Source organism: Xyrauchen texanus, chromosome 46 (genome assembly GCF_025860055.1).
Source record: "Xyrauchen texanus isolate HMW12.3.18 chromosome 46, RBS_HiC_50CHRs, whole genome shotgun sequence".
In the NCBI taxonomy this organism is placed as follows: domain Eukaryota; kingdom Metazoa; phylum Chordata; class Actinopteri; order Cypriniformes; family Catostomidae; genus Xyrauchen; species Xyrauchen texanus.
The window spans coordinates 15740531-15802304 of NC_068321.1; the positions used below are offsets into that span (position 1 = coordinate 15740531).

A 61774-nucleotide genomic window follows, 5' to 3' on the forward strand; every position below is an offset into this window, starting at 1 on the left:
ATCTGAATAAGGGATATCAGCACACTGTAAACCCCCATATTCTTTCTTTGTCTATCTGACATTTTAAAAAAGCAACATTGTTTTGATATGCCACCACAGAGTAACAAAAATGTCATTGAGGGCACAGTTGCTGCTGGTGGCAGGGATGAATGACATCATCCCTATTTAATCCTACTTCCTCTCAGCATTTCATTAATGGATGGTATCAATTGATTGGCCACTGTGACCCCCCCCCATGTCACTATTGACTGCTCACTCTGCGTCCACAGGAAGCTAATTGGCCTGATTTGCTTCAGTAGACATGTCATTGCATGTTGGACTGATAACTGCACTGCAAGAAATAAATATTGGGCATTTTTTGTTTTATACAGTAAGTCTTTGCTGTTAAAAGGGATTGAAATGCTTAGAATTATGACAGCAAAAGAACTGATGCTTTTACCTCTGGTTCATTGAGTTAGTAAAAGAGCTTAATCCTAACAGAGCTCTGGCATCTGGTGGCTGAACTGAGGACTTATGTACTCCAGTACATTTGTTTATTCTTCTTAAAGCAATAGTTCACCTAAAAATGAAAATTCTGTCATTATTTACTCTCCCACAAGTTGCTCTTTCTTCTGTGGAAAACAAAAAGGAGATGATAGGCGGGACATTATTCTCAGTCACCATTCATTTTCATTGCGTATGTTTCCCACACAATTAAAATGAATGGAGACTGAGGCTAACATTCTGTCTAACATCCCCTTTTGTGAAAAAAAAAAAAAAAAAAGTAATACAGGTTACAGGTGGGTAAACAATGACAGAATTTTCATTTCTGGGTGAACTACCCCTTTAAGCTTGAATGAGTCCTGCCAGACTGATAAATTGTGAGTATTTTTACATGGTTACCAGGTGTGATCAAGTGCAAATCAAATTTTGTTTGATGTAATTTTTTCTTTGGCCTTTCCATTTGGTCTATTTCATTCATTACAGTCAGCAGTGTGGATTCATTCATGGGTTACCATGGAAATGCCTGCCCCAAGGTTGATGATGTCAGGAGTTTGCAGAGTTGCTATACTGTGTAGGATGATACATGCTGCCATCTGCTGGACAAACTGCATTTCTACTGATTAAGAACTATTGAAGAACATCTAATTAAATTATGCAACAAAGAAGGACAAAAATTAGAGATGTAAAAACATAATAATAATATCAACTGATTGCAAATACCACTATCATTAAACTAAACTGCTTAACTCTACCAACTCAGGCCTCAAGATTTGGGGCCTCTAAGCACCTGCACAGCTTGTCCACTTGTAACTCTTAACATTCCTTAGAAGTTCTATGAGAAAGCAAAAGGCTATTTGATTTTAGCGAAGATCAGCATATGTTTGTTCTTTTTTCTATTTGTTGAATTTATCCTTTAATCACATTGCTCTCTCTGTGTTCTCAAGAGAACTGATTAATATTTACACATATATTATAACATGACCTAACAGGGGGGAAGCCTTTCTATATTTGTCATACATTTTTTATTTTTTAAAGTCCCTGTTATGCTGGATTTTCAACTGAATTACCCTAAATTACACCTTATAGTCAGTCAAATCATGTGAGGTTCATGTGATTCAGTCTACATCTAATTCACATTTTCTGAATAAAACAGACAATTAAGCATGACAGCCTGACTATATATCATCACTGAGATCTTAACCATTCAGCTCTGTGTTGTATGTGTCTCGGAGTGTAAATTAATTTAACTCCCTCTTTCTGGGTCTTGGTTCATGAATGTGGGCTTCTCAGTGTTCCATAAAGTCTGGTTTGTTTCGGTCATTGTGAAACAATCACGAGTCTTAACGCTGTCAATATAGAAGGTGGACCACTATAGTAGACCATTTTAACTTTATTAATTTAATCTATATATTTTGTCATGGGCTGTAATGAATGATTATTCAGTTAATCTAATCGATTATTTAATTATTGTATTATTGATTGATTGATCTATACAATTGACATTTCAGAAAGTTGATTTATTCAGAATACTGACTGGATGTGGCCTGGGTAGCTCAGCGAGTATTGACGCTGACGACCACCCCTGGAGTCGCAAGTTCGAATCCAGGGTGTACTAAGTGACTCCATTCAGGTCTCCTAAGCAACCAAATTGGCCCGGTTGCTAGGGAGGGTAGAGTCACATGGGGTAACCTCCTCGTGGTCATGATTAGTGGTTCTTTCTCTCAATGGGACTCATGGTAAATTGTGCATGGATCGTGGAGAGTAGCATGAGCCTCCACATGCTGAGAGTTTTCGCGGTGTCATGCACAACGAGCCACGTTATAAGATTAATTGACTCTCTCAGAAGCAGAGACAACTGAGACTTGTCCTCTGCCACCTAGATTGAGGTGAGTAACTGTGCCACCACAAGGACCTACTAACTAGTGGGAATTGGGCATTCCAAATTGAGTAAAGAATCCTGAATGGAAAAAAAATACTGTAACATGGTGCTCGGATTATACTATTACGAACATGAAAACTAATTATAATAATTACACTTATAATTATGTATAATTTCTCACATTGTAAAAGCTGAAATAAATGATTAGGTTAATGGTAGCTATATACATATACTGTATATCTATCTATATATATATATATATGTATGTATACACAAAAGTATATATACAGTAAAGTGCAAAAGTTTTAGGCACTTAAGATGTTTCACAAAAACATTTGTCTTAAGATGGTTATTTATCAGTTATTTTCATCTTTAGTGTGTCTTCAGGAAATATACTGTATACTGTATATATTATGTATCTCAAAACTGGAATGTCATATTTTTGTCATTAAATGTATTTGTGTTGTGCGTTCCTATTTTCCCTTTTTGTTTTGCAAAGAATATGAGACCTTGGAAAACATGCTCGTATTTTTCGACATTGGCCCATCTGTTCTGCATAGGGGGTTGCTGGAAAACATTATTAAAAAAGCAAAAGACACAAACAGTAAAATTCCAGGGGAAAAGTTACACAAATCAAATCTCAGCAGTTACAATTTGACCTTGAATGTCACATTGTAGTGTGCAGATGCACTCCAGTCAAACAAACGACTGATACCATGTTGTGTGATTGAAATGGCAATTTTTTTGGCAATCTAATGATGTCCAATCAATAAGAGCCAGGAATGTAAAACACATAATTGCATTGCTTTGACTAAGCATCAAATGTTGCTTACCAATGCTATGCAGCTATCATTAATGATCAAAAAACATGTGCCGCACATGTCAGGATTTGGAATTGTTTGGTACTTTCTTTCCTCCTTGGAATGCAAAAGGAGATGTTAGGCAGAATTTTCAGATTGATCTCACAGTGAAATCAGAATCAGTAAGCTGACTTTTGGTCTGTGCTTACTGAAATTCAAAACACTGCCTCCAGTGGCCAAAGCGGTAACTGTTGTTGTGCGTATGGGCACATGTAAGCTCCATTTGCTGTGTGAAATGTCCACAGAGGGGTGCCATAAGCGAATTGTAAAGAGAGTTGTTTTCAGCTGTTCAGGCTGAAATACAGTGAAGAGGAATGCATATTTTATAAACTGTAAACCCCAGCACAAACCCCAAACCTAAACCTAACCATCAATGTAAAAATGTTATGTTAGAGGGAAAAATGGAACCTCCAAAACGCGCTTGGCACAAAATATGTGAATGCGTTTACTTCCTGGTTTCAAAGCAATATCTGAACATGGGTCTCCCATGCTGGTGACACAATGTGCTTCCGGTCATGCCACAAGGGAAGATAAACTCACTGGAGCCAATAAAAAAATGTCAGATAGGAGATGGCGCTTGTTGGTGAGTCGGCATAATGTGGCCAATCTTAGGGTAGCCTACTGGAACTCTTGGAAACAACATGCTGATTTCGCATGTGATCACGTTGGAATTTCAGGGACTGACAGACTGCGTGACTTTCACTTCACTTTTGTTGTCAGTCCATAACACATAACATATTTTTTTTGTATAATTGATATGTTGAAATACTATACAGAGTGTAAGATAAATGTTACTGACAGCTATCTGTGAGACATTGAGACAGAACTGGTTTCACATTTAACCTAATATGACGATGAGAAGCTCACATTAGCTGTCCTGTTGTGATGAGCTTATAAAAGCTGTTTGACAGTAATCTATTGATTTGTAGTATTTCATTGGGCTGAGAGAAAGCAATGAGAAAGACTCATGTTTGCAATTTGGTAAAGGGGTAATGGGGTCAGAAAGAGATCCATTGAACCTTTCATATATCAGTCTAACAGATAAACGCCAAGTCATAATGATAAGACACTTTACAGAATGTTACCCAGAGGGACCCTGACACACTGGTAATCAATTATAATCATGACAGGGAAAGAGCATTTAAAGCAAGGAGGGTATACTATTAAATGGACATCAAGTGACAGTTCATGTAATGATGATCTCACAAATTTCAGACAATTATGTAGGGATCATTTTAATTCAACAGGGAAAAGCAGCAAAAGCTCATTTATTTTGTATCTTTTGTAAAGAAAACTGTTAAAAGTAAATCAATACTTTTCAAACTGACTTTTAAAAAAAAAAAAAAAAAAAAAAAAAAATTTAAGAGGTTGTAAGAAGGTTAGAAGTTTTACCAAAGGTTTGCCCAGGCGAGCTGTTCCGAACCACCGAAATAAATGCAAAAACCTTCTTTTGGCCAGATTTTGTTCTAAATGACATCATACCCATTCGTAAGCTGTATCCCAAATGCACTATACATTTCCACATACAATACATGAAATTACCGTGACGTCACACTGCAGACAACTGTGCTTCCAGGTTCTTTTGAGCAGCAGATTTTAATGGTGGATATGGGCAATAATCTTCGTCCTGCTATACTGTATAATGCACTGTAAAAATGTTTGTTAATGTCAATAAAGTTTATTAAGTTGGTTTACAGTGAAGAAATATGTGTAGTTCTTTTTGAACTATCAGAAAAAAATACGTTTTAACGTGATTCAAAAGGTCTGTATGATTGACAGGTTGAGGAATACACATCCTCACACATTTAACACACTTCTAAAACCTGAAAAATGTGGCAAATAAAACTTAAAACTATCATCAGACATGTAATATACCTGTATGTCTTTATTGCTTAAATTATTACATTAAATCAATTATTAAAGTACTTAAAGCTGTCAAAATAAAGGCAATGACATAATTTTAGTTGTGTTATATTATTTTTATTCACATATTACAATCAGTAGTCCCATGCAATGCGGTGGTGGAGATAGGGTCCCATTCATCTCGTAGGATCATATAAGATCATCGTTAGATCATATTTGGCCTTATATTAATATGAAAACTAAAAACAGAGGATTGTGATGGAAATTTAAAGAAGCCTAAATCTCCAATAATCTTTCGGAAAAGGGGGTTTCAACCCCACAAACAGCCCTTTTTGGACATTTTCAGCTCAATTTGATGAAACACCAATTGACCGCAGTTCAGAACCCAGAAGAGCTAATTGTCATGTAGTGTATGAATTTTCAAAGTATTGTATTGTCCTAAATGGAACACTAATGTTTTTTTTATATACAGAAGCATTCGCCCTTTATCAGCTGATGGAAACGCACAAAATGTATGGCCGCTAGCTTAAGCTAGTTAGCCAACCTCAGTCCAACAATTATATCTCAATAATATAAATATTCACAAAGCATGGGTGAGGGTAAAGCATTCAAGTCACATTTGTAAGGTGATGTCTTCACAGAAGTTTTGCTAGTTCACCATTAATTTAATCGTTTTGTCAGCATTGCGGCCAGTTAACCCCACCCCTTCCACTACATATGGAAAGCTGCTACTGCTGAGTGCATGAAGTGTCCAACATTCCAAACTTCTTTTTGTCAGTTGAAGAATTACATCATCTGGTACCCTTAGTTCACTTCTTTTCATGCATTTTCAGTGTTAATTGTTAACATATTACTTGCATCACAAAATGGCATAGAATAGTGCAGAATTGTGTGATTTGGGATACACCTATAGCCTTTATAGCCTCTTACATTATAAAGTCCAAAGGTCTGTGCCAAATTTGGTGGCTGTAGCTTGAAAGCCCTTGCAGAGTTCCAGTTGGTAATTTTGGTTTAGGGATTTGGACATTTTCAGCTCAGTTTGATGATTCAAAGTATTGTATTGTCCTAAATGGAACACTAATGTTTTTTTATATACAGAAGCATTCCCCCTGGTCCACCATGTGTTTGGTCAGGGTTGGTTTAAAATGCTTGAAATCAACACAAACACTCGCATGGTCTCTCAACCCTCTGAGTGGATGTAGCAACAGTCCTCAGGCAGGCACATGACTCCAAAGCACTGCAACAGATCGCAATCAGCCCACCGATTACACAAAAGCTAAGTTAAAGGCACGTGTAACATAGGGCTCTGGTTTCCTTGACAACGAACCTGACCAGCTTGCTGCAAAGTCCATTCTCTCTCTCTCTCTCTCTCACTCGCTCAACTTCTCAGAAGTGTGTCCATCTCACCTCTGAAATCCACAGGTCAGCTATGCATCTCGCTCCGCAGGACCAAAAGGTAGACATTGTGTTAAGAAACCAGGGTGCCACAGGCTCCACTTTCAAAGTAAGTGCTTTGCCAAGTAATCCTCTTAATAAAACAGCTTTCATGATTTCTTATAAATACTGAGGGGAAAAAAAGTGTTCTTGTGAATTGCTTGTTGTTTAATTTAATCACATGTATTTTATGGAATGCTCTTTCATGGTCACTTGGAAATTGTTTTATCAGTTTTAAATCAGTGAGTTATTGAGATTTAAAAAAATCGTTCTGAAATGTATAAATTGAACACAATGGCTTTCTCCAGCTACATGATCCTTACTTTATTGCACAGGGTAAATATACACTGGCATTTATTTAGAAGTCATAAGCTCAATGCATGCATTATTGTTGCATATGAAGCAGTTCTTGACTGTTTTCAAGAACCATGTGGTGAATTATGTGGCAGAGGTTAATATGTTGGTGGTTTTGCTTACTGAACAACAAAAATCAAACTTTTAGGTGGCTGGATGTAGCTAACAATTGTTGTACCTGTCTTAAGACACCAACTAGATTCCAAACTTTTTAAGATCATTTTCAAATCATCAACAATCATGTCATTATGAAATTACGCAGCACCAATTTGAGTAATCTGAGAAGTTATGATACAACTTGCAGTCTCTAGAGACCTGCATGAATGCCGTGCTTGTCGGAGTAATATTTAGCCGGTGTTTATGTCACATTCTTGTTACCATCATATTATGCATTATTAAAATGCTTTACTGTTTCCAAACACAAAATGAATTGAAACTCAAGAGAAATGTAATGTGTAATGAAACTGAATATGAATAATATTTTTTTTTAAATGACAGAGATTCTAATATGATGTAAGAGTGATATTTACAAGTACATTTAATACCCAGGAATCCAGATTTAACATAAACATAGTTGAATGATCACATTTAAGGGCCTCATCCCCAAAATGTAAAGTTGGATATCACAAAATATAGCATAACAAATTAATGAACAATTGTATGTCTTCCTTGCTATTTTGTGGAGAAAGTGGCTTAAATATAAAAGAGTAATTTAATTATGGACAGAATACAGATTTAAAAAGGTTGAATGCCTACAGGGCAAACAGTGGAACATCCTCTTCTTTTGGTTTCAAAAAACAGACACATTTATAACTTCATCCTTTTCTATATTTACCTCCTTAAGTGTACAAATATCCACCTTAGTCCACCTGGACTCACAACAAGTAACACACAAGCTTTTTATGTTTTGCAGAGAAACATTAGAGATCAGTTCCAGCCATGTAGGTGAAATTCAGTGATGTGCGTAATCAGCTTAAAGTAATTACTGTAATCAAATTACTTTGTCAGAAAGTAGTGTAACACATTACATTTTACCTAAATTCTTGTAATCAGTTTACTGACTTTCAATTAAGGTAATTACTTTTAAGTGCATTACTTAGCTTACACATTATATACGTTCATATGTACGTCTGGGACAGCTGAATGCTACGAGACAGTGAACGAGGAGGAAATGGACATTACATAAGTTTGTTGAGCAGAAAAACAAAAAAGATTTCTGTGAAAAGTGTCTTAGAAAGTAACTAAGTAACTGGTAAATGTGATTTATTTCTGGTAAAGTATTCAGTAAAGTGATCCAATTACAGTTTTAGATAAATAATTAGTAATTTTTAGTGGACTACTTACACAATTTTAACTGATTTTAAACATGAAACCACACCAAACATATTGATAAAACAAAATAGCACATTTGCCCTCATATCTGCAGACTTGCCATGTAGTTTAAGACCACAATTAACCAAGTAATGGATAACAGCATTGCAGGTACAGGTCCAAATTTCACAACTACATATTAGTTAGGGTGACCAGATTCCTGTTTGTGGAAAATGGGACAGCTCCCTCCCAGCAAAGATGATATTGACATATCCTTACCTGGGCACAGATCAATGCGAAAAAGAGGGTGTATCTGTAACTGGTGTCACCTTGTACTTTCATGCATGTGTGCATGTCTTTCAAGAGTTTATCGGAAAATGCAGAGCAGTCCAGTACAAAATTAAGATATGCAAAAAGCATTGCCTTCTCACTGCACAAAAGAAATCATCCACTTGCATGTCACCAGCTTCAACCAGGGCATCCAAATGCTTTTTAATGTCAGCCTGGCCTGCACAACTTTTCTCAGGTCATGAATGTGCAAAGCTATGGCCGTGCACAACAGAATGATAAGCAAAACGTCCTTCACTTGCGTGAATTTGTCAGAATCTGAACTTTGCTTCACAAAAAAAAAAAAAACAACACTTGGTGTGGCACACTTCTAGTAGCATCCACATGCTTTTTTTGTATGAACATGCTGAATGAACAAAGACAGAGCAACCTCCATGGGTGATGGAAAAGCGAGTTCCACAAATCTCACACCTAATTTTACTAGCCTCTGTCTGAGTCTCATTTTTTAGAAATGTAAACTCTTTTTGAAGATCATCATTAAATGTACAAGCATGCTTCCTTGATATTTTTCCAGCTGCAATTTCATCTGTGTGCTCTTTCAAACTGACTCTTCAATCAGTTCACTAATTGGATGTCTATTGATAAGGGACTGTGATTGGATAGTTTAATCCAATCATATACTTCAAATCATGGTTTGATTTTATTGGTTTTACAAGCCATATCCTTGGCTACCTTTGATTAGATTGCTAACATGATTAAGAAAGCTGCATAGGCGATAGAGACATTTTAGAAGAGGGGAAATATGGGACAAAACACAATTTTTTCAGAATAAGTCGGGACACTAGAAAACGTTTTTTCTTTGTGAAATAATGTGTTTTGAGTGGAAACCACAGTATGAAACCTCATAGGCCTAATGTATAACTACCTTGTAAATTATGTGAGTCGAGGAGTCATTTGCAACAAATATTGTCATTACTCATAATATTACTTGTTGTTGTTCTTTGGCTAAGCCAGTGAAACAGGGATGTTTTGGGTCTTGAGTCCAGGCAGAGTTTACTCAGGTGGATCAACACATGAGTCAGCTAGAACTGAGGCATAAATATGTGAGCACTAAGAGGCGGTAACCAAGCGAGTTCAAACTCTGTTAAGCCAATTGTTAGATCTTCAAAACATCCTACATGAGCACAACCCCGTTTTACTAGACCATTAAATCAGGTTATTTCAACCTGAACTTTCAACGACAACATCAACAAACATACTTACTTGGCTGATTTGATGTCTTAAAAGTGACTACAGCCTGACAAAAAATAAAAACATTAACTATGCCAGAAACAGAAACAGAAGCAGGATTTTATTATTAGCATGCTGCTATTGTCTTTCTGAGCATAGTGGGGAACAAGAGATGATTGGATTATAAGGACACACACAACAAACATCAACAACCGCCATTCGCCACTAAGTGGCGGTGACGTCACCACGACGCTTGTGCCAGGTTTGAGGCCACGTGAAGTGCCGAAAGCGCACTGGCAGGAGGTCACGGGGCAGACCCAGACGCCGCGGGTGGACTGACTGAGAAGACTGGCTGATGGGACACCTGTGCCCCCCCCCCAATTGGTGACGCAAACACACACACACAAACACAAAAGCAGACTGGACATCATCAAGGGTTATTATGAGGCATCAATACCAACAGTATCAGTCTGCGCCATTAGGTGGCAGTATATACCATTTAGAAAAGTGCTGAATGTCAAGGGCTTGAGGAAAAACTGCTTATGTTTGTTTCTTGAGATGCATTAAAAGAATAGTTCACCCAAAAATTATCTCATTATTTACTCTCATGCCATCCCAGATGTGTATGACATTCTTTCTTCTGCAGAACACAAACTAAGATTTTTAGAAGAATATCTCAGCACTGTAGGTCCAGGCAAGTGAACGGTGATGAAAACTTTGAAGCTCCAAAAAGCACATAAAGGCAGCCTAAAAGTAATCAATAAGACTCGAGTGGTTTAATTAATGTCTTCTTAAGCGATCTAGTCAATTTTTGGGTGAGAACAGACCAAAATATGGCTCCTTTTTTACTGTACATCTTGCCATTGCAGACTATAGACATAGTCATGATTTCAAGCTTGATTAAACGTCCTAGCGCTTGACGTATAGAAAGAGCACTAGATGGTGCTAGGAAGTGTAATCAAGCTTGCCAAGAAGACTGCAGATATCAAGATAAATCTTAAAAATTAAAATCTTGATAAATCTATAGTGAAAAAGAAGTGTAAAAGTAATGTGGTGTGCATTTCCACCCAGTTGATATAATCAGGTGGGTAGTAGCGTGCTACATTTACTCCATTACATTTACTAAGTAACTTTTAGGGTAGGTTTAAAAGACGGTAAAGTGAATTTCTTTTGAATAAAAATTTACTTTCCCCTTCTGTCTCTCACTCAACGTTGTGTCGATAATTTCTCACGAAACCCATTTTAGTGAGCGTCTGGCATCAAGATTGGTTTACAGCGGTAGACCTAAAGGAAGCGCTCTCTCTTCTACCTCAACACAGACCCTTCCTATGGTTTGCATTCGAGGGCCGGGCATACCAGTACAAGGTCCACCCCTTCAGTCTGTTCCTGTCCCCTCGCGCCTTTACGAAAGTCGCAGAAGCAGCCCTTGCCCTGTTAAGGGAAGTGGGCATCCACATCCTCAACTATCTCAAAGACTGGCTGAATCTAGCTCACTTGTGGGACTTATTGTATGTGCACAGAGACCTGGTGCTCTGGTACCTCAGCCCGCTGGGACTTCGAGTCAACTGGGAAAAGATCAAGCTCTACCCGATTCAGAGCATCTCTTTTCTCGGTATGGAGTTAGACTCTGTCTCAATGATGGCACACCTCACGGGCACGCGCAGTCTGGGCTAAACTGTCTTGAGAACGTTCAGGAAAACGTCGGTCCCAATGATGTTATTTCTGAGGCTCCTGGGGCATATGGCATCCTCAGTGGTGGTCACGCTGCTCGGGTTGATGCATATGAGAGTGCTTCAGCCCTGGCTTCAGACTCAAGTCTTGAGATGGGCATGGTGCCAAGGCGCACACTTCGTGCTCGTCACGCCGATCTGCAGGCGTCTGTTTAGCCCTTTGACCGATCTCACATTTCTACGGGCAGGAGTTCCCCTAGAGCAGGTCTCCAGGCCTGTCGTGGTTATGGTTCAACACTGAACTACCAGCTGAAATGGCCTGGACCTTGTCTCGGCTCCTCAGCACAAAACCTGAATGAGTGGTTGAATTCCAGCTCCTTTTATACCTGTATGTCCTGGGAAGTGGCATATACCTGGGCCTTACTTGTTATTACAATAATACAATAAATCTTCATTCTGTTTGTAATTTTAAATATATATGTTAATATAAAGAATAAACACATTTTATCAGATGTACATTATTGTATTTATTTGTTATACTTTAGTATCTATAAACTCCAATACAAGCATTTCTGAGTGCATTGCGCCCTCATCCGACCATAAAAAGCACGAAAGTTATCATAACCTACATTTTTAACTGAATATTCAAATCATCCACAGAATAATCATTTCCACTGTGAGCAGTCTTCAGAGTTAAACCTCAGTGAATTACTTAGCAAATAAAGAATTCTTCAGCTTAATGGCAAAATTCTGTATAAATATAAACAAAGAGTACAAAGGGTGTCTGTATGTTATTATGTTATTTTAATCAAGTAATGATTTGTCAATATGTTAATACATTCAGCATGAAATAAAACATTGCAGGAGGGAAGGAAGCAGTAAACTCTCAGCTCGTACGTCTTCCCCGCAGTGGATTATGGGCAATTAACTATCGTTGAGTGTACATCAAATGTACACTCAAAATAGTAATCCATAAGACTCCAGTGGTTAAATCCAAATTGTCAGAAGCGATGTGATATGAGAATGTGTGGATGAGAAACCCACACCTATCATATCACTTCTGAAAGTATGGATTTAACTACTGGAGTCTTATTGATTACGTTTATGCTGCCTTTATGTGCTTTTTGGAGCATAACATTTTTGGCATCCATTCACTTGCACTGTACTGACCTACAGAGCTGAAATATTCTTCTAAAAACCTTAATTTGTGTTCTGCAGAAGAAAGGAAGCCATACACATCTGTGATCATTTCCCAACCCTCATGTTGTTCCAAACCTGTGTGACCTTCTGTATTCCGTGGCACACAAACGATGTTAGACAGAACGTTAGAGACTGACAGTCTCGGTCACCATTCACTTTCAAAATATGAAAGAAAAAAACACATTCACTGAAAGTAAATAGTGATCAGGCAAACATTCTGTCTAAAATCTCCTTATTGTGTTGCATGGAAGAAAGATAGTCATATGGGTTTGGAACAACAGGATGGTGAATGATGACAGAATTTCCATTAATAAAAATAATAATAATAATAATAATAATAATTTTGTAATACATGTTAAATGTGTATTATGTAATGGAATGTAGGGAGTTAACATCCATTATGCAATTTAAAGTTATTCACTACTTGAGATCTCTTTTAATAGGATACTTTCTTACTCTTACTCAAGTAATTATTTATGTTGGTTCTTTTACTTCTACTTGAGTAATTGTACTTTTACTTGAGGTCAGTTTATGGCTACTCTACCCACCTCTAGAAATTATTCTGAAGGCCTTAGGCATAAATTCTTGTTCATCTTCAAATTCAACACTTTCCACAGATAACAAGGTGTGTATGTAACTTACACCAAAGTAATTTCTTATCTTTTTCTGATGCTTCCAAATAACTAATAATACAGTGATTAGATAGACAGGTAAAATATGTTTTGCAAAAAACACGCTAAAGAATTCCTGTAAATTCATTTGTACATGGGTATGATTTTAATTGAGCATCTAAAACAACAAAGTTTAGTTTGGGGACATTCTTCTAATGATTAGCCATTAGTCTGTCTGTCTGTCTGTCTGTCTGTCTGTCTATCTATCTATCTATCTATCTATCTATATACTATCTGTCTATCTATCTGTCTATCTTAGGGTGACCATATTTTGATTACCAAAAACCAGGACACTCGGCCCGGCAATGAGATACTCAAATGATACTCGAATTTTACTCAAAGATGCCTTGATAATTTCAATACATTTAAAGTAGGCTATGCCTCTGTATGGATAGAAAATTGTTATTACAAAATACTATCTATCAAAGACACAAAAAAGACGGCCAGGACAGGACGTGAAAACAGGACATGTCCTGGTAAAACAGGACGTTTGGTAACCCTAGTCTATCTATCTATATATCTATCTATCTATATACTGTCTCTCTATCTATCTATCTATCTATCTATCTATCTATCTATCTATCTATCTATCTATCTATCTATCTATCTATCTATCTATCTATCTATCTATCTATCTATCTATCTATCTATATACTGTCTATCTATCTATCTATCTATCTATCTATATACTGTCTCTCTATCTATCTATCTATCTATCTATCTATCTATCTATCTATCTATATACTGTCTATCTATCTATCTATCTATCTATCTATCTATCTATCTATCTATCTATCTATCTATCTATCTATCTATCTATCTATCTATATACTGTCTATCTATCTATCTATCTATCTATCTATCTATCTATCTATCTATTCATCTATCTATCTATCTATATACTGTCTCTCTATCTATCTATCTATTCATCTATCTATCTATCTATCTATCTATATACTGTCTATCTATCTATCTATCTATCTATCTATCTATCTATCTATCTATCTATCTATCTATCTATCTATCTATCTATCTATCTATCTATCTATCAGCAAAAATGCCATCCATTTATGAGTCTGTCAATCTATTCATCTATGGTATGTATGAGCCTGTTTATCTGCCTTAAGACACCATTAATCTTACATCCTTACAATGGCTTCTTCATGCATGAATGAATCCTTATTCATTCATCTTTAAGAGGCAGTATGTATTCAATTTTACCTGAGGACACTAAACTTATGAAGAGAAAAGAGCAATCCTTTTAAAGTCATGCATACTAACAAATGTGATTGATCATGACACATTTAAAACAAGTCACCAGTTTTGTGTATCATATGGCCCCCGTGAGGCATTCTGCCCTGGTTTTTCTTCACAGCAGATCACCCACAGAGCTGTTTAAAAGGCCCATTATGGGCTGATGCCTTCTCATTTGAATTAACCTTTCAATAAGCATGGAGTACAAGGGAAAAGTGTGTCTGGTGAACTCAAACTGAGTCATGCTAGAAAATAAGTGTTTCCAAAGAGAACTGTAAGGATGAGTCAGGGACAGGCCAGTATCTGGTATTTGCCTCTGAATATGCACAATCAAGGTTGTAACCAAATACGCTACATTACATGTAGGCTATACATTAAATGTATGTGGACACCCTTTTCTAATTAACTGATTTGGCTATTCCTGTAATATCAGTGAAGACAAATCTCTATTGCATTCAATGGCATTCTAAAGCATTGTTTGCTTTAAACTTTGTGGCAATAGTTTGGTGAGGGCACCTTCTGTGTTCCAGCATGACAATGACCCTGTGCACATAACAAGGTCCATAAAGAAATGATTTACTGTGTCTGATGTGGTAAACTAGACTAGACTAGGTAAACTAAACTAGATTGCACAATCTCAGACCTGATCCCCACTGAACACCTTTGGGATTAATTGAAATGTAGAATGCAAGGCACGCCTATCGCTCAACATCAGTGCCTGACCTGACCCACTTAGAAGTGAACGGGGCCCATTCACAAGCCGTCAAAATACATACTGTTTCAAAAGAGTAGCCACATGATAAACATAACATGTATTAACATTAATCTAGTAAAGTTATATCCAATATGTCAACTCTGTTGTCATAAGAGATGCCATATGAGGTGACGTAACTTCCTTGATCACATGGAGCAGATCGGATTGTTTGCTAGACTGTTGTCTTAAAGGGATAGTTCAACCAAAAATGAAAATTCTCTCATCACTTACTTGCCCTCATGCCATCCCAGATGCATATTACTTTTCTTTCATCTATTTCAAGATTATTTAAGAATTTTTGTAAGTGCTTAAAAATATGATCAAATATTTAGAACTTTGAGCCCTCTAGAGTCTAGATGATGAAAAATTGAAATTTATATATATATATATATGCTGTCTATTGAGCTAAACTTGCATTACATAAACATTCCTTTGATGCAATGGTTTTGAAATTAATAGTTATACATGGGTATGGTATTCAAGTGTCGACATACTTTTGGCCATGTAGTGTTTTAAATATTGAAGGACAATCATATTTAATTCATAAAGGTCACTCAAAAACCATATTGATCTGCCACTATGCTGAATATTGGAAGTGATGTGTCCCCATTAATGTCTATAATGGTTACGGCCCTGAGCACAATGTAGAAAAACTGAAAAAGTTCAGTTAAAATTGTTTGCACACGTATTGGCAGCATAGGCTGTTCTTTGCACTCTTAATTAACCTTTATACTGAGTCTCCAAGAATATGTTTGAATAATCTTTGTTACCCCCAGATTTCAGATGGCAGCCACAGCCCTGAAAAGACTGTCATTGTTGAGCCGCGTACCGACAGTTTAGAAGAGGTACTGGACCGAAGGCCCGAAGGCAATCTTATCTACTCTATCAATGATCGGCCACCCTGGTACCTCTGCGTTCTTCTAGGTTTCCAGGTGAGAGACAAAAGCCTTAAATGCGACTGATCTCCAGTTAGTCTTGTTCAGAAGCACATGACTTAAACCCCACCACACGTGAAATTACTTACATTTCTTTCTAAGCTAACCAGTCTATCCTGAATTTAACTTTTGACTTGGTGGATCTTTTATAGCCTTTAGTGTTGAACTGACTGCTTGAGGGTAGAGTTCTCATTGTGCCAGGTGAAGAAAATGTGGGTGTGTAATTTATTAGGTGGGATTGTGACTATCAGCTTTGCAAAAGCATGTACCGTTCCATAACCTTTCAAAGCATGATCAGTGTGACATTAGAAAACATTAACAACTTAATGCCCTGGGATGCTGCCCTGGGATGTCTGAGGTTTTGTAAATCCACTTGTTTTATAGCACGCCTCGTCTTTAATGGGTGTACAGAGTCAGCATTACGCTACATGACCCATACATTGTTGAAATACTCAGCCAGCCTAATATCACTTACCCCTTGATCTCAGATCTCAGTTCTTTTTTAAAACGTTTATCAAGTTTAGAGTGTAAAACATCTAGGTTACTGTTGTAACCTCCATTCCCTGATGGAGGGAACGCGACATGTGTTGAGTGAAGCAACACTAGGGGCCTATCTTGAAGGCCTCGATTAGCTCTGAACTTGAGAAAAGGCCAATGAGAATATGGCAGACAGAATTTGCTTATCCCTCCCCAGACATACAGGTATAAAGGGAGGGAATCATGCATCTGTTCATTCAGGTTTTGCACTGAAGAGCCGAGAATAAGTTTCAGCCATTGCAGTGGCTCGGTGGCCGGGGGGCTACAACGTCTCGTTCCCTCCATCAGGGAACGGAGGTTACAACAGTAACCTAGACGTTTCCCATCTGTCGCTCACTTAGACGTTGTGTCGAGTGAAGCGACACTAGGGGTCCCTATTTAATCACGCCAGGCAGGCAGTTGCGTGCCAAAGCAACAGGCTGCATCAGACTGAGGCATGTACCCTTGCCCAACGCCCCATATAAATCGTCAATAACTTTTTAGGTTCCCGACATCCCAGAGGGGGGGAACAAAGCGACATGCCAAGCATGGGAGCAGGCCTCGTAAAGTTATTGGGTGTTGCCCAGCCCTCTACTCTGCAAATGTCTGCTAGGGAGGTGCCGTTGGCCAGTGCCCACGAGGATGCCACACTTCTCGTTGAGTGTGCTCGAACCCTGAAGGGGGCGGGCACGACCTGGGTGTGATAGGCCAAGGCGATGGCTTCAACAACCTAGTGGGAAAGCCTCTGTTTGGAGACAGCATTCCCTTTCTGCTGTCCACCAAAGCAGACAAAGAGCTGCTCAGATCCACTAGGGAGTACCAAAGCGTGCAGTGGGAGATCTCTTGGGAAGCGAACAGGTCTACCTGTGCTTTGCCGAACCACTCCCAAATCCACAGTGCAACGTTGCAATGGTTAAGTTCTCACAGTGAGAACATGAACCATCCACAAACAGTGCCTCAGTGTGATCGCAGCCCAGATACATGAGGCAGCATCTATGACCGTCAGGAGTGGAGAGAAATCGACCGCATCCAGGAACTACACAGGGGCGGAAAGGCATCTTTATAAATACGTCTCCTGAAAAGGACGTTCAACGCCAGCTGTGTATTGCTCTTTTAGAGAGAATAAATTATTTTAGTATTTTATTATTAAACTCTATAATATTCTGCTGTCGAAGCGCCCAGGGCAAAGCTGCACTGCCGTGCAGAGCAGGAGAAAGCCACTGAAATGCGCCGTAGATCCAACAGCATACGCTCTGCATAGTTGAGTGGAACAGTAAGTGATCTCAGCTCGCTGATCGCACAACCGCTCGGCTCCGAAGAAGAACACTGAATGAACAGATGCATGATTCCCTCCTTTCATACCCGTGTGTCCGGGGGAGGGACATGCAAATTCTGTCTGCCAAATTCTCATTGGCCTTTTCTCAAGGTCAGAGGTAACAGAGGCCTTCAAGAAAGTCCCCTATTGTTGCTTCGCTCGACACAACGTCAAAGTGAGCGACAGATGGGGAACTAAAAGTGAACATCATCTACACTGTATGTGAGCTGTATTGATTATAATGGGAGAACTCTGCACACAGACAGGAGTTTGCACTAAACTGCGGGCTCAAACATTTGTGTAAAACTGTGCACACCATTTGCATACCAGTCAGAACACTCGCTTGCATTATAGACAGCTTTTATTGATTATAATTGCAGCATTCTAATTGGTTGGCTGTTGATCTCGCTTGTTGTGTAAAACAGTTGTTCTAAACAAGAATAAGCATGGTTTGAGCACAATATATTAAGTGTGGAAAATTATAGGCTGCTGAGAAAATGTAAGTTGAAACTATTAAAATGGATATTTACAAACCAAAATTGGAATCACATTTTCATGTTCAGTTGCAGTTATGTGAATAATTTACATATAGAATATGCAACGTTTCCAATACTGCAAATAATTCACATTTGCGTATTGCACCTAAATGTGGGTACTGTAACAGAACAGTTGAGAATGTCTGGTGCACACAGTTTAATTGAACTTTTCTCATCATAATGGGAGCGTTCTGGTCGGTCGAGTGGTCATACACTCAACAACTTTTAGGCCAGTTTCTATGTAAAATCCAGGCCGATCTCTCTTCTCAGTCTGCTCCTGCCAGCCACGCAGAGGGAGAAAGAGCACCTATTAGCACCTCTCACTGGGAGGTGTTAATCGCTTGATGTCAGGATTCCCTGCTGAGTTAATGGCTTCAAGCACTGAAAAGTCACATATGTTTTGTTTTAAAAAAGAAATCATTCTGTCACTGAGAAGAACTGACAAGATGACAAGTTGATCTGAACTTTTTTTTTATCACATCCAGCTGCATATCATCACAAACACTGATTAAAATCCATAGTGAGTCTGTCATTATGCATAAATAATACAAAAGCAAATAATGATGGATAAAAAAATAACCTTGACAGACATTTTACAGTTTTGTTGCATTTTAAAATATAACCTTCTGAAAGCCAACTGAACCATAAAGAAAATGCAACATTTTTACTATTTTATCCCCTGTTTCGGATCAATCAAGTAAGCTACAGGTCTGAAAATGCACCAAAACACTCTATTGCTATTGCAATTTTACTCACGTTGTTATTTTGTCAGTGAGAGATAGTTATGCGTGTCACCTAGTGACACGAGTCTACTAGTGTTGAGCCAGCTTTGTGCGCATCTGATGTTGGAGGTGCATGGAACATGATCCAAAGGGCTCCACATTTACACATCCACATGACAGATGGAGATCAAAGCGAACTGGAAGGGGGAGAGGGAGGAGAGAAAGGGCAGGAGGGTACACGAGGGACTCGCATCGACATGTGAGGTAAGAAGATGTGCTAAATGTGAAGAGGAGTACAAAGAAGAAACTTCACTCCTCCAATATGCTCACTTTTATATCTCCGGCAACATGGAGGGGAGGAAAAGGCAGGGAGAGACCTGGTATTTCATGTCAGCGAGAACTCCCTCTAAGCCCCCATCTCTTTTCTGCTTTCACTACTGATCATTTTTACACTAATGCACATCCATTTATTGTTGTTATGAAATGAACTTTAATTCAAAACTGTTTTGTCCAGTCTACTTTTCTTTAGGGAAAAGACAGCTGGGAGAAACTTATAAAACAACAGGAATTTAACAATGCATGTATTTTCTAATGTATTCTCCCTCGCTCCTATTGTGTAAATGTTCTCTGGTGCACCATCCCTGTATCTGCACCATAATCTCCTGTCAAACCACCCATGCTCTCTGCCAATTTGTACTTTTTTTTTTTAGCCCGACAAATTTATGAAGCTTCTTGCTGAGAGTAAAAAGGGGCTATCAATTCACAACAGAGAGGCCAACATCTGTCTTCCATTTCTCACACATCTTCCTGGCTCAGTCAGGCCACATTTAAGATTTGCTACATTTTTTTGTGATCATCTGTCTTCTCTCATGTCTCGCCCTCATATCCGGAGGGCGTTTGCAATGAACCTAAGCCTGGTGTCATCCATGTTAGCACTTCATTCCATTCTCTGTTGCCTCATACAGCATTACATACTGGCATTTGGGGGCATCCTGGCAATTCCTCTCATCCTAGCCGAGCCATTGTGCATCAGTGAAAACAATGCTGCCAAGAGCCAGCTCATCTCCACCATCTTCTTTGTCTCAGGCCTGTGCACTGTGCTACAGACCACAATCGGGACCAGGTACTGGGACTAATGTTCTACAATGTACCTCTAACCACATAGATTAAATCATGTTTTAAAGACCCCATATAATCCCTTGACAAGTATAGTTTTCTGTCCTGTGTTGATGTATTCCCCATTGACGTAGGTACTGTACATAGTTTGGTTGGGACATATCAAAGGAATGGCTACTTGGTAAGTTGGTTATGAGGGATTTAATTAAAGAAGTCATATCAGAGTGAGAGACAATTCCAGATGACTCATAGCAGGCACAAGACAGTCTTCTGTCACCACTTGCTGGCTTAAATATTAAATACCATAGGGATGAATATAAATTCACACTTTTAGCTGCTCTTACACATCTGCACTGCTCTTACATGTTTGGAATGCCACAAACACATTAACTGTTTTGCAATAATTTATAATATTATAATATATTATCTATAATGTTAGAACAACAGTTTAGTGAATTCGCCCTTGTAAATGTAAAAAATAATGTATCTGAAAAAAGTTAATTTTGTACACTTACTAAAAATGCATGATCTTCAATTTAGATTTTATGGGGTCTATTAGGAAATGGGGTTCACCCCTCTTGAAAAGACCAGCTGACCACCAACATATGTTGTACATTTGTATTTTGTCCTATTTGATGTACAATAGCTTAACCAGCCAAATTTCCTGGGTTAACTTGCTATGCCAGAAAGCTCATGCTGGTCTGTCAGTTTTCCTGGTGAACAGTAAAGCTATGCTAAACCATTACAGAACCAGCACTGGCATGAACCAAGATCACGATGGAAATGAATGCTGATTTAAGCTGGTCTTTTCAGTAGGGACATACAGTATAATGCTTTGAATTATTTTTTTGAGCTGCTCATTGCAATGAAAAGCTTATTACAATGTTTTCTATTACTACTGCCATTGTTTTTTTTATGACTTAGCCAGCGTAATAGATCAAATGAAAGGCAAAGAAGAAATACATTCTTATATGTCCTCTCAGATTGCCAATTCTGCAAGGGGGAACTTTTACTTTCATCACCCCCACCTTGGCTATCCTCGCCTTACCCAAATGGAGATGCCCAGAAATTAGTGCCACCACTTACCCTAATACCACGGATTTTCCTGCCCTCCTCATAGACAGCGATGAGGTGTGGAAAGTCCGCATCCGTGAGGTACATGTTGTTTAAAACCTGATCGAACTGACTGTAAACTGCTGTAGTGCTTGTAGAGTATGCCGCTAGCAATACCAAGGCCATGGGTTTGATTTCCAGGGAATGTATGTAATGATAAAATGCATAGCTTGAATGCACTTAAGTCTCTATGAGTAAAAACATCTGCCAAGTGTATAAATGAGAATTGCCAAGACAAGAAACCTTTTCCTTATGATGGAGTTTAAACAAGATGAGTTGTGTAAAAAGGACATGTCTCAAATGTAAGCTTTACATGAGTGAATGACTCTTAATTACCAACTATATATTCAAATTATAAATTGCCAGCTGATTTAAACTACAAATGAGATTAGAAAATGTTTCTTTTTATTAGTGCAATTATTTTCCCCTTGTGAAGTTTCAAGATTAGACAGCAGGATGTCCCAATGCCATTTTTTGAGACTTTGGAGCGGATGCAGATAAAGATACCTGTTTTTTGTTTTATATATATTTTTTGTAATGTTGCCAGTCAGATACACTACTGTGAAACTGATGATTTGAGTACAGCATTTTTATTATGTTTCAAAATAAAAACATAGTAAAAAAAAGTTAATTTTAACTCACAAAATGATCAAAAATCACAAACAAATTTGATAGAACAAATAATGTATATAAAAATATTTACTTTAAACAAAACCAAGAGAGCTGACATGCAAACTTTATTAGTTTCAACAACCGTAACGCAAAAGACATAATAAAAAAAAAGGTGGGGGATAATTTTCAGCTCCCACTTTGTCAAAAATTGACAAAAATGTATAATTTCCCTTTTTTTTTTTTAATAATAACTACTTTATGTAAAATATTAAATGATAGAAATAAAACAAGGTAAACCATTAATTTTTCAGTAATTTGCATAGAGATTTTATTACAAAGTCACATTTGTATAAAAAACACAGTAAATTAAACATGCAACCCACAGACCATCATATCGGAAAAGGAAATGACCATTTAGGCAAGATAAGATCACGTAAAATATCAGGCAAAAACAGTTTTTACCTTATTTTGGCCAGGGTAAAATAGACACTGTTTCTTCCCTTTTCATAGATCCAGGGGGCCATCCTAGTGGCCTCAATCCTTCAACTTGTCCTAGGACTGTCAGGTCTCGTGGGGCTGGTGCTGAAGTTCATCGGGCCGCTGGCCATTGCTCCCACTATCAACCTCATCGGACTTTCTCTCTTCATCCAGTCCGGGAAAAAGTCAGGAGCTCACTGGGGAATAGCTGCTCTGTGAGTTACTGTGGAATTATGCATAACTATGAGAACTGATGATATAAAGTCAAATCTGAGACAAGCAAACAAATCAAGTGATATCCTGATAAAGAGACATACAGCTATGTTATAAATCCTTGTGAGCTGCCACCGTCGACAGCATTTAAAGTTGCACTAAATAATCTTTTCCTCAATAACATTTTTTTTATTCCAAAATAAATTAATAGTAAATCATGAACATATGTATAAAATCATGGCTACTCACATGAGGTGAAGACTCCAATCATATCAGTTACCTTATAAAAGCCATTTTATATTGCATGGTGAAAGTTCCCTCATGAGGGCTAAGATGTTAGGATCACATGACCAGCTGAATACTACTCAAGAGGACATTACTAATTTTGGTAATGCCCTCTTATAGGACATTTTCACTAAAGGCTGACTGTGAATAGTGAATTTCTACAATGGCATCATTAACTGAAAACTATTGCTTTTGAATGATGCAGCATCCAGGCTTCTTTGGTGTCAGTGTAAGTCCAATACGACAACTATGAAAATTTACTGGTGCACCTTTAAAGGGATAGTTCACCCAAAATGCTCTCATCATTTACTCACCCTTATGCCATTCCAGATGTGTAGGACTTTATTTCTTCTGCTGAACACAAATTAAGATTTGTAGAAGAATATTTCATCTCTGTATGTCCATACAATGCAAGTGAATGGGTACCAAAAGTTTGCAGCTCCAAAATGTATATTAAGGAAGCATAAAACTAACCCATAAGACTTCAGTGGTTAAATCCATATCCTCAGAAGTGATATGATAGGTGTGGGTGAGAAACAGATCCATTTTTAAGTAAATTTTTACTATTCTCCTTCCTGTAGGTGGCAATATGTGAAAAGAAAGCAAATCGGCAAAAACAAAAGAAGAAAAATGTGAAAGTGAATGTGGAGATTTATTGTAAAAAAGGACTTAAATATTGATCTTTTTCTTACCCATCATATTGCTTGCTTCTGAATGTATAGATTTAACCACTAGAGTTGTATGGATTACGTTTATGCTGCCTTTATGTCCTTTTGGAGCTTCAACATTTTAATACACTTGCATTTTTCAGACCAACAGAGCTGAGAAATTCTTCTAAAATAAATTTGTTTGCATTCAGCAGAAGAAAGAAAGCCATGCACATCTAGGATGGCGTGAGGATGAGTAAATGATGAGAGAATTTATTTTTGGGTGGACTATCATAATGGGTGCATATATGGACTATCATATATGAAGGCTGTTCCAAAAGGTAGAAAACTTAATTATGCTGCCACAAAAGACATAAGAGCTCATCACAGTGCAATAATGTATTTGATGTTCATGGTCGGATTTACAATTACAAAAGCACTGGCACCGTATATCTCGGTAACTCAGTGCCACTGGTTCTGTCTGGCATACTACCTCAGCACAAGCCCTCACCACATATCACCCAGGTTCCCTATTCCTCCGTTTCCTACTTCTGAACCCCCCACTTTTTGTCCTTCCTTCTTAACTATTGCCAGAAACTCCCTTTCTCAGCTTCCTCTACCAATTCCTTCAAATACTTTTTTAAAGTTGCTCCTATGATGCCAATGTCTGTAAATAGGTGCTGCATTGATGTACACATGAATCCTCAACTCCCAACCTCCACAGGGTATATGGCAGTCCTCCATCCATTTTCCCTGCACTCTGTGGCCAGATCAGCATATTTTTTATTTTATTTGTTTATTTATTTATTTTTGGATTTTCTCCTAAATTTGTCATGCCCAATTCCCAATGCCCTCTAATTCCTTGTGGTGGCGTAGTGACTCGCCTCAATCCGGATGTCAGAGGCCGTATCTCAGTTGCCTCCACGTAGACCGCCAATCCTCGCATCTTATCATGGTGGCTTGTTAAGCGCGTTACCATGGAGACCTAGTGAGTGTGAAGGCTTACACTATTCTCCATGGCATCCATGCAAAACACCCCACATACATTTTTGTGACCTGACGTTCTTTTAACTTGAAACAGTGTCTTAAAATGTGCTAGTTCTGCATGAGACACTGAAGAAATAGTGTGACGCAGTGCAGCAGTCAAAGACATTCATCCTGCAAGGGTTTACATAGGAAAACAATGGGAAAACAGAGTAGCTGCACAAAAAATACGTTCAGTGTGAACAGCCCCTAACTCATCCATTCGCACGTATCTGTGAGTGAAAGTGCGTGGGCGAAACAAGTTCGGAAGTCCTGTATATTTTTCATAAATTTCAAACCCGAACTCAGTGTCCTACTTGAAAAAAATCAGAATCTGACAGACCTCTAATGTGAACCGCTCTGAAAGCACTGACAACAGTATATTCATGCCTGTACCCAGAACAACATGTAGCCCCTAAAGTGGTGTTTTGCATGGTGGTTAAAACCGCAACTGCTGATTTTTAATGTAGTTAATGTATAAAAATTAAGCGATTGTTAAAATGTCCTGTTTATCATCAATGTCATGGCTGCTTCCAAACGGTCATGGAATCTAATAACTAAGTGACATTTTTGGTCTGCACACAACACAAATAGCATTCAGCTCAGGATATTTGACTTGCAACTGATTTCAAAACAGTTTGGCCAAAAAAGGTACACTTTAAAAAGTGGCAACCTGCAATTGTTACATTAAAGAGTGGTTTCTATTTCATTTAACCCTTAAAATTAATTTTGTTTGTATAAACCAATGTAGTCAGGTTCAATACAAGTTAAGGTAATTCAACAGCGTTTTTGTTAGTGTTTGTTTGGGGGGTTGGAGATGAGATGGCTGGTGGACTTCGGGCCGCCGCCCCCTACCTGCAAGATGCCACCCCAGGTGGCAGCCTATGTTGCCAATCTGTAAACATAAAAATACTCACTGTTTCTAAATACAGACACAAGACATAAACAATATGTGTGTTAACATGATTTCAGTGTAATAAAATCACTTACCTTTTCTGTGTAAAGTTTGTGGTGGTGGGGGCATGGTCAAGTGTTCGTCCGAAGAGAGTGAAAGCAGTAAGTGTGCACACACCTGAGCACCATAATGTATAACACATGTTTCTGGTTGCAGTAAGCACAGGGGAGAGTGATAAAGATTGACCATGCCAGAGATGAGGGAGAAAGAGCTACCTGTCTGAAAGCTACCTAAATCTACCTAAAGAATGTTATGCTGAAAATCTCTTTTGAGTTTGTTTATTAATAGTTATAACTTTGAGTTGAAGCCCAAGTTTCCTGTATCCTCCTTTCCCTCCCTTCCTTGAATGTCTACACTGGTGCCAAAACCCGGGAGAATTGGAGGAAATACGCCGGCATGGAGTCCTCGCAGTTTGCGGAAGTCATCAAGTCCCTCGCCAGTATGCACCATGCACAACATCAGGCCCTGCTTGAGCTACACCAAGACCAGGATCGCCGATTCCAGGAGGTGCTTCAAGCTCAAGCAGAGGACCGGCACGCGATCTGGAGCCTACTACACCAGGAAAAAGTCCCGGCCACGACCCCAGACCCAGCAGCCCCCATGACCCCGATTGCCCTCATGAAGATGGGGGCAGAAGATGATCCCGAGGCCTTCCTGGATCTTTTCGAGAGTACGGAGAGTGGAGTTTACTCAACTCACGGTGCAACAACTGCCCAGCGCCGCTAGAGGAGGACGTCCAACTGGCGGAGGACCGTATGTTGGCATATCAGAGGGCAGAAGAGCCCTTCTACTCTCTCTCACTTCAGCCCATCCCAGTATCCCGGAGGCATGTTCACGGGGGTTTGTCCCACCACAGGTGGCCTCAGTGTCTCATTGCTCTCCCCCTCAGGTGGATGTACCCGCTGACACAGGTGTGGCCGTAACACCTGGGCCGGCCTGCGGGAGTTGCGTGGTTCTAGGGCACTTCCGGGACAAATGCCCAGTGATGGAGCTGGGAACTGTGGTCTGGGTCCCCAACACTCCACAGGCTGCCCCCAATCGAGCTGGATCATTCAGAATACCAGTGAGTGTCAAGGGGAGTACACATCAAGCCTTGGTGGATATGGGTTGTAACAGACCACTATACACCAATGTTTGTTTCAACACGAGGCTTTGGGCACAAGCAAAAGGGTGAGGGTGAGGGTGAGGTGTGTGCATGGGGATATTCACAATTACCCTGTAGTTCGGCTCATTAATTTTCGGGTGAAAAGGCATAATGTGGAGGTGGCGAATAGTTCCTCCCTCACCCGTCCAGTAATTTTGGGAACTAATTGGCCGGAGTTTAAAAGTATATTAAAGAGAATATGTGTGGATGGGTCCTACGAGAAAGTTTTTAGATGTGAAATGTGCGATGCCTTTGTGTGGGAAGGAAGAGCCGGGGCGGTCCTCATCAGCGCCATGTCAGGATGACATAAGGGAGAGGGAAGCTTCGGCCCCTCCCGTCCTTAGAGGATTTTCCAAAAGGGATTTCCATCTAGAGCAGTCTTGTGACAAAACCCTTAGGCAAGCCCTTGACTAATTGAAAGTTATTGATGTCCAACGACTCCAACCAAACACTGCACTTTCATATTCCTATTTTGCTATAATAAAAATTCTGTTGTATCGAGTGACACAGGACAAAATAAGATACATCCCAGCTGTTGATACCGCAGAGCCGTCAGGAATTGTTATTCAAGATGGCTCATTATCATCTGATGGCGCATCACTTAGGGTAGGAAATGACACTGAACCGACTAATTGCCCATTTCTATTGGCCGGGTATTCGCAGGGATGTTCACAGGCATGCCGTGAATGTCAGCTGGTGAATCTGCCGGCTACCCCAAGAGCGTCATTGCGCCCCCTTCTGTTAATCTATGTCCCCTTCAAAATAATTGCCATGGACCTCATCGGGCTATTAGAGCGGACAGCACATGGACATTGCTTTATGTTGGTTCTGGTGGACTATGCAACGCAATATCCAGAAGCAGTGCCTCTGCGCAACATCTCAGCATATAGTGATGTGGAGGAACTTTTATGGATAATCTCCCAAATGGGGATTCCGAAAGAAATCCTCACTGATCAAGGCACTACATTTATGTCATGAACACTATGCGAACTGTACTAATTATTGGGGATTAAAATGATTAGCACCAATGTTTACCATCCACAAACGCTAAGACGAATGCTTCAGAAATGGGTCTGGGGTGGTGCTCTCGCAAGTGGTGGAGAGGGAGGAACACCCGGTGCTGTACATTAGTCGCAAACTCTCACTGAGGGAGACTAAGTACAGCACCATTGAAAAAGAGTGTCTTGTCATCAAGTGGGCCATCCTCACTCTCTGGTACTACCTGTTGGGGCGGGCCTTCACCCTCTGTTCAGATCACGCCCCACTCCAATGGCTCCATTGCATGAAAGATACCAATGTGTGGATCACCTGTTGGTATCTGCCTCTTCAGCCGGTTAGGTTCGAGGTGGTCCATAGACCAAGGGCACAGATGGCTGTCGCGGACTTCCTTTCCAAAAATGGGGGAGGGAGTGGTGGGCAGACCGGGTGACTCCCTGGCCTGAGTCAGGTGGTGGGGATATTTGGTGGCGGGGGCGTGGTCGAGCGTTCGTCCAGAGAGAGAGAAAGTGGTAAGGGGGCACACACCTGAGCGCTATAATGTCTAACACCTGTTTCTGATTGCAGTAAGCACTGGGGAGAGCGATAAAAAGGTGCCATGTCAGTGACAAGGGAGAGACAGCTACCTGTCTGAAAGAGACTGTGTATCTACCTAAAGAGTGTTATGCTGAAAAGCCCTTTTGAGTTTGTTTATTAAAATATATATCTTTTAAGTTTCCTGTGTCCTCCTTTCCCTCCCTTCCTTGAACATCTACAAATTATATTCAATTCAACAACAAAACATTTTCAAACTCTGCATGTGTCTCTTGCAATGGAAGGCCTTCTAAAAACAAACATCCTTCAGGGTTCACTGTAATTCTGTTCAGATCAACCCTGTTAATTGTTTTCACAGTGCTCAAATCCTTTGCTGAAAAATACAGTTCATCACTCATCTTCAAGTGTTCCTAAGGGAATGCATTAATCATGATATCAGCCTTGGCTTCTCGCCCCTCAGACAGGCCCTCCATATCCAGGTGTCTCAGAATAAACAAAGAGGTTTTAGGTGTATGTGTGTGTGTGTGTGTGTGTGTGTGTAACTCATTAGCACACATCGTAACCAGCCCATCCTAAACTCTTTCTATAAGATTCAGGATACGGCTTTTAGCAGCATTAACCAAATGTGTGCTGGTTTTGTGTGTGCAGATATGCTATTAGTTTAAGTTTACTTAAGTTCAGTTAATTAATTTACATTTCATTAAAATAAATCAAGCAGATGTCATTTAAAAGGCTTTCAAATTTAATTTCACATTAAACAATCCTTAATCATAATCCTTTTCCTGATTCTAGTCCAATCCTTAATCTGATTCTCACTAGTCTTAATCCAAAAGATCACTTGCAGCATATACATGTACAGAATGTAAATCGTTTTGTATAAGAATCAGAATTGAAATGAATTAATCAAAGTGAAATCAGCTCACCAATTCACAAATGAATAATTTAGTTAATTAAAGTTTAAACAGTTTGGTGTCACGTATTCCGTTTTTACGCTAAGACTTTTATTTTGAAATTTGAAATAAAGTTTCCTGTAAGTTTTGTAGTCCTTTGTAGTTTATTTTCATGATTGGTTTCCCCCTGATTGTTTCCCCAGGTGTTCCTACTTCCCTTGTTTGCCCTTGTGTATTTAAGCCCTTGTTTCCTTTGGTTTCTTTGTCAGTCTTCACATATGTAGTCATGTTCTGTGCCTGGTTCCCTGGGTTTTGTTTCCTTTTATTCTGAGTTACCTTGTTTATCTTTTGTTTCATTAAAAGCTGCATTTAGATCCTCATTCCTTGTCTACCTTGTCACATTTGGAGAGTATTTAGATTTGTTTAAAGTTAATGTGGGGTTCAAAGTTGTTTACATACAGTGCCCATAGAAAATGTGGGATCCAAACTAATTTAAACCTGTGTATAAACTGAAGATGTAAGGATTAAAAAACAAATTAAACATTATGATGGAATGTTATTACATAAAACAATAAAAATTATTTTACACAATTTCGATGTCACCAATCAATTAGTAAATTTGTAACAATGACCGTGTTCAAATAATGCTTGGATAATCATCCATTCCAGTTTGAGTGCATGCTGTAATTAAAGCAAAAGGGGACTTATCAAATATAAAAAAAATTCTGTTTTTCAGTTCAACTTTTCCATTAAATTGTTATGCTGAATCTGATCATATATAACTTGTTTATTATTATTTAATTAGAAAAATGCAAAAAGAAGCCTTTTCTTGGACTTTCAAACCATTTTAAAGATATGTGAGATTTCACATGGCTATATTTTGAAAAATAAAAGTTGAGTCAAAAGAGTTGTCATTTGAATGATATAGATGTCTATAATGATCTCTTAAAATATTCTTTCTACAGAACTGTTTGCCTCATTCTTCTATTCTCCCAGTATCTGAGCAAAGTCAATGTTCCTCTCATTGCTTATAAGGACAAGACGTGGAAAGTGTTTCAGTACCCTCTCTTCAAACTCTTTTCTGTGAGTGTATTTTTATATAATTATCTATAACTATGTGATATAGAAATATATATAATATAAAATGATATAGATATATCATTCCCCGTCTGTTGCTCACTTCGACGTTGTGTCAAATGAAACGTCATTAGGGGACTTTCTTGAAGGCCTCGATTACCTCTGAACTTGAGAAATGAGAATTTGCTTGTCCCTCCCCCGACATACGGGTATAAAGGGAGGGAATCATGCATCTGTTCATTCAGATTTCTTCTTCGGAGCCGAGCGGTTGTGCGATCAGCGAGCTGAGATCACTACTGTTCCACTCTTAAGAGTTTTTGCTGTTGGATCTATGGCGCATATCAGTAGCTTTATCCTTCTTTGCACGGCAGTGCAGCTTTACCCCTAGGTGCTTCGACATCGTTTCCTTAAAGAGTAAAAGAGTATATTTTCTCTAAAAGAGTATACGCATTGGCATTGGACGTCTTTTTAAAGATGCCTTTGTGTAGATCCTAGATGCGGCAGATATCTCTCCGCTTCTGAAGGTCATAAGAGCTGGCTCACGTGTCTGGGCTGCGATCACACGCAGGCAGCGTTTTATGAATGGTTCACATTCTCAGTGCGAGAACATAACCATGGAAACCATGAAGGTTTATGTAGCCGCCATATCGGCTCACCACGACGTAGTAGATGGTAAGTCCCTAGGGAAGTGCTATCTGATCATCAGGGTCCTTAGAGGCTGAACCTTCCCAGGACATGACTGTTCCCCTCATGGAATCTCTCCATGGTCCTTTCAGGCCTTCAGAGACCCCCATCGAGCCGCTAGAATCAGTCAAGCTCAGAGCCCTCTCCTTCAAGACGGCCCTCCTGATCAGGCTCAATTCCATCACGAGAGTTGGGGACCTGCAAGTGTTCTCTGTCAGTGACACTTGCCTGGATTTCTGTCCAGCCGACTCCCATGTCGTCCTAAGACCGCGACCAGGCTACGTGCCCAAGGTTCCTATGACCCCCTTCTAGACCAGGTAGCGAAGCAACAAGCGAAGCTGTCTCGGGAGGCGGCAGACCCAGCCTTTTCGTTGTTCTGTCCGGTGCGTGCTTTGCATACCACATGCAGAGCTTTAGATATTCTGAGCAGCTCTTTGTCTGCTTTGGTGGACAGCGGAAAGGGAACGCTGTCTCCAAACAGAGGCTTTCCCACTGGGTCGTTGACGCCATCACTTTGGGCTATCAAACCCAGGCCCCCTTGCGGGTTCGAGCACACTCGACGAGAAATGTGGCATCCTCGTGGGCACTGGCCAACGGCACCTCCCTAGCAGACATTTGTAGAGCAGTGGGCTAGGCAACACCCAATACCTTCACAAGATTTTACAATCTCAGGGTTGAGTCATTCTCGTCCCGTGTTCTCTCAGGTCCGAGCATGTAGAACTCGGGAATGCGGAACGTCTGACAGGGTGTGCCGCTTGCACATAGCACATTTCCCCTCCACTGATGTGTGCTCGTGTCCCCTCAGTCACAACGCTGAACCGAGCCACTGCAATGGCCGAACCTTATTGCAAACCTTGAATGATTCCCTCCCTTTATACGCGTATGTCCGAGGGAGGGACATGCAAATTTTGTCTGCCAAATTCTCATTGACCTTTTCTCAAGTTCAGAGGTAAACGAGGCCTTCAAGAAAGTCCCATAGTATCGCTTCATTTGACACAATGTCTCGTTCTCTCCATCAGGTAGGGAATGGAGGTTACAACAATAACCTAGATGATATCTTATATAAATATGTAGTAAATCTCAACAATATTTTAATTAGTCAAAAAATAAATCTGTAAATAACAAATAATCAAAGAATAAATATTCATGAATCTATCATGCAGTAACACTTTACAAAAAGGTTATAAACGTATGTTATACATATGTTAACCTTAGTTAACACATTACAGTAACATGAACTAATCACGAACAATACTTTTACAACATTTATTAGTCTTGGTTAATTTCCACATATTGTATACATAAACATTTAAAAAATTAAAAGTTAGCATCAGTTAATGTATTATGAACTAATATGAACTGACAATGAATAATGATGTATTAATAAATTAACATTAAGCAAGATTAATTAATATTGTAAAATATGTACTATGTAATCTTGTACTAAAATATTGTTATTCATTGTTAGTTCGTGGTACCTAATGCATTGACTAATGTTAAAAAATAGACAGGGGTGTCAATTTGTTTTAAAAAGTGGTTGGGACAGGTGGGGGGGGGGATTCTGACATCATGAAGTGGTGAAACTCATGAAAATTGATTAGGTTACGTGCAGATAATGTCAAATGATCTTTTACTGTTTTCATACAGTAAATATCATTTTTTGATGAGTAATTCAAGCGCTATAATAACTATAGCACATCATTAATTTGATAACTTGATCCATTCACCTAACACTGTAAGTTTTGAAAGTACAAAACTACTTTTGTACATTCATTTGACATAGTCCATTCAATGAAACTGACTTAATCTGAATGAAAGACATTAGCCTAAAAAACTTTCTACAATTCAATTAAGTAAGGGTTATGATTTATGGGGGTTAAGAAATAACTACCTCTAAAATACAACCCAATCTGTAGAGATCTTGTTGGGAGAGTTGTAAAACAGGTTAAACTTAAAATTACGGTAATTGGGAAATTGTTTTGAGCTTTAGCGCTCCCCTAGGATGCCCCAGGCTCATGCTTCCGAATGACACGGGCATGTAGAAGTATGTTGCTTTTAAATCCAGCTTTTGAAGGTACAATGCAACATTGTTGGCTTGTTTTCCAGTACAAATCTTAAACACCCTTGTTGTAAGATCAACTTACTTGAGAAGCAAAATTGCTAAATATATTTAGACTTGTTTTCAGAGAATTTCTTGAAAATAGTTTATATTTCTGTCCTTGTTGGCAATTTTTCTTGTTTTAAGCATATACCTATCACTTAAAGGCATAGTTCAACCAAAAATGAGAACTCCCTGTGTTGTTATTACCCTATGTGACTTTCTTTGTCTTTCTTTGAGAGAAATTGTGAAAAAATGTTGTGCTCAGTGGTGTCATGAAATGGCAATTTATGGTGACCACCTCTTCAAGCTTCAAAAGAATGCAAAAGTAATTCAGGAGTCGAATAACTTTTTCCATGAAACTCATGATTGTTATTAAAGCATACGAACAAATTGACATCTAATGTATTATTTGGTGGAAATGTTCACAGTCCATTGATCTTTTGTGTGTGTTCATGGTAGGGCATGAGTGCAACATATCACACTGCCCCTTCGCCTCATTGTGGCGAAAACACATTTTATTTAACTAAAAACAGGTCACAGCAATAGCAACAACAGAACACAATACAGCTGCACACAAAATAGAACAGAACTTACTAAACATTTCTGAAGAGTTTGTAGTAGAAGAATTGATGCATTTCTATGCCCAGCCTTATATATTTTTTCTTTTTTGGACCAGTGCCAATTTACAGCAAGCAATCAATAGAATTTATCGTCCCTCGTCACCTCTGGTTTGGACAAAAACTTAAATTAACATAGAAAAATACATTTTATCGCGTGTCGTTTGTCGTCAGAATAGGACACGGTGTGACTGTGGCTGCCTGTAGCTTCTTCTATGTTTCTGTTTGATTTCCAAGAACTCAGAAAATAAGGCTGGCTACTACAGACTCTTCACACATGTTTAGTAAGTTCTGTTCTCTGTTTTGAAAAGAAAGAGAGACATTTAGGGTTATAAAAACACAGGGTTAAGTAAATAATGACTGAATTTTCATTTTTGGGTGAACTAATCCTTTAAAACAAAATATTAAGAATAATTTTATGCTATTTCTTTTCTCAAGTAAATTTATTATGTTTAAAAAATGTTTAGATATTTTTCCTGTGAAACAAAACAAAATGCTTATTATGATTTTTTTTTTCTTCTTTTTTGCAGTCTTCCCATTAAATAGGGAAAAAGGAAAAAAGAAAGTAAATTGTGAAGTACATAGGGGCCACGAAACAGAAAGACATACATTTACAATATGTGTTGTATTCACCAATGTACAGGCTTTATTTGGAATCTGTGGAGCCTGGCTTGTTTGCTTCTTACTGACATATTTCGATGCCCTGCCCTCCTCCCCAAATGAGTATGGCTACATGGCCAGGACGGACATCAATCTCGATGCAGTAGCAAGCGCTGCATGGTTCTATGTACCTTATCCAGGTAAGCATCCATCAAACAACATTACACAACATTTAATTACATTCTCTTTACATTTCTCTTTTCTGACTGAACAAGCAACATTTCAAAAGGACTGATGTTTAGTATAACTGCACATGTACGCCTCACTCTTTGGATCGCTTCACTAAGTTACTCGATATTAACTTCTTGTTTATATAACTGCTATCTAAAATCAGTATCATACTCATGATATCTTTGCAAATTTAAATCTGTTATCAGATATGAAAATTCCAGGAGAAAAAAAAATCTAATTAATGATGAGATTAATCCATGAATTAAAATGCTAATCTGTGATAACAAAAAGTCAATAAACACAATAATGCAAAGACATATGCTTTACCTAGAACTAAAAAACAAACAAAATTTTGTTAAAAGTCTGTCAAATGACATTTATGAATAATACATTTATGTCTATCATTGCTGATTTTCCTAGCCAATGAACATGAAAGTCAGTTATTTCAACACTTCTCTCACAGCTGGTTTCCATCTGCTATTTACCAGCTGACTGTTTAGAGAGGGATAGGCAGTCTTGAATGATAGCATTTCTTTCAGAATCCAGAGATGAGAGATACATTTGGTCTGAGGGCATTGTTAATAAAGTGACTTGATTGAGGTTTCTCTGGCTCATCCTGAAGAAGATTTAGGAACTGTCAGTCACAGTGAACAAGAGTTTACTTTGCTCGGATCAATCCTCAATGACAAATATGTGCTGTATTAATGTGTAATACACACGCAAAGCTACAGTACTTGGGGCTTATGTGTCTTTACCCTTGTTTCAGTGTGCTGCCCACATACAGCTCTATTCAGTGGATCTATTGTATTAAGAAATACTTTCAACGCCCAGTGGCCCTGTGTCATGAATGAACTAGTAAATATATGTATGTGAAACAAATGTACGTTTTTTTTTTGTATTACTTTCCACAGCGTCTCATTTGATTTTTTTAGATAAAGCCGATAAATCTCACCTCCTAGGGGCTTCCATGTGTGGGAATTTGCCATTTTAATATTCAAATTAGTAGATAATACAGGTTTGGCTGTGAAAATATATGTATTTGAAACAGCTTTATTTTTTAATTTTTTTCAGCGTTACATTCCACAGCGTCTCATTTGACTTTTTGATAAAGCCCATAAATCTCATCTCCTAGGGCTTCCGTGTGTGGAAATGTGCCATTTTAATATTCAAATTAGCAACAGTCTATGAATGTTGGAGAGGACGATCAGTCATTTTGCTTGACCCACTTAAATCCCCCGAGACATCTCTGAGAGTAAGGGAACATGGGCCTCACGTTACTGTGCATGTGTGGTAAAACATATTTTACATAATATACTCTCCCACCCATGCACTCCAAATGATAATGGTACTACGCACATGTTGTGAATCCATCCTTTTTATTAGTAAGTTAATGCTATGGTTATAACAAAACAATTTTCTGTTGGGGAGCAACAAAAAAATTTAGCATCACTACCAACTTAACTAAGGCTCTGTAAAAACAAGCAGCAAATGAATCAAATGTATTTTGTAGGGTGAAAGCCAAAAAAAAAAAAGAAGTTTAAAAACAAATCTGGTGTTTACAAACCTGATCCAAACCGATTAAAATAATTTCGTTTTGGAAATGTCTGATCGCATTTGGTTTATTTAGTTTTTCATGATTATGGAAAGTGCCAAGTGAAAAATGCTTCTGTTGTTTATGTTCCATAATGCTTCTTGTGAGTTCAGATGACGTGCCTGTCAGGGAGATTAGGTAAAATTTACAGTTTTCTTTCATCCCTAAAGATTAGATTTGAAAACCAATTTGGATTTGTGTGCACTTAAGCCAGAGTACCCAAACATTTTCAGTAACAAGCTACTTTTTGTGTGTAAAAAAAATGCTACATAGTTATTGTATTTAAGACTAAACTGTTTGCAATGGTTTAGAGCCGAGCAAATAGGGGTGATAATTATATGTGCTTCCCTAAACTGTCATCTGTCTCATGTGTTGCACTGGAAAGTCCGATTTCATTTTAGTGAATACGTTCATTTGGACAGTTCATATAAATGAACCGGTTCAAAACACAGTTCACTGAGTTCCCATACAGAAATGTGACATACAAAAATAATATAATAAATATCAATGTCAATATTTTTACAGTAATTTCACAAAACAATAAGACATAATTTTTAGGTCAGTTTTTATGTTTTAGGTCAGTAGTTGAACTACTTCAAATTATGAGTTGTTTCAAAGTGGCTTTCCTTACACTGGTCATAACATTGATCTGTCAATGTACGGTGTGGATATTTTGTTTTCAGATTACTTTTAATGGCAAGTAGCTGTTAGCTTGTTGGATTTGCATTTATCTTATTAACCTCCTGAGACCTAAGCATGACTGCTGTGTGTATTTTCCATTTCCCTAATAAACGGAGAAAAGAAAAATTCTAGAGAAAACCGCTTTCCTAAAAATGTATCTCCACATATGTGGACAGCGGAACTAAGTTGCAAAATCTGTAATAATACCAAGCTATAGAATGTCATATTTGTTTTATGTTTCCAGGTGTGTTGGTTGTTGATGTTTACATCAGAAATTAGCATAATTCATTCTGATTCAAAGTAATGGCCAGCATCATCCAATCACTGCCAACCATGTTAAAATAAAATGATACATTATAAAATCTGAATCTATGTACTGATTACCATTGTCCCATGTCTGTCAAACATGTTGAGTGGTTCAAACATCATCTACAACCTGAAACTGAACTTTTGGTCGGATTTTAGGTGTGAATGCATTTGGCTGCATAGAGAGCTAATGCTCCCTTGCTCCCTATTTAGTGAATGACTTAACCTCCAGTGTCGTGTCTGTCTGCAGTGGTCTCAGAACAGTTTAAAATGAAACTTATTTTCATCCTAGCTCCATTTAATGCATCTGAAAGCAAAATATTTCAGCTTTTGGATGAGCCCATTGATTCTAAATATGAATATAGGAATGCATTTACTAATGTTAATAAAATAACAGTATTGTACTGTGATAACAAAATAAAATATAACAAACTTTAAATGATAATGAATCAAAATAACCCATAGATTTGTTCATGCACAACAGTCTTCTTGTAAAAAAAAAACAACAAAAAAAAAACATTTTTACTATTGAATTACAAAATTAATCTGGGTGTTTCTTGACTCTTATTCAAAATAACAATTAAAAATTTCAAATTTTGTGGGAATAATGTATCACAGTATACGGATGTGTACATCATGTTTATCATTGAACTGACACTTGAAAAATTAATTTATTTTTTAAACCTCTCATCAAATTAAAATGGAGATGCTACTCTTTAATCCCAAACAGGTTTGAATGAAATAAACTTCTCAGAAATAAATGCCAAGCTATTGTGTCACCTGACTTGCTGCGTCAGAAGTTAAAATCTTAAATGACAGTCTAAAGTGTTGTGAACAGTATTCATTATGATTTAATTTTATTAAAATGGTGCATTGCACAGATGTGTGCACGAGGTCTGCCTGGATTCAAAAATGCTTGGGCTAATGAGTGACATTATACCCATTTCTGAAATTTGCAATCATTCACAGACTTGATAAAAATATCTCTCTCTATTACTAGGAAAATCTGATTTAAATTTGGTATTTGAAGTATTTATGTGGTAACGATGGAAACCTGGCATCATTTTGGATGGGAGTCCAAATAAACATGCCTCTTCCACCATACCCAAACTTTGTATTCCTTACTTTGTAAACCCTAGATGTTTTTTAGGTTAAGAGCATCAAAAAATATGATTTCACTCTTAAGAGATAGATGAAATGCATCTTTTCTAAATAGAAATCTTAAGTATTATTGCTTCCAACTACAGTTACACAGTTACAGTTACTCTTAATGTGTTGGTCTTAGCATGTCAGCATTAAAACCACCCTCTCTAGTCTGTCATATAATAATGATTTTTATTTCTGTCATAAACTGTAGAAGGACCATCTTACTAACCCAAAGGAATATATTCCTCATCTCTTAAAGGATAGTTCACCCAAAAATGAAAATTCTGTCATATTTACTAACCCTCATGTTGTTCCAACACATATGACATTCTTTCTTCTGTGGAACATAAGATGAGATTTCAGGCAGAATGTTACCATCAGTCACCATTCACGTTCATTGTATGGAAAAACGAGGTTATGCAAGTGAATGGACACAGAGGTTAACCCTTTAACACTTGCTCTTTCAGGTCAGTGGGGTTTACCTACAGTGAGTTTATCGTCTGTGCTGGGCATGATGGCTGGGGTTCTGGCCTCCACCATGGAGTCCATAGGAGACTATTATGCCTGTGCCCGTCTCTCTGGTGCACCTCCACCACCCACGCATGCTATAAACCGTGGCATTGCAGTGGAAGGCATTGGCTGCATTTTAGCCGCCCTGTGGGGCAGTGGCAATGGCACTACTTCCTACAGTCAGAATATTGCCGCTCTAGGAATTACAAGGGTAGGTCATATTCATATCAATATGTAGAAATTAATGAATACATTTGAAAAAGTATAGTTTTATCACAAGTGAAATGTCTATTGTAAATGAGAAGCATATACTTCATTATCACATTTATAAAAACAATACTTGTCTACAATTTTGGTGCCACCAACATCATCATATTCATGCCATGCATTTTTCCTATATCACAATTGTACATTAACAAACACGTTATTCATTATTTCAGAGCATTTATGTCTAATTGTTTTAATAACAGATCATTTAGCAGCTTGTTTATTAATCGCCAGTGGTCATGTTTTAATACCATAATAACAACTATTCATATAAAACATTCTTGTTAATCTATCTCCATGCCATGGGAATGAAAATAATTACATTCACTGCATATTCACACATTTTTCGTTTTGTTTGTTTTGGATGTCAAGACAGTATTTTGGATGACTGATGTTCTATGGTTTGATTTTGATGAGTGGTCCCTATGCTGTGTGCCAGGTTGGAAGCAGATTGGTACTTCAGACCGCCGGACTTCTTATGATTATCTTTGGGCTCTTTGGTAAAATCAGTGCAGTCTTTATAACTATTCCAGACCCGGTCATTGGTGGAATGTTCCTAGTCATGTTTGGGATGATAGCGGCAGTGGGAATCTCCAATCTGCAGGTACAATGAATGGTTGGATTTGGAGATTTTTGGAGATTTTTTCTCTTTCATATTTCTCTTTTCCTTGCTACCAACTCATAGGTTAATCTGACATTATAGAAATAAATTGCCAAATACTTGCAAAAACACAAACATTTGTGCACAAGGTATGTTTCAGAGCCTTATTGCATACTACATACTTTAACTTATTTATATTTTTACATGTCTCCCTGGATATTTTTCTCTCATTATACAGTATTTTATTGTATTGTTGTAGATTTACTGTTCATTTTTATTTACTATTCCATTGTAATGACTCAGTTTCCCCCTTTAAGTCCTATCCTATTCTAAACATGTATAAATAAAATTTAGTGATCTGAACTGATCAGTGTTTTTCATTCATATTGTTTTGCAGTATGTGGACTTGAACTCTTCCAGGAATCTCCTGATTTTTGGTTTCTCAACATTCAGTGGCCTTGTGCTTCCAACCTGGTTTCATTCAAACCCAGACATGATCAATACAGGTGAATATAACAGAATATCAGAACATATACAATATCAGCACACTGCACAAATGTGGCATTCAGTACATCATAGTATTGAAAGACGAGCTATTAGCACAGATTATTATGTAGAAGAGCATTACTGAAGATTAACTACAGAAAAAAGAAAACTTTGCAAGTTATGTTACTAATTAATCTCATATATAAATCCCAGGATAAGAGTATGTAGAATCAGTCATCTTAAATGTGCTGAAGGTTTTTCTCTGAGTACATAACATACTATGTTTCAATTACCTGTAGCTGTATAATAGACAATTTAATGTGTCTGCTCTGTTATATGTAATTACATTGTTATAACATTCTAATAACATGTTTTTCCATTTCTTCCTTTTGAAGCAAACATTTGGTTACATTTTCTCAAATGTCATATTATTCTTCTTTGATGGTGTTCTCTTTGTGTGCTTTGAATATAAGTTTCAGAAAGCCTGCTGGTATTATAATCCCTGAGTGCACAGTAACCTAGTTTTCTGTAGTATAGCCAAGTAGATCAGTATCCTTCTAAAAGAAAAGAAACTTGGAAAACAGACAAGAGTTTGTGCAAAGCGTAAACTTGATCTCATGCAAACACTGTACGCAAATAAAATCCAGGTGACTCTTCATTCAAAACAAATATTTTTGCTCCTTGTTCAAATTAGTTGACTAAAATGAGAAAATGCAACACAATTCTTAAACATTTTGTTAAGTGCAATCAATTGAAATTTTAGTTAGCTTTCATTGACACTGACACATATTGACAATTGATTTGAGCATTATTTAAATCTGTCCATTAAATGTATTTAATGTAGTATTCTAGAATTTTAAAGTATGGTTATAACTATATATATATATATATATATATAAAATCTATGGCTAATGTTTGATAAAATGGCAAAAATTTTACTTAAATATGTAAATGAAATATTATACATTTTTGTTTGTTTATACTGTTACTATATATAATAATGGTATTGCACTTATGCCTCTAAATAGTCTGTGTAAACATGCCTTTACCAATAATTGCATAAAATGTATTTCTGATTTGTTAAATCTGCTCTGTTGAAATCTGAATGAAATTAGAATTTGTTGTTCGTTATAAATTTATAAATTATAAATTGCATCGTACTTGTTAAATTCATTACAATTCCCATCGCTAGTATTTATGTAATATAATATAATATAATATAATATAATATAATATAATATAATATGACTAATGAAATCATCAGAAAACATAGGAATGTGCATGTGTGCAGGGAAGGCGATCTGAAAATTGATTCCTGCTCAGTCCTTTTCGTTTTTATTTTATCTAGTAGTAAGTTTCTACAACAAGATTACAACAAATCCATTCCATTTTTTATTTCTGCAAAAGCTTATTGCGTTAGTGTGAAAATGTTGTCCTCAATTTAACTAAGAACATTTCGATTTTCTGAGTGTTATTTTTTTATGAAGCAAGTTTGTTTATGCCTAACATGCTTATTATTTTTTTGGCATAACAAATGCTGTCACAATTTAATTAAAACTAATATATTTCAAAACAATAGCAGTCTGAACCCATTTGTTATGCAGTATGTGCAAATGATACCGCGGCAGCTGAACAGATCAAGTAACAGTTGTTCTTTGAGATATTATAAAGTCATAAACACTGCTATGTGGCAGGTCACTTGGTGCAAGTAGCACATCCTATGCTTATCCGTAGTGGTGAGAAGCATTGTCTGGGCTCCTAAGGTTAGGGCTGCTTATCTGCCAATCCGCTTTGCAAGTCTCCAGTTGACTCAGCTATAATCTCCTCACTTCACTTGGGTGTGCACCTTCCCTGGAAAACCCACTGTACCCCTTTAACAACCTTTCTTTGAACTTTGTGCTAATCTTTGCACCAATTTTTCAGTTAACTGTTTAAAAAGAGGGGGCTTCTCCATTAACAAAAGTCCAAATGGGTACTTTATCAGAGACTCTTTAAAATAGTTTATTGACAAGCTTTCGAGAATTAGTGACCTAAGCTTATACCTCATACTCCTGACCAACAAATGTTGTGTCAGTCTGGTCAGATGGGCATTAACTGGCCCTAGAACATCCACCCTATTAAGACCACAGAGTGGTCAGTCAGTTAGCGAGGTGGACTAGTGATGTTTAAAAGGAAGACGCAATTCTCAAATAATAGAGTAATGACTTCTTGGAAAGCAATGTAGCGTGCTGATAGTGCTCTGTTTTACCAAGCTAACAATCACCACTCGTTTCCTCTTCCACAACTACAGCCATCAAATTCACTTGTACATATTTTTCACCTTCAACAGCAAATTTCAGAACAATTAGTTGGAATTTAAATTGCCTGCTAAGAGCAATAGTCCCATTCTGCATAATTATCTGTTAAATAATAAATATTTTTTTAAATATCTGTTTGTTAACCTAGAAGGGCTGCGCTTATCATCCATATATCCCTGAGGCAGCCTAATTATAAAAGACTTGACAGAATTTGTAAGTTTGGATATAATAAAATAACTTAATCCAAGAGTTTTTGACTTAGTTATTTGTTGAGCATCTATCATTGTCTGCCTGGCTCTTTGTGATCTGAATGCAAGTATATTTATCAACAGGCATAAAAGAGCTGGATCAGCTTATTATGATCCTCTTCACCACCCACATGTTCATTGGTGGATTCTTTGGGTTTGTTTTGGACAACACAATACCAGGTAAGCCGTAAAAAGACTGTTGGGCATGTTAATCTGCACACTATATGGTCAGTGAGCAAAGTGTTCAGCTTCCACACCTGCTCTGCCCTCTGGGTTCAACCTTCAGCATGTTAAAAGCCTTCTTTTAACAATATTTTGAGCAAACGTGTAATTATGACATGTCACAGCACTTACAGTGTATTATAACTGAGTAACTGTTAACTGATTATTTATTCATTATTCATCCAGTTTTTTTTTTTTTGTTTTTTTTTTGTCGTCTTTTTGATGCCAAGGACCCCAAATTTAAGGATCCCTTGTGATTGACTATTATTGTCATTCACATTAAACAAAAAAAATATTTTTGTTTTCTTATTTTTTTTTAAGATTTCCGCATTTCAATTTCATAAAAAAATGTCCATCAAATTGAATTGAGTAATCTTTAACAAAATTAAATATGAATTAAAATTATTTAATTTTTTTAAACAATTACACAATTCAATTTGATGGACATTTTTTTAAGAAATTTAAATGTGTAAATATAAAAAATACGGCTAAATTATATTTTGAGTGTGCTTAAGATGTATTTAATAGTTCACCCTAAAAATGTGTATTCTCTCATTATATACTCACCCTCATGCTGTCTTAAGCTTTTTTCGCCTGCGGAACACAAACAACGATTTTTGAAGGATATTATGATGTGTGTTTGTCCATACAATGCAATGTTACAAGCTCTGAAAAAGAAATAGAAAAAAGGCAGCATAAAAGTAATCCAAACTATTCAAGGGGTTTAATCCATGTCTTCTAAAGTGATACAATCGCTGTACACATGCTCTGCACATCAACTGCGAGTGTTTTCAAGCTTTAAATCATGATTGTGCCAAGGAGACTGCAGGTGTCAATATTTACAGTAAAAAAAAAAAGCTTTTTGAATTTATATTTTCACCCAATAAATTATTGTATCTCTTCAGAAGACATGGATTAAACTACATGTGTTTTATGGATTACCTTTATGCTGCCTATATGTCCTTTTTGGAGCATGAAAGTGTTGGACCCCATCGACTTGCATTGGAAAAACTGACATCATATTTCCATATCTCAGTGTTTGAGACACCATAAGGGTGAGTAAATGATGAGAGAGTTTTTCTCATTTTTGGGTGAACTATTCCTTTAACAGGACATTCTCTTTTTTTCCTGCCCATTATTAGATTACATATAGATATAAAAACCTGAGGAGAAACCTTTTCAATTCTGTTTTACTTGTGTAGCTCCTTTCACAATAATAATAATTCCAAAGCAGTTTGTTAAAAAAAACAATTGCATTAAATATTTGATTAATAATTGACACATTCATTATTACAGTCTTAATCAATACATTTAGTAAAATTCCTTTAAAAAACCTCTTTAATATTTAGACTATCCAAAGCCATAAATTTCAGTTTATCATCATTTACGATGCTGAGTATAACAGGAAACACTAATGAAAATGGGTCTATTTTGGCATGTTATGTAGCCAAAATATTGTTTGAATGGGCATATGTTAATGCATTTCCTGTACATTTTCTGTTTGTTGTTCTCTATCAAATGTTATGTATAACAGTTGTCAATTTAATGTTGATAATGATAAGTGATCATGTAGAGTTAATTTTATATAGTTCATTTTTGTATGCTCTGTGAACACTTTACACAAACTAGTAGATTAGTAGATTATTTATTTATATCAGGCAAAGGCATTATACGTTTTATACATTATTGTGTAAACTTCTCAGTGATAATGTAATAGATATGACAATTAAATCTATAATGGTATGGGAATTGAATATGATACATTCACAGTGCATTAAATGACTTCATAAGACATGCTGCAATGGCAGAGTAAATTGTTAGTAATGTAGCATTGTTTCCAATGTTATGTTGTTTCCAATGTTATATTGTTTCCAATGTTATCTTCTTTAGGAACAGAGGAAGAAAGAGGACTAAAGAAATGGAGGAAGGTTCATGAAGGGGCCCAAACATATTTCACTGATCATTCCTGCTACAATCTGCCTTTCTGCACAAACTTTGTTCAGAGGTTCAAACTGCTCCAGTACCTCCCATTTCTCCCATCACTTAAATCACAGGAACAGACTACACACCTGTAGTACTGTATTCCTTCCTGTGGTTAGACTTGGTTTTTCAATGGCACATTTCAGGCAGGAGGTGACCATCATTCAGGCCTTACACCTTGGTGAGGCAGGGTGGGCCGAGCTCGTGATTAAATTATCACAAAATTGCTATTGTAGCTGATGTCACCATATACATTTTTAAACAGCTCCGTTTTGCTAAGTAATGTACATAATGGTTCCTTAAAGAATGTTTTAATACAAAAGGGACTGTTTATATGTCGGAAATACTTTTCTGGAGAACCAGTCTGGCCATTCTCCGTTGACCTCTCTCATCAACAAGGTATTTCCATCCGCAGAACTGCCACTCACTGGATTTAGTTTTTGGCACCATTCTGAGTAAACTCTAGAGCAGGGGTCGGCAACCTGTGGCATGCGTGCCAGTATTGGCACGTGGAGGGGTAATCACTGGCATGCCAGCATTTTTAAAGACAATGTGTGCCAAAAATAAATGCAATTATTTCCTTTCAAGTACAATTTTTATACATTTTTAAAAGTTCTTTGAATAATGTTAGGTAATTTTTTATTTAATTTTTAGGTAGCAACTCATGATTACATGTGTAACTAAAATAAAACTCTTATTCACTCAAATATTTGAGTTCATTTGAGAACTGTGGTCTTTAGGAAAGCCTTCAGGTGTACAGTACTGGCATTTTCCAAATATGCACAACCCCCTTATTGTTACTACATTACTGTAAATGGTTATAATTCTACATGACCAAATGCTTTTCATGCATTTGTGTTGCCTCATTTCAAAGTTAACTAAAATTAGGCTGATTATGTAAACTCAAATATCAGTAATCATAATCAGCCTATATTTCAAATGAGAAAAGTCTAGAAATCTGAACTAGACATTAAAATAAATGCACAATAGATTTTAAAGCTAAGACACAAAATGATCTCTAAACTTAACATGAATTAGATAATTAAAAAGAGACACTGGTCACTAAATATGTGGCAACAAACTTTCAGTTACCTAAGACCCCTCTGTTTCCCAAGGCATTTGTGTCAAAGTATCAGTAAACAGAAAGGAAGGGATCTGCATGACCTTTGAGTCGTGCCAAATTAAATCATGGCACTGCCAATTCTCATTCCCTTTCAAAGGAATTTATGCAATAACATTTATTTTAAATGCCTATGAGAATTCCACTGATAACTGCTGTACAGTCCAAGACTAAAAAGTCAAACTCAAGGCACCAATTTTCAGAATCACCCTCAATTAATCACAAAAATCTTCCATGCCATTTGGCTTCTATAGATTTCCTTTTAAGTCTAATGGAATTTCTTGGAAGGATTTCAAGTCTATGTGGCACTTTGTCGAGCTTTACAAGGAAGTAACTCATAATCAGGAAATCCATACTATGTGCTATCAACCTTTAATTGTGTTATGCGTGTGTGCATACATGAAATTTGACCGGCTAATTGTTAAGTACATTATGCCATTCAACTTCCCCTTTCAAGTTTGTAAACACATATTCTGCTGAAATTCATTAGAAAAGCCTCCAGACATAAAAAGCTAAACAAATTTATACAAACAGAAAAAATGTGACCTGGTTAAACATCTTGTTCCTGCTCTTTCAACCCACTCAGTCACTCACTCAGTCACTCACGCATGTGGCCTCTCAGCTGATATCAGTTGGATTGACTGGGGACGTCAGCATTATTCAATAGTTTACTTGATAAAGATATGGGGCTTCTTGGAAAAGATGCATAAAAAATGCTCAAATGAAAATATTATATTAGCAACGGAATATCATCTATTAATCAATTCTGCCCGGGGATTTGCAGTCTGTCATTAAAGAAGGATGAATGAGGTTCTATTAGATCTCAGTGTAAAAAATAAAGTCAGTATATTCAGAAATTCAGTATGTGTTAAAACTGTGACAATTTAAATATAACAAACAAAAAGAGGTAATTTTGTTTATATATGGGTGTTTATTCAACTTTGGGCACTCTCCACCCTGTGAACTATTAGAAGTCTTGTTAAAACACTTTTTTATTATTATTTGTCTACAAACAATGTCAAACACACTGAACTTTTTTTGTTGTTGTTGGTTTTAACTTTATTAAATTGTAGACATTGGTTGCACACAATGAAAATGAGTTTCTTTTATATGAAATTCAAATGTAGGTTCTACTCAAATACATTGTGTATAACTGAGTCTAAATTCAATTTTAACTGTTCAAACAACTCTATTGAACCTGCATCTTCTTGATAGTTAGTAAAAAACACATAAGCATATTAATTATTTATTTTTATTTTTTACTGTATAACACTTATGGCGCTGCTGAGAGTTTACAGATCTCCTAGCAGTCATTATATTGATGACCCCTCATTATTCAATTCATGAGAAAAGCACAACCTTGACCTAACAGCTCCACTCTTTTCCATAATGGGACTCTCCAAATGTTTCATATTGAATAAATACATTAACACTTAACACTTTCCTAATCCGGTTTCATGCAAAGCATGAGGGGAACTGGAAATCCCCTTTCTGGTTCCAGCAATATGATTGATGCAAGAAAGTGTACACAGTGAAATTAGGTTGAGACCAAATTCTTAAGAAATGTGTTGCCTTAGCTCATTTGAAATAAGTTAATTGAACAAGCAGTAAATATCACGTTGAGTGAACACCATCCATTAAAAGTCTGAATCCATATGAAAATTTTTATAGCAATGTATCAAATCTCTTTTTGATGACTGTGTTGAATATCAATTGGACTTAGTATAATTATATTCTCATCTCAAACATAAATGTATTAATCTCCTGAGACCCATGTGTGACTGCTGTGTGCTTTTTCCATTCCCACTTTTGATTTGTAACTAGTAGCCCCTGATAAACATGCAATATATATATATATATATATATATATATATATATATATATATATATATATATATATATGTTAGACCAAATAGTTTTCCTAAAAATGTATGTCCACATATGTGGACAGCGGGACTAAGTTGTGAAATTCTAAATAATATCAAGCTATAGAACTTCAGATATATATATATATTTTTAATCAAATTGTTTATTATGTTTCCTGGAATGTTGGTTATTTGTGTTTTTGAGACGTCAAAGACACTACATCAGAAATAATAGCATAATTAATTCTGATTCAAAGTAATGGCCAGCATCTTCCAGTCACTGCCAACCATTTTAAAATAAAATAAAATTGTATAAAATCTGAATCTATGTACTGATTACCATTGTCCCATGTCTGCCAAACATGTTGAGTGGTCAAAAGACCATCTGCAGCCTGAAACTGAACTTTAAATCATACCTGTCAACACTCCCATTTTTCCCGGGAGTCTCCCGTATTTCACACCCATCTCCCACCCCTCTCCCATTTGTTATTTCTCACGGGAAAGTCCCGTTTGTATGGCCCAAACCTTGTTATATGAATAATCATATCAATATATTATTCAGAGGTTGTCCAGTTGCCAGATCTTGTATGAAATGCATCCAACTCACACAAACGACACATCACACACATATCAAACCATTTGTGACCTCAACCTGGCAACATACAACCCAATTGCGCTGTTGATATTTGCGCTGGTAGTAGACACGGGAAGTTGAATCAAGCATCACTGGTAGATGGGAGGAGAAGACTCAGTTGGTGCTCTGGCGAAAGTAACAAAATATACATGCAAATTTAACAACAGCTGGACGGAAGATTTTAATTTAATATCTCGAAGCCATATCGACAATGCCCATGCCTTTTGCATTGTGTGTCGCACTGAGTTTAATATCAATGTCATCAAAAATGACATTACTCAGTACATTAAATAAAAACGGCTCAATTTGTATGTATTTAGCCTGCCTCTGCAATCCTTCCAAGCTTCCTTGCTCCCTTGCTCCCTATTTAGTGAGTGAATTAACTTATGGTATGCTGTCTGTCTGCACTAGTCTCAGAACCGTTTGAGATGCACCTTATTTTCATCCAAACTTAATATAAAGCCTCTGAAAGCAATATTTTCCAGTTTTTGGATAAATCAATTGATTCTCAATGTGATAATGCTCAGTAAATATTGGATATTTTAATTGAAACTGAGCATAAATTCCACGAATGTGGTCATTGTGTTTAACAGCATGCCGTTTCGCGATAAATCGCTCAAATTTAAAATGTTAACCTTTTACTGACAGCCCAGAGTCTCCTGAATTGAGATCAGTCAGTTTAAACGAAATTAAATGATGTGTTGTGTACTGATTTCAAGTGTACTGGTTTAGTATTTTCAATATAGCTGCTTTCCTTTTTTTCAGTGCAGTGTATGTACATGTATCACGTGAGCTGTATGTAATGTTTTGTCATTTACATCACATGTGTGTACACATACAAAGACAAATTTGTTATATACAAATTTCAAAAAAGGGAATGTATGGCAGAAGAGGTAAGGTATGTTGGATAAATATAAATAGACTAAGCTGTGTATTGCACATAATTATTGCTCAATGGGGCAGTTTTAACTATTCATGAGATGGATAGCCTGAGGGAAAAAAACTTTCCTGTGCCTGATGGTTCTGGGTAGGGTTGCACCAGCTGTGTGTAAGGTCTCACTTAAGTTGAGATGTAAAATTCACACTAAGGGCTTAGTAACTACTAGTTAGTTTGTGTCTAAGTCAGTGCTTAATTTGGTTGCACTAGCTGTTCTTAAGGCACGACTTAATTAGTAGGTTTTAAGCTCTCTGTAAAATAATGCGTAGTTGCATTATATGATGTTTACTTTAATTGATCATAATAAGCAGCCTTCAAATTTGTACACAACAAGTGTTAAAAAGCTGTGACTATCAGTTTGATCTTGTTCAAACCATGTTTGCTCATAACTATCGTAACTGTCAGCTGAAATAAATGATATCCCCACTGAAATACGTTAGTAATAAAACAAGATTTCATTAATTATATATTTAACTTGTGTAAATAACAATATTCAATAACTATCTAAAATGAATAAGGGACCATATATAAATAAATAATAATACAACAAGCTGGAAAAATAGACATGTATTCATTTTAATATCTATTTCGTATATGTTGAAAATTGACAACTGGTGGTGTACACAGGAAAGAGCACCGTTCGATCGGTTTCATGCTGAAGAGGTGCGTTTTTTACATTGTGCTTTCTCCCGTAAATGTAAACGAGTGTAAATGCCAACGCCTTCATATATGTCAAAAGGAATGAAGCCGGTCAACCAAAACATGAGCTCACTGGTGTAATTAAATTAGTCTGCTTTTTTATTTTAACCGTTATTCCTGGTTGGAGACTTCCGTAAATATTTTGTTTATATGTAGGGTTACATCCTACATAAATTTAATGGTGCAATGCTCAAATATATAGTAGTGCATAAATTGTGACTTAGTGCCCATTTACGCCACAACTAGGCTAAGTTGTAATGTAGGTATAGCTGGTGCAACCGGCCCCTTGTGCTCAATGCTCTGTAGCGCCTTCCAGAAGGCAACAGTTCAAAAAGGCAGTCGGCTGGGTTTAGTGGAGTCAGAGTGATTCTTCCAGCCCTTTTCCTCACTCTGGAAGTGCATACTTCTTGAAGGGAGGGCAGTGGGCAACTAATACTCCTCTCAGCAGTCCGAAGTGTTTTTTGTAGTCTTCTGATGTCCGATTTTGTAGCTGCACCAAACCTGACAGTTATTGAAGGGCAGAGGACAGACTCAATGACTGCTGAGTAGAACTGTATCAGCAGCACCTATGGCATGTTGAACTTCCTCAGCTGGCGAAGAAAGTACAACCTCTGCTGTGCCTTTTTCACAATGGAGCCAATGTGGGTATCCCACTTCAGGTCCTGTGAGATGGTATTGCCCAGGAATCTGAATGACTCCACTGGTGCCACAGTGCTGTATAATGTGAGCAGTAAATGATAATTCTCAATGAACATACAATAAAAAGGCATTCTCTGATTGTCATATACTTTTGGACCTGATATAATGAAAATGTCCTTAAGGTTGGCATTTAGGCTCCTTTCACCATAACGCAACAGGACTTTGTTGTGGAAAGAATTTTCACTTTAATACACAACTATTAGGTTTCAATTGGTTTCAACTTCCAAGGAAGATAGAGAGGTAATCTGACCATCAGCAGTGCTGGCATAAATCTAACAGCATTAAAACTCAGCCTCCTAATCTAAATTGGATTGCAAGGATTGGATTTCATTAACAGATGTATAGGCTGACTAAGCAATAAATTGGATGGAAGAATTTGAACACTGTGTATTAGTGAAAGTCTGTCTGTTCACCTCCTGCCAAGAGGTTTATAGGTCCAATAAACTACAGTCCTGGTCCTTTCTTTTCTTCACCCGGGCAAACATGGCAGTGTTGTTGATGTTTCTTTTTATGCTGTGCATTTACCACATATTGACAAACTATGAAAAGATCCAAAGGAAATAATAAAACTGGATAACAGCACTATCAACAAGGATATAGCGATGTGGATTCTGTACCTTCACAAAGCTTAACAACATAAACAACAGGTGACGTCAATGCATGCTCTTATAACATGATATTTTAATGTTTTTGTTCATCACCTGAATTATTTTCCCATTATGCCACACACTCCACCAGCATGTAATAATATGTAGTGTAGAACCATGCCAAAGTCGTAAAGCTGTCTAATGTCATCGACCTGACAAACAACCATACTCAACCACTTGTATTACGCTAATGGGTGTGGTCGAGAATTGTCTTGTTCCAAGTTCATTGGCACATGTGCAGAAAGTTTATTATAACCCTCTCTGCACAGGGGCTCATACTTGTAACTCTGTCATGTCAAGGGGATGGTTTTTGAAGTCATCGCTCCAGCACTGAGCTACAATATGTTGCGACTGTTGCCATGTACTCTTCCAATAAGTCCCTTGATCCAGCTTTACCAAAGGTACATTATATTGAATTATCACCAGCGAACCATATGGCCACCTGCTGGTACTTGCGTCCTTAAATGGGACTACGCATTTGGCATGGTTACAGAGCCAGTAAGTGATCCAATTAAGGTAGAGCACCACAGTTGTCCCCTTAAGTGAGCGTTACGAGATATTAACACCTAGAGCATATCAACAGGCTTCAGCAAACGTCAAGTCTCAAGTAATCATGTAATTATGTAATTCTCTCAATGCTGTCTGATGACAAGTTTTGAAATGAGTATGAGGAGGCGAAATCATAAGATATTATGAAGTGAGACAGCTGTGGTGCTCCTTAATTGGATCACTTACTGGCTTATGGAGTTGTGGCGGCGTAGTGGACTAAAGCACATAACGGGTAATCAGAAGGTCGCTGGTTTGATCCCCACAGCCACCACCATTGTGTCCTTGAGCAAGACACTCCAGGTTGCTCCGGGGGAGACTGTCTCTGTAATAAGTGCACTGTAAGTCGCTTTGGATAAAAGCGTCTGCCAAATGCATAAATGTACATGTAATATTAAGTTGGAACGTATAATTTTACTCCCATAGAGAAAAATAAACAAACCAACGAAAGATAATGAAAAACCAAAAATAAATCTAACCATAAAGTCTAAACTCTAGTCCAAACCCTTAAAATGAAATGGAAAATAACTTTTGTGTACCACAGAATAAAGAAAACATCAGAGTTTGGAGCAAGATGACAGGACGGTATTGCCGGTGGTTGACATTCACCAGTTATTTATATTTCAGAAAAATGGAATGAGTTATCACATTTGTTCAAACACATTTCCTTTATTAAAATTAAGCATTGGATAAGCAGCTAACTAAAAGTAATGCCGGTATGTTATCAATTTTAAAGTCTGTTTATTTATTGGTCACTGTGAGAATAAAAGTCATACCTTTCCCCAAGAGCCAAGTCATTCGATACCTTGCGATTTCACCTTCTCGTAAAATTTATCATGAGTTGTCATGGGACTATGTAGCATTTTTACATCACTTTACGTTCCAGGTGGAAACATGTTGGTGCAAATTCACTTAACAGATGCACAACAGTTAAATCAGATGCTAAATGTGCTAAAATAAAATTTCAAACCTAAACCTAACTATCAGTGGAGTAAAAATTTTATTTTTGAGTGGGAAATGCGAACTCTTCCTAGTTTCCATGGGAATAGAACCCCTGTCTCTGAGGTTCCTCATGCAACACACGATCAGAAGTGCTAGAGGGAAATATTAACAACCTTAAATTCATTTAAAAAATATTTTAAGGGGGATGTCACTTGTCAGTAATTCGGCAGAATGGGGTTGACTTCAGGGTACCAGAACATTCAGAAGCAATTCCTTGATTTCCAGTTTGATCATGTTGTATGGAATATTTCTGTCAGTTATCACTCGAGACTTCAAGATGTTTCACAAGATATATTCTAGCCTTTGTGCTGTGGTTTGGCTTATCAGTTTAAAGTCTTTAAGAGTCATGTTTTGCTGTTCGCTGTGCACACCTGTGCAGCGGCATCTTTGATTTACCCTTCTCTTGTCAACTAACTCTTGATCATCTAACACAATAAACATCTGACACCTTTATTTGGAGAGAAAACTTGTGTGCTCTGGATCAGAATGTCATTTTGATAAGCTAATCCATCATTTTTGTGGCTTTTCATTCTGGCAGGGTTGCCTACCATAATTCATTTGGAAAACAAATGCTTCACATTTTATGAGATGTGATGTTTGTACATGACTGTAACTCTTGAGCTGCATGATTTGAATTAAATTGAATTAATTTTCTGAAGACAATGTGAGTGCACTTGCCAGTGCAAAACTCGATACTAGGGTAAGTGGGTTGCCAGGGTATTGCTATAATCAGTGTTGGGTAAGTGACTGAAAAAAGTAATCCATTACCAATTACTTCTTTAGAATTGTAATCAGATGCATGCAAGTTAATATATGTACACTCACTGAGAACTTTATTAGGAACACCTGTCCACCTACTTATTTATGTGATAATCTAATCAGCCAAACGTCTGGCAATATTACAATGGATAAAATAATGAAAATACAGGTCAGGAGCTTCAGTTAATATTCAAATCTACCATCAGGATGTGGAAAAAATTTGATCTCAGTGATTTCGTCCATGGCATGATTATTGGTGCCAGACGGGCTGGTTTGAGTATTTCTGTAACTGCTGATCTCCTGGGATTTTCACTCAAAACAGTGAATAGAGTTTACTCAGAATGGTGCCAAAAATGAAAAACATCCAGTTCTGTGGACAGAACTGCCTTGTTGCTGTGACAGGTCAGCGGAGAAAGGCCAGACTGGTTTGAGCTGACAGAAAGGCTACGGTAACTCAGATAACCACTTTGTAGTGTGCAGAATAGCATTTCAGAATGCACAACACGACAAATCTTTAGGCTACAGATGGGCTACAACAGACTTCTCAGACATGCTGGTACTACCCCAACCCTCACACCACAAATCTCTAATCTGCCAGCTATAACCCTTATTTTCCGAAGAAAGAGCCATTAAAGTAGTTTATGATCAGTGGTTTACACTGGTGCCACACATTATCAGAATGGGGTGGTCTTCACACAAATCAAGACTTGCTTTTCAGATGAACCAAATCATATCTGCCATGCCGCTGTCCAAAGAGTTATAAATAGGCCTGTCGATTTAATGTGTAAATTCAGTGCGATTAATTTGACAAGAAATAACGCATTAAAATAATTAACGCATTTAATCGCACTGCCCGTGACCATAATTGGGAAGATACCTGAAAAATGCCAGCTTGTAGTACCACCTGTTTAATCCAGAGGGCAGTAAGTGAAATTTCAGCTGTATGAGCAACACGCAATTTATACAGTGAAGAAAACAACATTCAGCGGACACACAACACAAACATGCGTTACATTCTTGCGTTCAAAACACTTCAAGGAGCGCAAACGCGAACTAAGGGATCTCAAGATGTGTTTAAAGATTGAGTATTAAACTATATTTAACTTGACCTAAACATTTTATGTTTATGACACAACAACCCTGAGATGCTACATAAGCATGTCTGATGCAGGTGTAAATTGACGGGCTCTTAAACGAGGCTTTCTCACCAAATATTTGTATATGCGATTAATTAATCGGGACACCATGTAATTAATTCGATTAAAAATGTTAATCGATTGACAGCCCTAGTTATAAAATAACAGCAATGCAGTAAACACTTCAACAAGATATTTTGAAAAGTGAAGGTGAGAAAATGTGCCATCACTCAAAGTTAGTAAACTTAATTGAGTTTACAATTATGTGTCTTATAATATCAACTGTTTTAAATGTTTCTCCAAAAATTCCTTAGGAGAAATAAAAATCCTCAAACAAGCATTGACATAGAGTGAGAGTACTGTATACAGTTATCAAATTACTGTGGATGGCATGGGAAACATTTGTGTTCATTTTGAAATCTCTGACATTTGATTGCAGACAGATCTGTGCACAGTTTGATACATTTTTTTGATTTCTTATGAAACTCTTTAGGATATTAGGGTCTTGGGAGAAACAATTGAGAAAGAGGAGACTTTAGCAAGTCTCCATTTGCCTTTAATCGCATTGCTTTCTACAGGAAAAAATGAAGATATATACATATATGATTTTTTTTGTCTCCCCTATGAGCTCTGCTTGTTTTTAAATGAGAGAAAATGTCATTATGGTATCCAGCGGGACCTCATTTTCGAGGAAATCCAAGTAGACATATTCTAGGAGGTGACAATGCTGCTGTTGTCATTCGTTCTCGTCTTTCATTACATGTTGTGAATGAAGAATGTTGTTCTAGCAGTTTTATTCATGCCTCGTATAAGCATTTGCAGACAAACGCTTGATTCGGAGGAAAGACCCTGAGAGCAGTTAATTGGATATGGATGATATTTATTTGGGTGGACTCCAGCAGGGCTGTATCACAATAGACATTGGGGGACATAAAATAATGTACAATAAATATGAGTTTTTCTAACTATTTTCTTTATGATTTTGATTAATTCTGACATGTGGACAACAATCTCCTTAATATCTTCTTTCATAGGGACAAGGGTTCAAGAATCGCCACCATTTCATTTTGGGTATGTCCTTCTCAGGCCTGTGCTCAAAATGGGAACCACCAGTTAAAATTTAAAAATATGTAGTTTGCCCACCCATATGTTATTCTGAACTATGGGCTGTTATTTTTCTATATTATTTAGTGCATCTGTACACAATAAGACAATAAGGACTTGAGTAGAGAGAGTGAGTAAACCTGAAAAGGGTTACAGAGTTACCAAAAGTTTTGAAACCACTGATCTAGGCTGTAAACATGTAAATATCATTGCAATAAGTAGCTATCAATTAATTTCTCTAGTTTAATACATACATTTATCAGTTCTTGGCATACTATATATTTCAGGCTATATGTGATTTCCTTTTTAGGCACACAAATCTAGTTTGTGGCAAAGAATATGAGAAGTGTAGACATTGCCTGTTATTTATATCATTAAATGTTTGCTAAATGTACTGTGTGAACATCAAAAGAACAGTGTACATTTTAAAACCCAAATTATTACATACTGTATAATTATTTGGTCTTCATCACACTTAGAGCCTTTATACAAAAATGTATTGCATTCAGCACCTTTACTATTTTCAGGGCCAAAAAGTATAATTATATTACCCAAATAGTGTGGTCCACCCAAAGACATGGAGCTTGGGCTCCAGCAAAGAACATATTAAAACACCACATGAAGTATCTCAGATTTCGACAGATGCTGACAAAGTGCTGATTAGATCTTTCCTTAAATTACACTTGTGTTCTGTATTTGTTGGGTTAGGTGGCTCAGTTGGTAGAGTGGGTCAGCCACTAATCACAGGGTTGGTGGTTCAAATCCCAGCCCACATGACTTCACATGCTGAAGTGTCCTTGGGCAAGACACTGAACCCCAAGTTGCTCCCAATGGCAGGCTAGCACCTTGGTGTGTGAATGGGTGTATGAGTCACAGTGTAAAGCACTTTGAATACCATTAAGGTTAAAAAGGCACTATGTAAGTGCAGACCATTTACCATATTTCTGTCTGCAATACTGTGCATACCTGCTCTTTTCTTTCTGCACACTCCTCCTCTCTGGGAACACCCTGCCCCAACATGTGGTATTGCTTAAAGCTGTAAATTCTGCTGTATTACTGGGAACATGCCCCACTAGCCTAAGAGGATTTGGTCTCATAAAATAGCATATATCACCAACAATACCTAGTTAAATACTTGCAATACATAAGTATACGTGAAATATTAACTTTTTATATATTTGTTTTTATAAATTCCTCCACTATTTTATGATGCCAAAAGCTGTGTACATAAAATATTTGAACCAAAACTAGTAATACATGGGATGAGTGCTTTACTTATAGATGAAGATTATTGTATTTTTTAATTTTTAATGTAATTTCTATTTTAGTTTCAATTCTTTTTCCGTTTTTGTTCGTTTTCACTCTGCAAGTTTGTTCAATGTTTTCTAGTTTCAGTTTTGTTTAGTATATTTTTGTTTAAGTTTTATAATACAAAACAAAATGTTAGTTATTGCATAGACTCAGAATCAATCAGAATGTGCATTACATTTCTTTATGTTATCTAATGGCATTTTTCATGTTTATGAAAGCAGGGTTATAAGGTTTAAAATTTTATAATATACTCTGTATCAAAAACTAAAATTAATTTGTAGTCTTTTTTTTTGGAGTCATGAAAATGTATTTTAGTTTAGTTTGAGTTTTTCCACTTATAAGGCATTAGCAAGGGCATAGATCCTCGTCTGAAGGGTCAAGGAGGAGGTATTTTTACAATTTACAGTGACGTTTTTGGTATTACTCAGAGGACAGGATATAATTTTAAGTCTTTTGAACTAATAATGCTTAATATGGCAATGTCAGATATAAATAAAAACTCTCTGTCATCTTTTGCCCTTGCTACACTATATAGATCACCCAGGCCTTACTCTGGTTTCCTTGGTGAATTTGCAAATCAGATCTAGTAGTTAATGTAGATAGACCTTTAATTGCAGCATTTACATAGATAATGAAAATGACACATTGGGATTAGCATTTATCGATATTCTCAACTCTCAGAGTCAGACAAAATGTGACAGGACCAACCCATAATAATACGCTAGATTTAATTCTGTCGGAGTTGATGTTGATACTATAGAAATTCTACAGCAGAGTGATGACATCTCAGATCATTACCTCTAATGTTATTTAATCTACACCACGCTATAGTTCAGGTAGAACTATTCTTTTGAACACTAAATATAGCTTCACTATAATCTTACAGAATTGTCTCACATACTCAGTAAGCCAAAAAGTCTAAAATCTAGAAGAACTCTAGAAGATTTTATAACAGAAAGTATGAATACTGTCTTCTCTAGCACTATTGATAGCGTCGCCCCCCTTTGATTAAAGAAAATTCAAGAAAAATGCCTCACACCGTGGTACAATGATCACACTCATGCTCTCGGAAAATGGAGCGCAAGTGGGAAAATACCAAATTAGAAGTATTTCTTGGTGCATGGAAGGATAGTGTCTATAGCTACAGATAGGCACAAAAAGCTGCCAGGTCAGCATATTTTAGCAAACTCATAGAAAATAACCACAAAAATCTTAGGTGTTTATTCAGTACTGTGGCTAAATTGGTTAGGAATAAAACATCAACTGAATCAGATATTCCATCGCAGCACAATAGTAATGACTTCATGAATTTCTTTACTGATAAAAAAAATCTAAAATAAAATTGGAACTATGCAATCAACTGTCACAGCACCTCAGAAAACAGTGTCTCATAAGTTTGCTCACAAGCAACTTCAATCCTTCGCTGTCATAGTTCATGAAGAGCTATCAAAGCCACAACATGTATGTTATATCCAATACTATCTAAGCTCTTAAAAGAGGTATTCCCAGCAATCTCAGAACCTCTTATTAATATTATTAACTCCTCACTATCCTTAGGACATGTACCACGAAACTTTAGAATGGCAGTTATCAATCCACATATAAAGAAGCCACAGCATGATCCTAGAGAATTTGCTAATTACAGGCCAGTTTCAAATCTACCATTTATGTTGAAAATACTAGAAAAGGTAGTGTCCTCCCAACTATGTCCATTTCTACAGAAAAATGGAATATATGAAGAATTTCAGTCAGGATTTAGGCCCCATCACTGTACATAGAATTCACTTATCAGAGTTACAACTGACTTGCTCTTATCATCTGATCATGGCTGTATTTCTCTTCTAGGCTGGAAAATTATGTAGTATGGCATTAGTGTACTTGCGTTAGCATGGTTTAGGTCCTATTTTTCAGACTGATACCACTTTGTATATGTAAACGAGGAATTGTCAGATCAAACAAAAGTCAAGTATGGAGTGCCACAGGTATCAGTTTTAGGACCTCTGCTTTTCTCATTATACAGGCTTTCTCTGGGAGATATTATCAGGAATCATGGAATAAGTTTCCACTGGTATGCCGACGATACCCAACTTTATATTTCTTCTAAACCCAACAAAATGTCACAATTCTCAAATAATGTATCAATGAAATCAAAGATTGGATGGCCAGAAATTTCTTTCTACTCAATTCCAACAAAACAGAGGTACTAATGACTGGACCAAAAACCTCTCAAAAATAAGCCGCTAAAATATCATTTGACTCTCGATAGATGTACTGTCACGTCGTCTTCAACAGCAAAGAACTTGGTGTTATATTTTATACCAATCTGTCCTTTGACAATCATAGATTCTAATGTTTGTAGAACAGCATATATATATTTTCATATAAATAAAAATTAAATAAAAGCATATACAGACACAGAATAGCTTCTTTGTGGTAGTTTATGTCATATAAAATATATTAACATTCTATCCCAATCAGCATTTATGCATTATACAATGCTTAGTAGACAGTTAAAACTGAAAATACATGAATGTAGTCATGATTGTCATGAAAGATTTAAATGTTGATGAACTAGCTACTAATCTGTTAAGATTAGTAGCTAGTTACCTACTGCCTACCTACTGTATATGTTTGTTAATGGCAAATGGACGTATAAAGTGTCATCAATATATTGTTAGTTTAATTGTGGCTTAAGAAAATCTGTCAGAACTGATGTAGTTTTGTTAATTTAAGAAATAATAACTTGAAAAAGGTTTATCAGAGATGATGTCCTTTGTTATGTATGAATAATCTTTTGTTAATGTAGCTATATTTTTAATGCATGCATGCTCTGGTGTGATTACAAGTTGTATCAACCGCAAAGTGGTATTTTGGGGCACTACTAATATATGTGTAATTATTATATAACCATCTAGAGGCCTTGAGATTGCACATAGGGCCTATACAAATTGATAATTAAGGAATTTTACAACAATTTTGAAAAAGAGAGAAAATAACTCACTACTCCTCATTGGAAGATTTTACTTTAATAATCCCTTCAACCTTGTGGGACCCTACTTACACGTGTGGATGTTGTATTTTGGCTTCGCTATATGCAATGCATAATTTATTTTAATTTAGTTCAGGAGACTCTTTGCTGTCAGTAAAAGGTCACATTTTTGACTGACGGAGTCATGTGACAAAACAACATGGTGCAGACCACAGCAGAGTTTGTCTTTGGGAGAAACACCAACAAAACTACATCTTGTAAAAAAACTAAGTTTTTACATTGAAACCTGTTTGAGTCAAAAGAGTCTGTAGTTTTATCTGTATTGCCTTTTTAAAATGTTACAGATTTATTGCGAAATGCTGTTGAACACAATGTACACTAATGTGTACAATACTACTAGGTTTTCAATTGGAAATCAATATTTACTGTGCATTTTCACATTGAGAAAACAAATTTTGCTTTCAGAAGTGTATATGGAGTTTGGATAAAAAAAACAGTGCATTTAAAACTGTCCTGAGACAAGTTCAGACAGACTGGACGTTTAGTCATTCATTAAATAGTGACCAAGGGAGCATCCTATAGCTCTCTATAAATCCAAGTGCATTCAATCCAAACCTCCTATCAAAAGTTACGTTTCAGACTGCAGATACTATTTGGAACAATGGTCATCAGTACTTAGGTTCAGAATTTAGAATGTATAATTGTATTTAAACATGGCAGTGATAGAACGATGCTGGCCGTTACTTGTATCAGAATTCACAATGTTAAATTCTAATTGCTAAAATGCTTCAGCACTGGCTATCACTTGTTTGTTTGACAGTGCAAAGAGAGAACATTTAGATTTTGTTGCCAAAGTAGAAAAGACTTTGTAACATAAAAGTCAAATCAAGTCAAATAATTTCCCCCCAAAAATAAAAAATCTGCTGAAATGTCACAAAATCACAAATAATTGACACTCTTGGAAACATAAACAATTTGATGAAAACAAATCTGACTTTCTATAGCTTGGTATAATGGTATTAATAATAACTTAGTCCCGCAGTCCACATATGTGGACAGTTATTAAATTAAGTAAGAGTGAATTTACATATATACTGAACATGACTTAATTGTACAGTATTGCACTAACAGAGTCCTGAATGCAGTTTAATTGTTCATGAGGAAAATGGCCTGAGGGTAAAAACTGTTCTTGTGCCTGGTCGTCATGGTGCTCAGGGCGCTGTTGAACCGGTCAGAGGGTTACAGTTCAAAGAGGGAGTGGGCAGGGTGTGTGGGGTCCAGAGTGATTCTGCCAGCACGTGTCCTCACTCTAGAGACATGCGGGTTTTGGAGGGTGGACAGGGGGGCTCCAATAATCCTCTCAGCAGTCCTGACTGTCTGTTGTAGATTTCTTCTACCTGA

At 37.1% G+C, this 61774-nt stretch overlaps 1 protein-coding gene across 2 annotated transcripts; it reads left to right on the forward strand.

The window, feature by feature from the left end:
- Positions 1-6297: 6297 nt before the first annotated feature.
- On the forward strand, positions 6298-45687 carry si:dkey-106n21.1 (solute carrier family 23 member 2). 2 transcript variants are annotated; one of them, XM_052119949.1, is made up of 12 exons: positions 6298-6589; positions 16028-16183; positions 20241-20398; positions 21375-21546; positions 22627-22808; positions 30246-30363; positions 34403-34559; positions 38782-39035; positions 39531-39695; positions 40090-40198; positions 42808-42903; positions 44836-45687. In XM_052119949.1, the coding sequence occupies exons 1-12, from the start codon at positions 6515-6517 to the stop codon at positions 45018-45020; spliced, it is 1827 nt and encodes a 608-aa protein (XP_051975909.1). In that variant the 5' UTR covers positions 6298-6514; the 3' UTR covers positions 45021-45687. The 2 variants fall into 2 exon arrangements, with proteins under 2 accessions (XP_051975909.1, XP_051975910.1); XM_052119950.1 differs by lacking the exon at positions 16028-16183.
- Positions 45688-61774: the final 16087 nt, after the last annotated feature.

What these genes read in the sequence shown, in the direction of transcription:
- si:dkey-106n21.1 (XM_052119949.1), top strand. Translation starts at nt 6,515, where the DNA reads ATGCATCTCGCTCCGCAGGACCAAAAGGTAGACATTGTGTTAAGAAAC. An exon ending in GTTCTATGTACCTTATCCAG is followed by an intron (nt 34,560 to 38,781) that starts GTAAGCATCCAT and finishes TTGCTCTTTCAG; the next exon opens with GTCAGTGGGGTTTACCTACA. An exon ending in TTTGGACAACACAATACCAG is followed by an intron (nt 42,904 to 44,835) that starts GTAAGCCGTAAA and finishes TATCTTCTTTAG; the next exon opens with GAACAGAGGAAGAAAGAGGA.